Genomic DNA, 70,136 nt, shown 5'->3' on the forward strand with positions numbered 1-70,136 from the left:
AGAAGAAGTACTTTAGGGTATGTATTCATGCTTGGTTCAAGGGCAGTTTCTTGGTCTTCAAAGAAGCAATCAATTGTTACTTTATCAACAATTGAAGCAGAATTTGTTGCTGCAACTTCATGCGCCCGTCAAGCCATATGGTTACGGAAGATTCTTGAAAAGCTTCAGTTCAAACAGCAAAAAGCAACTATAATCTATTGTGACAACAGCTAAGCTATCAAGCTGTCCAAAAATCCAGTTCTATATGGGAGGAGCAAGCATATAGATGTGAAGTACCACTTTTTAAGAGATCTTACAAAGGATGAAATAGTTGAGCTAGTTTTCTGTAAAAGTGAAGATCAAGTGGCTGATATATTCACCAAGCCCCTAAAGTTGTTCATGTTTCAGAAGCTGAGAAAGCTCCTTGGTGTTCGTTTGTTGGATATTCCAAATTGAGAGAGGGTCCTTTAAACTGATTGTTTGCAACATCAGTTTAAGAGAGGGAATGTTGAACGAGTCAATGTTTCCAGTTTGTTTTTTTATGTGTTAATAGTCTATTAAGCACTTTTATTATGTGGATTGGTTGTTGTACGTGTGAAGTTAGTGGGGTGTGGTGGTTATTTGTTTTTGTAAAGCCTATATAAAGGCTATGGTATCAGTTTTTTTTTAGCGTGTGTGGTTTTGCAGACGGTTCCTCTGTTTTTGTGCATATCAAAAAATCTCCTCTATTCTCCTCTGTTTTTAACGCTGCTCTTGTGCATATCTGCAAATCTGCATCTCCTCTGGTTTTTAACAAGGAGCTTGTCCAAAGTGGCGATCCTGCATATGTCCCTGAGGAGGTCCGAAACGAGTGGGACTCGATCACACTAAACTACAGGTCCGCGATGACGTCACAGCCCAAGGAGGTGGTGTACAGCCACCGTGGCGCGTAGCTGAGCACCCTCAGCCTGATCCTCGGGTGGGAGATGCGGAGCGCACCGGTTTACCTCTGGTCGCTGCCGATGTTTCACTGCAATGGATGGACCTTCGCATAGGGCGTCGCCGCCCACGGCGGCGCCAACGTGTGCATCCGGAACCCCACCGCGACCAACATGTACCAGAACATCGCTCACATGTGCTGCACCCCCATCATCTTCAACATCCTCCTTGAGGGCCAAGCACCACGAGCGCCGCGAGATTGCTGCCCCCGTGGAGCTCCGTGAGCCCATGTGTATGGGCTCGCGGAGGCCACGGGGCCAGCCCTCGTCTGCGAGTGGCAGGCCAGGTGGAACCAGCTGCCGGCGGCAGAACAGGCAGAGCTCAAGGCCCGCCATGGGATCAGCACTCTGACGCTTGCTGGTCTTGACGTCAATCACTCAGAGACGATGAGAAATGTCCCACGTGACGAGAAGACTACAGGGGAGATCGTCCTCCGGGGGAGCAGTCTCATGAATCCGACGCATTCCGGGAGGGGTGGTTCTTCACAGGAGACGTCGGCATCGTCCACCCGGACCGTTACGTCGAGATCAAGGACCGGTTGGAGGACGTGATAATCTCCGGCGGTGAGAACATAAGCAGCCTGGAGGTTGAGAGCGTGCTGTACCGGCACCCTCGGGTCCTGGAGGCGGCAGTGGTGGCGATGCCGCACCAGTTGTGGGGGGACGAACTCGGCCGGAGAATCGGACAACGTGGAGGAAGCAGAGATCATGACGTACTGCCGGAAGAACCTTGCGCACTTCACGGTGCCGAAGAAGGTGGAGTTCGTGGCGGAGCTGCCCGAGAATCATACCGGGAAAATACTGAAGACTCAGCTAAGGACGGTGGCGAAGAACTTGGTCGTGTCGGATAAAAATAATGTCCCGCTGCCGTTCGGCAGGAAGAAGACGTCCGAGGAAGTCGCGACGGGGCTGTCGCGATACGAGAAGCAAGAGCAACAGCCGGTTCTTTCCTTTTCCCTTGCCTCGCCTTTCAAGACACCATGGCACCCATTTTCAAAATTCTTCTACTCTCCCTTCTTCTTTTTTTCCTGCTTTTCCGGATGCAACTTTGTCTCCGATCATAGTTACGGATTAATTCATTTTACGAGAAAACATTATCAGTTTCTTCCTGTAAATAACTATAAGAATCAAATACCATATATATATTTTCGGCCCCATAGGGTCATCTGAAACTATTTGTATTATTAGCTCTTCTAAACTTTCTGACTTAGTGCATAGTATTTTAATTTCGCATTTGCATCGTACAGAGGCAATGGATGTAAACTACACATGTGCATTTTGGCAGGGTAATTAATTACATTTTTCTGTTCATTATATATGTATTTGTTTTAATCGAGTATAGCCACTAATTCAATTATTTTTATATTCTATTTTCATTTTTTGCTTTGAGCGGTCAGGTGATGTCCAGACCAGTTTTCACACAACTCCATCGATCCATCTCTCCGGATGATCTCAAAGACGCACCCCCTACAACGATATGATGCTTTCAGAATTTTACCTTTTGAATTGCTTCCAACAAATCCAAGATCGTAAGGAATTTAGTAAATACTCTTGCCATTTAAGTTGATACTTTATCGCCACGCAATGTATTATGTGAGGAATAATAGATACCAAACCCAAGATCTTTTCAATTATTTCAATCCAAGAGACAATCCGTTGAAACATACTAAGAAAGTGTTCTATTCTCCTTAAATTCAAAGTATTACACAGATGTCCAACCTTACCCAGCTATTTATTTTGTTGGGTAGAAAAGTCGAATTCTGGAAAATTATTTAAATTCTAGATAATACTTAGCATGAGAAATTGTTTAACACTTACTTGTCACATATAAAGTCAATTGCATTCGAATTCTTTTAATCTGTGTCCCAAAACATGTAAAATAAATCTGACGTAAAAATTTAATCCATTAAGCGCAGGAACACAATATGAATATAAGTCACATATGAATTTCATTGTTAAGCAATGTGGGATCATATTTTAACAACTATAATTATCAACTACCGTCGCCCAGCCATATGATGGAAGGAAAAACAAAAACTTGCTATTATCATGGTCCCTGCCATTGCTCATTGATTATTACTTTGTCGCAATCTATTATAGTATTGGAATTTTTAATAAAAAAAATTCAAATATCCACGTTTTTTTTAGCATAGAATGAGTTTTCCATGCACAAGAAAATAGTTTGTAAGGACATTATTTGAAAACAAATTAAAAGTTTTGTTTGCAATCTTTTAATGGGAAACATTACAAGGGTCTACCTCAATCTTCTTCATGTCCCCTTGTGAAATGCAGAACCAATTACCAACATCATTCTAAAACAAGAAAAGTGGAAGATGGGTTAAATTGCATGGAAATTACCAAATTAGTCCTAAACATGATGTATGGATCTCACTTCAGTCCTAAACTTTTGCAATTTTCCAAATTTAATCCTAAACATTTACACAAAATTTCAATATGATCATTCAGGTCAATTTTCGTCAAAAATCATTAATCTATCGATTCATTCATGCTAGCCATCCTACATGGAACACTGTCAAGTTGGCAATTTCTAACAAAAGTTGACTGAAAATATTGTATTGAAATTTCACACAAATGTTCATGATTAAGATGGGAAAATTAAAATTTTCAGAACTAAATTAGCATATGTATACTAGGTTTAGGACTCATTTAACAGTGTTACCCATTATACCATGTTATGACAATCATGGCCTTTGTTATTTTACTTCAATTGTAAGTGGTGAAATTGACCCAGTAGACACAAAATTTTATAACAAATCAGATGAATTAGCAAAAAAAAATGTAAATTGAAGACCATATAAAAATATGAATTAAAAAGGACTAAATTGAAAAAAAAATTGAGACAAACTACGAAAAGAAAGAGAAAAGCACAACTTGCAATTTATTTGAAACATGGATTCTGAATTAATATAGAATAAAATCAGATATGAAAAATTTGACCAATTTCTTTAGAGAGGGGGAAAAGAAAGTGATGCGAGCAATCATTTATGTGTGCACATACGTACGTACATATATATTCATATGTACATATATGTGTGTGTGTGTGTATTATGATGAGCAAGGCGGAATCTTGTTTTTTCGGACCAGATAATAGCAATAAGAAATAGCCAAAGCGAGGAGGAACGAGGGTTGCAAATGCAGGCTGATGATCATTTTGAAAGGAAGCTGATGCGGACGAAGACCCACATTTTTCTGTGAAACTGACTTTCATAATGATAATCGAATGACTACTGTAAAGTTCACCTAACGGAGTGGCCAAGATAATCATATCAAGAAGAGCGATTACATGCTTGGATTGATATGCAACTGAACCTAAGTCTTCTACTAGTCAACCGTGTTTCGTTGCATAAAAAGTAACTCATACATCGTCCATAAATCCTATCACCACAAAAATAATAATAATAATAATGACATTCGAGTATCGAAAGCCCGGCTAAACAAGTAAAATATATCCAAATTTTTATTTTTTTTTTAAACCATATTACTTGTTTTCTCCTACTGCTACCTTCCGGTGGAACCAAGTATTGCCCACGGTCACATATTGAATTGTAACATCGAGAACGAATAACCTAAATCTCCACACAAACAGGGCAATGTCCTTCTTCATATGGATGGAAATCTAGTAGAGAAACTCCCCATACCAAATAAGGCGTGCATTGCTAGGGATGAAGCAGGTTGCAGAGAATCCAAGGAGAAAAATACTAAGAGTGTCGTATGACACTCAAGTACCAAGTCTGGACGGCATCGCCCGCCGCCGGCGATACCCCAACAGCCTTGCCCAAGGCCTTCATGGCCAAGGGCGAGGCAGCCCTCACCCAATTTGGGCAAGGGTTTCACAACTGGCAAGGGTCTCACAACCGGGAAGGGTAGCCGGTGACCCTTGTCGGCTCTAAAGAAAAACAGCCAAAAATTAAAAATTAAAAATATTAAAATAATATTAAAAAATTATCCACGTCACGCAGATGAAGCGTGACGAAGCCATGTCAGACAACCAGCTTCCACATTAGGTTTTCCGACGAAACAAATCAGAATTGACACTCAAGCGAGTGATTTTTCAAGTTTGCAACGCTCAAATAAGCAAGAAAAAAAAAATTGCACTCATAGCTCTCAAACTGAGAATCCATATTCAAGTTTTGAGAAACGTAGGATGACAAGAAACCGTCGGTGAACAGGGCAAGTAGAGTAAAAAAAAGTGCCGAAAGTCCGTCACATGCAAATTTATGCTATGTCTGGGATGGGAACTAGGGAGGGAGGAAAAGGAGGAAAAGTGAGGGACAGGGAAAGAAAATCAGTCAATGTCCAAAGTTTTCTCTCGATCTTCTTCGCATTAACAGGTTTCAGTATCCTCTGTTTTCCGCACCCACTCTCATTCCATCCACTTTCCTTCATTTCCCAAACAAAGACTAAAGAGAGAATCGAACCAAAAGGAAACTCCTTTTGTCCCTTGTCACACTTCCATTGAGAAGTCATGACAATCGGCGACCCAATGTGAAGGAAGATGGAAAGTATGATGGCAAAAACAATGCCAAATACCTCCGATAAAACTCCAACATTCATGCAGAGAATATCCGCTTAGGTTTAGTGCGATGGTTAATCTTTCTTTGTTTAATATCAGTTCTAAATGTGACCTTGTAAGCAAAGAAGGTTGTTATCTTTAAACGAAATCAGTGTCACGAGTTCCCACCCATTGTAAAACAAGGAAGTAGGTACATCGACCGAGCTCTAGTCAGTATGACAGTTGTCCTCCACAAATCAATCGAACAAGAATGCACACTAAACCACAGCGCCAATGAATCGCCAAGTCACACAGATTTGATAATGCAGGCTACCTTTCCTAATACATAACATGAGGAGGCAATTATATTGTTGATGCAGGGAATGACCTCTTAGTAAGACCAAGAAAAGGCTGCGACGAACAAACGATAGAAAATGCTGGATCAGCGGAGATTGACTAATCAACATGTGATATTCACTAATCGGCCATATATAACAGAAAACTTCTCAGTGCAAAACTCTGTCAACATCCAGGGCCATGTACCGTTCCAAGTGACTCACAGAACACACACCTCTCTCTTTCTCCTTTCACAGAACTCACAGAACACACCTATCCCATCCTTCATTCACATAACACACACCTCTCTCATTCTTCCTTCTTATAGCCAGCACAGAAGTAGACTCCATGCTATTTATTTGATACATGTACAAGCACGAACGTCGGCTAAAAGGTTACCTTTATACCCATTAGTGCCATTAACTGAGAAATGAACTCTGGGTGACCAGGCCAAGCCGCTCCTGTGACCAAGTTTCCATCAGTGAAGCAGCGATCGATTGGATCAGGTTCTAACCATGTGGCACCGGCTAGTACCACGTTGAGCTTCACAGCAGGATATGCCGTACATTTCTTCCCCTGTAACAAATCACGATGAATACACCAGTTATACCCTGATGATCTCAAGATACAATAACACAGAATGCCATTCAACTTCAGAAAATTTTCATGTCAAATGCTAAAACTCAACAGGGCCTCACATTCCACTGGCTCTAATTTCATTTCATCACACTTTAGTACCACCCCAATCTGTTGAAAAGCCTTATACATTTAAACTTGAATAGCAGATAAGGGACATGTGCCTATCTCAGTGACTTTTTCTGATACATTCTACCTTAGTATTCGATTGAAATATGGAGAAGTTCACAATCACAGATGCCAAGAGTTGCAGTTAAAGTAGTCGCCACCACAAGAAGTTCCCCAAGATCATTATGAGCATTCTCAAAAGACCGATGAATTTATACAGAAGCTCCTAAAACTGCTACCAGATAACATGTTAATCAACAGTTTTGTCCCATTATTTATATCCATTATCCAGAAACTACCTTGAGAACACCAGCAGCAGACAGAATCTGCTGCCCATGGCAAATGGAGGCAACTGGCTTCTTGGCCTCCATGAAGTCCTTAACTAGAGCAATCACTTTCCCATCCAAGGCCAAATATTCTGGGGCACGACCTCCAGGGATGACAAGGGCATCATAACTTGAGGCATCCAAACCCTCAAAGTCAGCTGTAAGAGTAAAATCATGGCCAGGTTTCTCGCTGTAAGTCTGGTCACCTTCAAAATCATGAATTGCAGTTGGGCAAGTGTCACCACTCTTCTTCTTGGGGCAGACTGCATCAACATGGCACCCTAGAGCTTGAAGAGACTGAAAAGGTACGGTTACCTCATAATCTTCCATGTAGTCCTATAATAGCAAGCCATGGGCAAAAGGTTTTATCAAACTCCGCTTAAACTGCATGGCCTTGTGACGTGTTAAGTAGAAACAAGCTCGTAAAATCATGGCCAGGTTTCTCGCTGTAAGTCTGGTCACCTTCATGCACAAGCGCAACTACTCATGATGTCTTTTGCTACCTTTCAGATAAAGCATAAATTCAACAATATGAGCAATGTAACTTGTTTTTCCTATTTAGTCATTTGTATTTTTTTTTTTGGTAAAATTTTCTATTTAGTCATTCTTTGATTGAAAAGTGAAAATGATTAGTTGAATGGCAGAAAAATAAAATTAGTTAAATGAACCATCCATTAAGTATAAGGATAAGTCCATGACAGTTTTCACCTGGAATTGCTTAAGAGTAACCAGCCACTTGGAAGGACTATTCCTGTGACAACTAATCCTGACAATCATAGACTCACCTAGAACGGAGACATGTAATGTTGTTTAAAACAGAATGGCAGTAATTGACCAACAAATTAGATGGAACCAAACGTAGATTTAACTGAGTGTCTCAACTGCTAGTTTAATATAAACAACTAATTTAATGCAAGCTAGCACCAATTCTTTTCAGGACATATTTCTCTTGAAAAATATTTTCACATATCATAATTACCATACTTCAATTCCATAACTTAAATACTGCTGACTCATCTGTACCACCAGTTCAGACAAGGACACAAGTAAATTCAACTAATTATCCCAATTATGTAATTAACCTATATAAGCTCGATAAAATGTGTTACAATCCAAAATGACATCACTTTGGCCATCCATAACTCAGTCTCTTGAGAAACTAGAAGCTTTAATTGACAGCCAAACAAAATGCACTAGTAAAGGAAAATAAAAAATTGAGTAATTTATTTGAAAACACTTTCAGACAATACTCTTGGAGCACATTCCAATATTGATATAGAGAGGTTAGGAAGTATCCAGCACCATAGCAGAGAACCAGCTCCAAAAAGCTCAAGTAGAAAAAGATGGAATACCAGTTAGTTGAGAAGAAGTAGAAAGAGGAACACAAGACATACATGCCATTACCGCCCAAATGTTCAGTAAATTCTCAACACATACCCCACATAAAAATAAGATCCGTTTTTCCGACCCAGTAATGCTGCCACCCAAAGCCTTCACAAAAGACTGGATGAACTCAGGATGTCCAGTGTATGCAACCCCAGTCACAAGATTGCCATCAGTAATACAGAGCGACATGTTCTCAGGTTCAACCCAGTGAGCACCTGCAGCAATCAGTACAGGTCCCACAGGAGCGAATGCTGTGCACTTGCGACCTTTAACAACATTTGCAGCAGCCAATATCAATTGGCCATGACAAATAGAGGCAATTGGCTTTCCAGCATGAGAAAATTTGCTGACCAAGTCTACAACAGATTGATCCATCGCAAGATACTCCGGAGCTCGTCCTCCTGGTATGACTAGGCCATCATAGGCATTGAATTCAATTTCAGCGAATGTGGCATTTAATGTAAAATTGTGCCCCCAAGACTCAGAATAAGTCTGCACAAGGTAGAAGGTAAAGCTCAAAAAGGAGTAATTAATGCCTACAGATTGAGAAAAGACAAACCAATGTCTCAGCTATCTAAGAGCTCAATGGAGATTAAAGATGATATATGTAAGCAACAAAAGAAATCTATGAGGCTGAAAGTCTGATATGTAAATTATCAAATGTTGTAGCATGGTGTCTTCTATATACACATGAGAAAAGAATTACATGAGTATTTTGATATTGCTAGTATAGATAGATGTTGAAATTATTAAAAAGTTCTCAGTAAACTGAGAAGATATTTTAAATGCATCATTGAGTTTTTCTTGGGTGTAAGAAAAATAAAAATGTCCATAATCTCCTTGCAATCCACATTACTTCCAAAACAAGCGCCGCATCTTTTGTAACAATGATATGTCCCCATACTGAACGCGTTTGTGAAAATAGACAATCATACAACATCCTTTTGAATTCCTAGGCTACCACACAGAATTAGATACATTACAGGTTCTCACAGCAATTGGACAGTAGATTATTCCACATATAACAGAAGTCCAAGGACTTGGATTGCTGAAACTAAAGTACAGGTAGTGACTTAACAAAATACTTGAAGTAGAACGGGCATCTAGACAATTTTCCTTGTAAATGAGCATTAATTATGGACATTGAGATGTATAAAGTCTATGACAAGAAGACAAGTATGACTATGAGATGTTAACATATGCTGCAAGGGCAAAGAGTGTTCTCTTTTTTCTTTTTTAACCCAAAAATATGAAGAGGACACTCTTTGAATGCTTTGAATTTCATGTGAGAACATGAAGAGACTTGTTCTAAATCATGCTATTGAAAGGACTGTCTTCTAGTTCAGTTAGATCTTTCTATTTTCTTTTGTACTTCATCTAATTTTAATATTTAATGTGAACATAATGGGTAGCTTGAAATTTTTTTCTATTAATAACAGTGCTTACTTATCACGTACTCTTTTTGGACATTAGTTTAACGACTATGATACAATGACATACACGCTCTTCAAGTAATAGCCTTTTTCAACTCGATGTAGATCATGCTCAGCATTTCTAATTTAATTCATCCCCCTCTGCAATATTCACATTGATGTAGAACAATCATAAATGCTTTATGAATTTCCTTTCTTTCTCAAGAACTTGAGATGAGATCACATGTAGATGCTCAAACAGCAGAATCTCACTGTCACCTAGTGTACCTGGGACTCATCTAGCACATTCAATATGATGCAGTTGACAATAACTACCAAGGAGAGAGAAGCGAAGTTTGACAGGGCACATGAATTCAACCAATCATTCAACAATAACAGGTCTCATTCAAGTCTGCTAATATCAAGCGGAAAATCAACAAAACTAGGAGTAAGGTTTTATTCCCATCGGGGTTGGCAGTCGTGTCACATAACGCAGGCATCACTAAGAAAGTGAAATATCAAAACGCCCATTGTACTTTGTACCATTTAGAAAATGATCAGTGTATCTATATTTTTTTTCAACTCAATCGGAGGCCATGTACTTCTCAAATAGGTGAAATAGCACTTCTGCAGGTCTTTGTTACTCTATAGGTGTGTTGCATTCCCTGTAGTATCAGACGCTTGTAAGATAATCCTTAGTGCTGTTAAAGGAAGCTTAACTTAAATGCCAACCACTTGTACTAGGATTTATTTGTTTCCGTAAGTAGACCCCTTCTCCTATGATGATGCGACTCACACGTTTTAATGAAGCAAACGAAACCTTAACAGATGATTCAGAAAGAGGCACCACACATACATGAACAGTATAGATGGATTTACAACTGAAAGATGTTTAAGAGTATTAAGTTATCAATGATCCAAAATGGTGTGCCAAGTTACATTTTATCCTTACTCGAGGCATCCCATCATCGTGGTCAATAACCTATTTCTAATCGAACACACGATGGCCAAATTCAGAACTCTGCAACAAATCTTCAAGTTCAACTAGTCCAAACTTCTCAACTACGGTTCACTTACAAATGCCATTCTCGAAAATGGGTGTCCCCAACCAAATCAAGGAACACTACAGCAAAGCCAGAGAAACTAGAGTCTCTCATCCAACGCCATCAGCTGGAGAGAAAGACACGGATAGACACCGACCAAAATAAAACGAGAAGAGACGAGAGAAGCTAGATTAGCGCGACGGGCGGACGGAGAGAGACCTGGTGAGCGCCCATCTGGTGAACGGCGGTGCGGCAGGCATCGCCGGCCTTCTTCCCGGGGCAAACGGCGTCCACGGACACTCCGTACGCGAGAAGCGCCTGGAACGGGACCATCACCTGCATCCACAGCCAAAAAGAAAAACACCACCGAGCCCAAGAAGACGTCTCAATCCGAGACCCGACGGAGAAAACAGCGAAGCGAATCGACGGTGCGATGAACCACCCCCCCACCCCCCGGGCCCTACCTCGTAGTCTTCCATGTAGTCTCCGCACAGCAGCAGAACCCTCCTCTGAGGTTTGGATCCCGCCATCGTCTCGGACTGGCGGTAGTAGAGAGAGTCGTCGCTCTGTTCCTGGCGAAGCAGCGCCTTATCTGGAAGCGGCGAAAGGGAGGGAGGGAGGACGGAATGGAGGACTGGATAAATCTGGCGAGCTCGGACATGGCAGAAACGTCTGGAGCGAGATGCCTCGGCGTCGCTGTCCAGCCTGTCCTGACGATCGCGTCGCGCACTACCCATTTCTTTACTGTTTGTCGTTTTCTTTCCTTTTTTTTTTTTTTTTTTTTTCATCTTTTTTCTATTTCACTCAGCCGTGGACCAGCGGAGGAAATTTGGAGAAAAAATAAGAAAAGATTCAATGATCTTCTTTTTTTTTTTTAATTACAAAAATCATTTATATCAGTGCCAGCATTACCACCCGAAAACGGCCGGGGACCACTATATTAATAATTTCCAGTCAAAATTAATCGAAAAGGCAATATTGGCAAATCATAAAAACTTTAAAATTAAATTGTGTAGATTGAATTTTTTTAAATTAAATTGATCGTTGTATAATAAGTTGAAAACCTTTTCAACAGCTTTTCCCATAATAAATAATGGGAAGAGAAAACGAATTTGAGTCGAGGTTAGTGAGAGGAAGAAGAGAAAACGTGCATGGCCAAAGATGTCATCATTAATTCAAGCTAAAGATCATTTTGAGCTATTGGTGTCACTTCAAAAGCAACAAGTTTCTAGATATTTGAGTAAATCAACCCAGGGAAAATTTCAATTAAGGGCCCAAATAAAGTCATTTCTTAAAATACGATCCAAAGTGGATCTTATTTCAAATAAGAGTCTTATTTACTCTTGAATAAAGGATAGATTTCACAATAGCCAAATCTTATCCACATCCGAGGATATTCTCATATAAGTACTGTTTTGTATAATTTTCTTTTATTTCTTTCTTCTTTGTTTAATCTTTTTGTTTTGATTTCTTTCTTCATCTTCCTCACACCTGTTTGGCTCTGCCTTGCCTCCATCTTCGATACCATTGATCATTGGACAAAAAAGAAATGCTTGTGAGACCTTCTTGAAGGACAAAGAAGTACTCAACATTTTTTATGACCTCATCCACCCTAGTTCTATCATCTTCTTCTCAAGGTCCCCAATTTCATATTAGATCAGTAATTTGCTAGTTGTAAAAGCTTAATTGAATGTTGAGTTAACGATGCACAAGGTGCCAAGAAGCACTCTGAGGCAAATAACAACCGATCTCAAGCCCTTGTTTCTCAACCGTTGAATTCTCCACTCTGTCGAATTTATCACCAAAGCACCACTCGATGTGATGAAAGACAAAGTATGAACAATGGAGTCATGAAGCCACAAAGGAAACTGCCAACTTAAGGAGGTCACCATGGCAATGGCCGTCACTTTGGAATGAACTTTTGGATTGGCGATGGAGTGAAATAACGCTAGATTGAAGCTAGGCAACCCACAAAAGACAAATAGGGCATAGATGGCAACAGGGCAACAATCAAGGGCGTCTAGATTGGGGTAGGTAACATTGGAGCTGGCTTGAGACCGTTGGCCGGACAACGCAAAAGAGCAACTATAGGCCGGTGATCGACGTATTCAAGACAGGATGAAGAAAAAGAGAAAGAAGGAAAACAAAATAAATTACCCACGAAGTTCTCATTTGAGATAATGTCCACTTTAAGCCATCTTTCAAAAATATAATTCACTTTTGACTCTTATTTAGAAATCATGAAAATTGCGAGCACGAAAGCTCCCTCGTTACACTCGTGCAAAATAATCAAGAAAACTCAGGGGCCCACTCAAAAAAGTAAACTAATTAGCGTGGAAGTGCCGAAGCATGAATTGAAGTCCTTGTCTAACCAACAGTCTAAGACAGTCTCAATTATGCTAAGAGATATGAATATGGGTTTTTTTTAGGCTGCTTTTGACTTCGACATTTATCTGAAGATTTTGTAGTAGATTAATCATTGTATGACATTTAGTATAGTTTCCTAATGATTTAATAATTGTCGTTTGGATTTTGCATATCTCAATTATAGGTTAATACTGTTGAATGGTCCATTCAAGAACTAATTTCTTGATGAGGATTGCAATCAATAGTCATGTTACATATATGCTATTAAGCTAAAAATGAGGCGTCGAAAGATTCGAAACTCTTTGAATACTCGGTCAATCGACATTGCATGTGACGTCTCTTCTACCATAACCTTTTTTTATCTTGGGAAATTTCGAAAATTTCTACTTGCTTTTCACTCCAACTCTGCTCTGTATCATCTACTGCAAATTTTTATCCAAATTTCAGGTTGGATTTCGAATCTATTTCCGATTCGACACCGTTCATGCATGGGCTTGTTGTATTGATAGATAAGCCTCGCACGACATCAAAAACTAGCATGATGCGCCTAAAGCCATGCTGATCAGATTATAAAATTTTGTTTGAATTTTGTTGTCATATCTTAACATCCCCAATTTTGTTTTTATCAAGACGAGCAAAACTAGCCTTAGAAGACTTGATGCACTACATCCCGAAGTGCGAGCTTGTGATGCCCAACGGCCTGGGCTCGGCGAAGCCCGCGCTATTTCACAAACGGGCCCTACCAATCTTTTAATCTGAATAATGCTTTGCTTTAAATTTTTCTCATTTTTTTGGGCCCATGAACCGGTAAGAGCGAATCCCGCTCCCCGCTCGAGCTGTGCCCTCCTCCTGGTCCTGGACTAGAGTGGCCCAAGCCCGCTTTCCCAATCCTTCCATTTGGCATCCCGGTTGATTTTTACTAGGGGTGTGCATGGTCCGGGCGGGCGGTTCCTAACCTAGAACCGAGAACCGCCCGCTAAGGACCGGTTCTGAAAAATTTGAACCAGGATCCACCCGGTCGTTGCATGGCTCCACCCGAGAACTAGACCGTCGGTCCGGTCCAGTTGTCGGGTGGATCCATGGGCCCGATCTTGACGTGAAACAATTTTGGTTTTTAACATAAAACGACTATGTGACATCAAAGCAAGCCAAAGAAAGAAAAACCAAATTTAAATGCATAGAGATGCGGACGGCGGGAGAAGTAAACGCAGCGAAATGGTGATAGGATTAGGAGTCGAAAACGAAGGAAGTGAGATGAGATCTAGGGTTTTTTTTAGTAATTTTTTTTTTTAATATTAAAAAGGTTCCGGTCCGGTCTGGGTGGGTGGGCGAGCGGATCTGCCCATGGAACCAGGAACCGAATCGGTACCCATCAGTTCTCATAAATTAGAATCGGGAACCGAATCGGTTCCCTCAAGAATCGCCAATTCCAAGTGGCTCCGGGCGATTCTCAGGTATTTTGCACACCCCTAATTTTTACTATTGGTCTCATCAACTTCACTTTATCATGTTGAAGTCATGACTTATACCATCTCCACACCTGTCAAAATTTGAACCCATATTTGATGAACTGATTTATTATATGAGTTCGTTATAATTAATGATTCAAATCTATGATTCTTTCTCACCCTCACTCGATTTTGTTCGAGTTCATTTTATGCTCTCACCTTAATTTAGATATGAAATTTCTTAAATTATGTTAAATATATAAGTAGTTTAGTAATATGAGTCGGAGTTAAGCATGAATCACTAAATATCTATTCCATGAAAATGGATCGATTTGGATTTAACCATTTTCGGTCCGGCTCACTAGTTTGATGGGTCATCCATCTCCTCATATTTTGCTCCATCTTTCAAGAAAAATCAATCGCTCCTTGGTCATTTCCCGCGGATTTGGCTTGCGACCGACCCGGAATCCGGTTTTGCCCGATACCCGAACTGAACCGGTTCAGTCACACACCACCGGTTCGAATCAAATAATCGGTTCTTCCGGGACTCAGTTCCGTTCAATTGCGCCGCCGCACTCTGCAGGTCGCTTCATAGAATTCCAGAGAGAGAGAGTACGAGCAGAGATGGATATGGAAGTCCAGGATGCTCGCGACCGCAGCTTCAAGCGGAAGCGCGACGACCTCCCCGACTCATTCCCCGCCACCAACGGCGGCGGCGGCGGCGGAGGAGGCGGCGGCATCGACCTGTCCCTTCTCGAAGCCGTGGAGAGATCCCAGAGCACCGTCGAAGTCCTCGACCTCAAGACCCTGAAGAAGCTCGTCCTCGCCTTCGAGCGCCGCCTCAAGGAGAACATCGAGGCCCGCCTCAAGTACCCCGACCACCCCGAGCGCTTCGCCGACTCCGAGATCGAGCTCCACGAGGAGCTCCAGAAGCTCAAGGTCCTCGCCGGCGGCCCCGAGCTCTACCCCGACCTCGTGTCGCTCAACACCATCCCTTCCGTCCTCGGCTTGCTCGCCCACGAGAACACCGACATCGCCATCGACGTCGTCCAGCTCCTCCAGGACCTGACCGACGAGGACGTCCTGGAGGACAACGACGAGCCCGCTAGGGTTCTCGTCGACGCGTTGGTCGAGAACAACGTGCTCGAGCTCCTGGTCCAGAATTTGCAGCGATTGTCGGAGTCGGACCCCGACGAGATGGCCGCGGTGTACAATACTCTCGCCACGATTGAGAATTTGATAGAAGTGAAGCCGGCGGTGGCGGAGCTGGTGTGCGAGAAGACCAAGCTGTTTCGGTGGCTGTTGACGAAGATCAGGCAGAAGGAATTCGACAGCAACAAGCAATACGCGTCCGAGATTTTGGCGATACTGCTGCAGAACAGCAAGGCCAATCAGAAGAAGCTGGGGCAGATGAACGGCGTGGATGTGATGCTGCAAGCTGTTGCCATGTACAAGTCCAAGGACCCGAAGACGCAGGACGAGGAAGAGATGTTGGAGAATCTGTTTGACTGTTTGTGCTGCTTGGTAATGCCTCTGGAGAACAAGGAGAGGTTTTTGAAGGCCGAGGGCGTGGAGTTGATGATAATCATTATGAAGCAGAAGAAGTCGGCTTACGGTTCTGCGATCAGGGCGCTTGACTTTGCCATGACCAAGTATCCGCCCGCGTGTGAGAGGTTCGTGGATGTTCTGGGCTTGAAGACTGCCTTCGCTGCTTTCATGGGTAAGGTGAGTAACACTTTCATTGGAAGAGTCCTTCTCGGTCGGTTTACGGTCCAGTAATCACAGCCCTTACTGCATTCATGGCGATGTTGATTTTATGATTCTGCAGTCCATATCTTACTGCATTTCATGGTTGATGGAAGACCTATCTCATAATTGAGTGTGATGTTGTGTTAATAGTGCTATTCCAACACCATAGAAGGGAGGACATGGCGGGGGTACCATCATGGGCGGGAATACGAAGACAATGACGTCTGGCTTTGGATAGCGTCCCCATTTGGGAGAACTCTATGATGCTCTAGTTAGCAATTTTTTTTTTTTTTTTAAAAGGCAAAAGCCACAGCAAAAGTTGGGGTTGGAATTCCCGAGATGAAGTACTGGTCTGATACTTCTTTGACTCTGCTTGGAACTTATCATACTGTAGTACCTAGAGCGTGGTATGCTTCGGGCTAGTCATCAATCTAAGGATGCTGAATGCGAATGCTATTTGGCTAGACTTGTAGCATCTTGGGATGTGATGGTAGAATGCTATTCTTCCCATGGTATTAACAGTTATTGCTAATTTGACAAAGCTGTAGCTGTTGGAGAACTGCTGAAGGTTAATTCTTAATGAAGAAATGACCTCACTAGTAAGTAGCTAGAATGTTTGGTGAGCCACTGTAAAGAACTGCTCTAGCCAAAGTGATCATGTTGCACGACAAGTCTTTTCCCATGTTGAAAAGAGTGCTTGATTGCACAGAAAGTCCTTTCTTTTGCCTTTTCGAATTCCACATTTTTTCATGTGACTACGCTGTGACATTTCTTGTCATACATACTTAAACTAGGATGCATTTGATTTGCTGTATTTGTGGATAACTGAATATTAATGTAGCGAATTCATTTTATTACTACTCACTACATAAGATGGCTTCAGTCTCTACTTTCCGAGCAGTTATGTCTTTCTCCATGTTTTTCTGGGGACTGATCTTGGATAATGTCAATTTAAAGGCCTCCATACCTTTTCTTTTACAGATTCCGCAATACAAGAAGAACAAGAAAGAAAGGTATCAAGAAGACTTAGAAGAACGCGTTATTTCTCTAATTGCATCTTTATTTGGTAAGCAGGCAAGTAAAATACTTGAGAGCATACTTTAGCAGCATAAAGCATAATTTTACATGGTGGATCAAAATGCTTCCTGTGAGGGTTCTATTTCTTGAATGTGTATTTTTACCAGCTTCCTGAAGGTGCAGTAAAGGCATCTGTGATTGCTGTGTACACTCTAAGCCGATGCATTAAAGTCAAACCAGTTGTGATTCTCACTTTGAGGTTCTGACTTTGATTCTTGGAATGCTCCCCCTTTCCCCTTTTTTTTGTAGATATAGATTACATAATATGGTTTTAACTTTTAAGAAACTAAATAAGGATTTATAATTCATATGAGTAATTTTTTTTTGTCATTATCAAATGATGTATTGCAACTTTGTTACCTATCTAAAACATAAAAATCAACTCTGTCTATATATTTCTCAGTTCCATTGCCATTACTTTGCATCATGCTACACTTATCTGTATACCAAAATTGGGTATATAGACTAAGATTTTCCATGAACTGTGAAAAGTTTTCCATGTGTTGGGATGTTGGTTGACATTATACTTTTTGGGCAAAAAGTGAACAAGAGTTCCTTTAGACTGCATTGTTTTGAATATCATGTCCTCCTTAATTATGTGAAACTGCACGTTCAAAAGAATTAACTCCTTTTGAGTTTGTGTTTTTTGATTGATACTTCTGGAATAATTCTTGCTGTCAAAATCAGTTGGATGTGATGTTTATAAAGTCCACTTTAGCGACTCTGTTTCTGATTATCGCACATAGTGTTCATTGTTATCACTTAGAATTATAAAAAACTAGTGGCTGTGCATGGAGATCTTGCAATATGGAATCATATGTTTGCTAAATCACTTTTTCTTTTTCTTTTTTTCCCTGGTTGGGTGTGACAAAATTGGTTGAATATGAGGTTTTAAACCCCTTACATAACATTTTCAAATGAAGACAATCTCTATCTGTTATGCTTTAGAATGTGTGGCAGTAAAAGAGAAGTGTACTAGTGGGTCAAATAATTTGATCTGGATTTCTTTGTGACAGATGGGATTTCAAGGGGCTCTAGGAGGGACAGGCTGTTGAGCAAGTTTGTGGAAAATGAATATGAAAAGATAGACCGGCTTGTGGAACTCTATGTGAGGTGGTTCTCTCTCTCTCTCTTTTACTTTTGGTATATAACTTGTGCTGGACCCTTCACTTGGTATCGTGGGAAAGTTCAATTACATTCTTCTAGTTTGCTGAAAAAGTTAGAAACTATGTTTTGTGCATAATTTCTGTATGATAGGCTGTTATGTATAGATGTTGTACCCCCTCATTACCTTTTCTTAATGGAAATTTTGGTTAATACTCCAATAGAAATCTGGATAATATTGCTAGTGGTAAAGAATTGAACCTGTGAAACAGAAGCTTGGAAAGGTAATAGAAGAAAAGAAACATGGAAGAGAAACTACTTCTTCCAGGCATCAAGTGATTGTTTTGTCATTTATTTTGCTTGTGGGTGAGGAAGCTGTTGTTTTAACTGTTGATGGTATGTGCTTCTAACACTTCTTCTCTATGCGAAGATATTCTGATCGGGTTAAAGCAGAGATGGAAAGGTTAAACCAGCTTGAATTTGATGATTTGGAGGTAATTGTCTTTTCTTCACAAGAACTTATTTTGATTAATTTAATTCAAAACTGAACTTTCTCTATGCATTCGAAATCAACAGATTGATGAGGATGAAAGATACAACCGAAGGCTAGAATCTGGGCTATACACTCTTCAGGTTACCACTATACTTTGATCTATCAGATGTCAATTTGTAGACAGGACCGCTTAATTTGAAACTAGATTTGTATGAAATTCAAAAGTGGATGGCTGTGGTGTTTGGATGCTGTGCAGTCTGTATAAGTGAGATAATAGACTAGTAGTGCAACAGAGCACGTTTACTGTCTTGTTCAGTTGCAATGACTTTTCTGAGATGCCCACTCTATATGCATTGTGCAATTACTTGAAGAAATTTGAGAAAAAATAAAGTCTTGGAAGAGTAATACAGGATGATAATCTCATATGGTGCATCTGGAACTTTCGGATTCTTAAAGGGCTACTTCAGAAGAGTTAAGTTTTGTAAACTGGTTCTATTGATGTCATGTGTAAGAACTTTTGTTTGAGACATGATCAGGATGATGTTCATCTTCCTTCATTAAGTATTGGGATGGACTTGGAGTGGTATAGGTCAACAGGTGCCGGGTTTTTAACATTCCAACAAAGACTCTTTCAAGCTTGAATGCATATTTAAACTGATTTGTTTTATCATTCAGATTAAACTTATATCCTAAAATAAGTTGCTATTAAGAGGCGCCAAGCAAAAACGATATGACTATTAAGAGGCCACTTTGGTTACTTTTACTCTTAAATCTGTAAATTCTCACTTAAATATGTATAATTCATTTCTTCCCTATGTTATGTTTCTGCAGCTGATTGCTGTCATTCTTGGTCATCTCTGGTGCTCAGAGTAAGTTGCCCCATGTACACATTATGTCAGCTATACAGTAGGGGATCTTTACCTTTAGTTTTTCCTTCTTTAGGTTGTGTTTAATTCTTACTTCTTAACTGTTACTTTGTAGACATCCTGGAATGAGGGCCAGAATTGAACAACTACTCAAGCTGCAAAAACTTAGCAAGGAAGATGTTAAAGAAATACTTCAGGTAATCCTCTCAAATCACATCTTTCTTTGCATTTTTGGTTATAGCTGAGTAGCTCGTGTCCAATGGGTAATATATGACAGCTATAATTTTTACTACTGTGCCAAGTATTACAAGATGATCGGTAGTTCTTTTGATGGGTGTTTCTGTCTTTACCTTCTGCTGAGGTTTTTTTGCTTTTGTTGTCAATGCGAATATTTTACCTTTTAAAAGTATAAAGCTATTGAGAATTAGCATGTATGGAAATTCAGAAGCGAAAAGCAGGGGAGGGCTTTCTGTATTGTGCTTTTGCAGATAACTCAGTTATCAATCGAAAACATGCAAATTGAACCTCTAAATTTATTCTGTCAATCTCTAACTCAATTGCAAATTCATCCAGTGCCATAGATATGTGAAGAATAAGTAGAGAAAAAAATTGGAGAATGAATTGTCTCAATGAAAAACATTTGAGTGATAGGGTCTAAGGGAAACAGCAGTTGACTTCAGGTGCTTGGGTTTAGACCAGCCAAATAAGTTAATAATAATATATTAGCACTCTAGAACATGTTTACTTGGCTAAGTAGTCTATATAAAATTCTGCACTTCTTTGCGACTGAAGACCAGAAATTCTAGTTGTACTTCTTGTGGTTATGTAGTCAAAGGTGTATACTTTTAAAGTCAACTATGCCTAATTGCAGGAATACCATGACAACATTGGGGATCTGGATGGTCCAGACGAGAAAGAGCGTGCTCAGACGAAGATTCAAAAGTTTATATCAGCTCTTTGATTTGCTCATGAAATCTCACCGACCCCAGTTGTTCTTGAATTTTCCTTTACCGCTAACATATGTAGTGCTAGTCAAATATCAGTTCGGAAGGCTCCAGTGGCTGTGGTTTCAGATCTCCGGCATCCAGTCTACCAGCACACTGTCATGTACTGTAATTGGAACAACATTAGCTGACTCCGTTTCTTGGGGTCATTCAGTGAGGAAACTTTCAAGATTTGTAAGGCAGTACCCTGTGAATATTGTAATTCAAGCAGCAAGTTTTCTGAATGCTAAGCTGTGAAAAGTCACCAAACTTTGTACTCAAGAACCAGCTTGGTCATTGGTTTGGAATGGGATTTTGGTTGGTTCCAATTTTATTTTATTTTCCTTTTTGAGTTTCTCCATCCGCAGAGCGAAGTTCTTTTGTTGGATGTTCATTTCTATTTTCTACTAGTAGTTCTCATACTCTCTTTTTTTTCCCTGACCCTTTTCTACACTTTTTGGTTTTTAACATGTGATTCTAGTTATTGTTCATCTATAGTTTTTTTTTCCTAATATATGGCGAGCGGGCATTGTTTAGGTCAATTTTCGCACAACCGATCAGTCTGCCTCTTTAAACAATTTTAAAGGTGGACTCTCTTGCGATGGCTGGGTACGATATTATTCCTGAAGTCTTTCCAATGAGACTTGAATTCAAGATTACAAGAAGGGGTCAACTTCCTCATCATCTAGTTATTATAATTGGATTTGTCTATGACGACATTTTCGTAGTATATAAGTTGAGTAAAAATTCGGCAATCTCAATAGACGAGCATGAAATGAACTAATATTGCTCGCTTAAGCCAAGTCGTTTCAGTCCATTATATTAATCAATGCATTGGAAACTCGACACGTCTCTCTCTTTTTTAGGGGCCGAAGAAGAGTCTCGCGAAAACCGGATAATAAAAAAAGGCAAATCGCGATCCCCGCCCCCGTTCCAATGCACCCAAAAAAGCAGCCTGGGTAGCGGCACATGAACGTAACGTAACGAGCGGCTTGGGCTTTGGGGTCCTCCGAAGTCAAAAGCGCCAGGGGGAGAGAACCGGGAAGCATCGCCATCCGTCGATCCTCCTCCCGATCTGGCAACCGAAGTGAGGGAGTGAACGCGAACGACGCGGCTTCCTTCCTCCGCTTCTGTTCCATCTCCCTCGCCGAATCAAGGTTCTCTGCCGGCTCTCGGATTCGATCCCGCTCGCTCGCTCGCTCGCTCGCTCATCGAATGCTCCACCTGATCGAGAAATCTTTTTCTTGATCGGGAACGCAAGGCGCGCAGTTCGTTAACGAGAGAGAGAGAGCACGCGTGCTGCAGTGAGCCGCTTGCATTGGCGGCCATCGCCGGGTGCTTCGCTCTCGTCCTGCGGCTTCGCTCGCCTTCCGCCGACTCGCATCGGCGGCTGCTGCTCTCTTGCTCCTCCCGCGCCACCGTCGAAATGGCGAGGTATCCGCCTCATTCGAGAACGGAAGGAGCCTCCTCCTCTTAAAGATTGCTTGCTCTGATTTCAGGTACTCTTAGTTCCAATCCCTCTGCGCGCGTGCGTGTGTGGCAATCAGTTTTCTAGGATTGATAGAGAACGTGACCAATGAGTTTCGCATTCCCGGTGCGCTGATTTCGGGATTGGCATTTGGGAGTCTGATCCGTCGTCTTCGATGCAATGAGCAATATCGAATTCGAGCGAGGTTCTCCGATCTTTGGACTCGAGGACATTTCCGACGAAGCTCCGTTCGAGTGATTTGCTTTGGATTTTGCTCCTTTTTGCCGAAGTCCTACTTGCTTTTCTGTTTCGGTTCGTTCTTTTTCCTTCTGTCGCTCTTTGTGGTTCAACATCTACTGCGTATCCTGTGTTTCACTGTGCCTTCCGTTGGTGCTCTTAGCCTCCTACCGCTGCACATGTTAAAGGAAACTTTCCTTAATTTAACGGTGGTGCCTAAGTCGTTTTATCTTGATGTAACTCTCGCGGTGCTGCGCTCAGGAGCCATGTACTCCCGAATCGGGGTAATGGAGTCACGGCTATAGTTGCACCTCTGTACTTAGGAGAAGCTTAATTACATGGTTCGGTTGGCTCATTGGTTTCTTCTTTGTGGAATTACTTAGAGAGGCTTGTTTGGTCGGAGCAGTTTATATCGGTGTTGTTGAACTCATCAGATTTTAACTCGACGCATGCTTTTTTTTTTTTTTTTAAGTTTTTGATAAATGTGTTGTGCATTTTAGCAAGTGGAGATGACTTATTCTTCTAATTCATAGTTATAGAAACTTGTTTTTTAACCCCATTTTTCCAAAGGTTGGGTTAAGAATGGCAGTTTTCGTTTCGGACCACTTCAGTCCTAGTTGATTTCGAACTAATCTAGTGTACCACACAACTCACATCTCTGTTACTTTGAGTATTCTGCTTCTCCACATGCTGAATTTTGTTCTTCATTTGAAGGTAGGGATGCATGCAGTCTTCTTGAAACATCGAAAATAGCAGTAAGATGAGGTATATGACCAGAATCAAATGGGCTGCACTCGGAGGACTTCTCTTGTCTTGTGTGTCATTGCTAGTCCATTTACTTTTGGCCAAGTATTCAAGTGCGGATCTAGTGCAGTACAGTGCAATCACAGGTTTTGTGGATGATGTTACCATAACTGCTGGATGGCAGGTGTGCTTGAGAGAATCATGGATGAGTGCTTTATAGATTTTTATGACACTTTTTATTCAACATATTTTCTTCACATCAATGATGTCATTCTCTCTTTTTTCTCATGGTCCAGGGAGCTGCGCATAGAAGATTATGGGGAACTGTGAAGTCCCTTGAGTCCCTCTATCCTTATGCCAATCCTAGAAGTAAACATCCTGGTAAGTTTTCTCGATATTCTCGACTTTTTGTGGCGGGCCATGATTGTCAACATTCCTTGCAGTACCTATACAAGTCCTGATCTTTATTGCTTTGAGATGAATTCTTGTTTGCCTTTGTGGAATCTACAGCTTTTAATAATTTCCTCTGGTATGGAAGTATTTCTCCTGGATAAGGTTTAGTTTGGATCTAAGTATTTATGGACTTGCTGGTGAAGGAAGGAATAATAACTAGAAGATTGATATTTCAATCCTTTTGTGGTGCAGCTCCTGCTGAGAAGAATAATGGTTTCATCTATGCCAAAGTTTACGGTGGATTTGAGAAGATAAGAACTTCGGTAGGCTTTTATTGTTTAAGTAGAATTCTTCAAATAAGTGAGCAAAATCAGTGCTTCTGAATGGTTTCCTGCATTCTAGATTTGCGATTTGGTTGCAGTATCCAGGCTGTTAAATGCTACCCTTGTAATTCCGGAGATCCAAGAAAGTACTCGTGCAAAAGGCATCAGGTTTTCTTTCTTCCCTCTATTTCCTTGGATTCATTATCACAAATCTTCTCCATATAAAGGGTAAAAATCATGAGATTCTAAACTTTGCAGCTTTAAGTTTCGGAGCTTTTCCTACATATACAATGAAGATCAGTTCATAACAGCTCTCAGTAATGATATAGTGATTGTGAGGAGTCTCCCTCCACATATGAAGGAGGCCATGAAAAAGAAACAGTATTCCATCTTTAAGCCCAAATCTACATCTTCTCCAAGATTTTATGCTAATGAAGTCTTGCCGAAGTTAAAGAAAGCAAAGGCTGTCGTGTTAGTGCTTACTGAGGGAGGCTGCCTACAGGTACATAACCTTGGCATATTTGTTTGTCCTGGAATGTGGACTCATTGTCGCTGCTCTTTTAAGTAGGCATTTTTGCTTTTTGCTGATAGATTGACTTTTACAGGCAGGGCATATTGCATGTGATGTGACGTATTATTTATTTATTTATTTATTTATTATTTATTTATTTATTTATTTATTTATTTTCACAGGAGCAATGAGACCTTGTTGCTAATATCGAAAGTTAGTCTCTTTTTGGAAATTGGATAAATAAACCAAGATATACCTCTCTGATATCTCCTTTTGCTTCTTTACAGCCTGTCCTCCCTCCAGACCTGGATGAGTATCAAAGACTGAGGTGTAGAGTTTCCTTTCATGCACTTCAGTTTCGTCCTGAAGTTCTGGCACTTGGGCGCCGCATGGTGGAAAGGTAAGGGTGTTTTGCTTCCTTTGTTTATTACAAACACGAGTAATTGTCGAATGTCGCAAAAAGGAGTGCTTCACAATTTTAACATTTCTGCAACTTGGATCCTCACTGTGCCAAAATAATTTGCTGCACTCTTCCGTTCCTCTCCCTTTGATTTGATCCTATATGGAGTTGCCTACGCACGTGACAATTTCCATAATATTGGAAGTTTTTTTCCATGAGGTCTCCCCTTGGCAAGATTTCTTACCATCTCTTACCTGTACAGGTTACGAGCTGCTGGCCAGCCTTACCTTGCATATCATCCTGGCCTTGTCAGAGATACTTTAGCATATCATGGATGTGCTGAGTTATTTCAGGTTTGTACAGATATTTTCTTGAAGTGATCTTACTATTGTGTCATGACATTTTTCTTCCTTGGTTTTTGCTTGGTGAAGACATTGAAAGAGGTGAATCATCATATATTGCTTCTTCGGGACTTTGTCTGTAGTAAATATAAGCATGCCCTTGCTAAGCAATGTAATTTATCTAGTATCTGATAGCTGATTTTTGTGCATCTGAATCATGGTTGTCTTACGTACTTATCTGTTCTGCCATATGTAGAAGTGAAGGACTCCGATTATATGAAGGCTTGATTATTATTTGATTTACATACTACATGTGGATGTATTGGGATTTGCTTGGAGACTGCCAATTGTAAAATTTGAACCATATATTTCTATTCAAATGCAGAATAGCTTCAGTTGTCTATTTTTATATATTTGTGTGGGGCACAAGTTCTGAAGGAAAGTAATGGGAGAATCTTTAATGCATACATCAAAAAGCCTATAAGCTGAGAGCGGCCAAGTTTCCTTCTTAAGTAAAGATTCTTACTTCTTCTAAGGTTTTGAAGGCATTCATACCACATGTTTAGCATTTCAAGGAGATTCCATATTTTAGTGCATTCCTACTAAATGTAAGTTCCTTTTCTAAATTCTAAACATGCAGTTCAAGGATCTGAATTTATTAAAGCAGAGAGGCATTCAGTTAAATTTATGACTTGGTGTAGAATCTTTTGTTTGTCTCGATTGTTGATTTCATTGAATATATAGTAGCAGCTACACTTCTCAGTTACTTCATGCTTGGCAACTTTGTCAGAGCTTGGATTGCTGTCTGTAGCTCAGAGGAGTTACTTTTGTGATTGTTCACTTTCCAAAACTAATGAAGGAAAGCTCCCAGGTCTATATTCATCCTGTACTGGATTTTCTAGATTCCTATATTTTCTCCGGGAAAAAAAGGAATTACTAGTGTGCCATGTGAGTCCACATCAGTGAATAGCCAAATGGATCTTTTTATTTAAGGTTCGCCTCTTAATGCACAGTGGTCAGTTCCATAAGATTTTCTGCGTGACGTATGGCTCGAGGATGTATTCTCTATTTTAATTGTCTTGATGTGTAGGTTTTTCTTTCTTTTTAATTCTCTGCATATACCGTGACTGGGGTTGTTTGAATGTTGCCTGGATGAAGCAGCCTGCAGCCTGGAGGCACTTAGGGCTTTTTGATTGACATTCTCTGTTTCCATCCACTGGCTTGACAGAGGAGTTCACTTTGCTATGTCTGCAGGACATTCACACAGAGCTTGTACAGTATCGAAGGGCTCAAATGATTAAACAGGGGATGATCACTGACCAATTAAATGTTGATTCACATGCTCGTAAAGCGAATGGCTCATGTCCTTTGATGCCTGAGGAGGTGCATTTTGTATTCTAATTTATGTTAAGTATGATGGATGTAGTGATATTTCCATAAATAGAGCCGGCTTCCTTACTTGTTACTTCTTTATCACTTTTATTTATTTATTTATTTTATTTTTGTCTTGTGTTCTCCTGTTTGGGGATGGATGTGGTAGGCATTCACTTTGATTTTCTTAAGGAAGATAACTTATTGTAATGTGAAAATTTCTGTATTGTTGTTACCTTAAAGAAAGTTGATTTGTCAGGTAACTTGGCATTTCGGAGTTCCAATAATTTATGCAAGTATCTGTGACACGAGCGCGCACACACACACACACACACACATTTGTGGATAGTTATGCTATTAATCTCTCTAAGGAGAAAAGCTTTGAAAAATATGCCAGATTCCTTATTCTTTTTTTGCGTGGCCTAATGCAGTAATGCTTATTGCTTCATTATAATACGTGAAACTATATTCTTATGCACAAGAGTTGGTTATGCATTGTGTTGCAAGAAAAGAAGTATATCTCCATTTCCTATCCTGTCAAATATTATTAAAGGTAGAAAACCCCTTTGGTTTTCGTTGGAGAAGGGTGGATCCTGGTGGTGCCAGACAGATGCCTTTAGTGTGTTCAATTCTCTTGGTCATGAAAGAATCTGTCGCATATTTCTTTTTTGTGATGATAGGAGTGGACAAAAACAAGCAATTATGCGTTTCATTTTTTTTCCGGTCTTCAGTATCAGTGTGGCTTTCCTCTGTAGATATGCTTTTGCGCTGTTTGATTTCTATGGGAGTTGCATCTATTTATTGTACTTTTTGACTATCTTAGCAAGATCTGGGACTCAGATTTTTGGCCTTTCTAAAGCATTCTTTCTCTCACAATCTTGGTCACTAGCTTTTCAGCTAGTTGCTCTCTTCTGAATATGGCTTATGATAAATGCCTCCCAGCATCCATTCCTCACTTAATGAATGGCATGAGTTGCCTTTAGTTTTATCATTACTGCCAATATTTTTGGATTAGCACATACTCAAGGACACTGACATTTTATAGCCTGTGCTCTAAGGTAATAATGCTTTATTACTTCTAATGCAGGTAGGACTGCTTCTCCGGGCAATGGGTTATCCTCCAAAAACAAGAATATATTTGGCTGGTTCTGAGACATTTGGTGGACAAAGGGTTTTGATTCCTCTACGTGCCATGTATGCAAATCTAGCGGATAGAACATCTTTGTGTAGCAAGCAAGAATTGAGTGACCTAGTCGGGCCAGAAACACAGCTTCCTCTGGATGTGTTCCAGCCACTTTCGGTTAAGAGTGTTGAGGAACTGAAGGAGGAATGGGATAAGGCAGGTCCTCGTCCCCGGCCTCTTCCTCCACCTCCTGATCGGCCTGTTTATCGTCATGAAAAGGAAGGCTGGTATGGTTGGATTACAGAGAGGGATACGGAGCCAGACCCTTCACCAATTGATTTGAGGAGGCAAGCCCACAGGTTGTTGTGGGCTGCTCTTGATTATATTGTCTCTGTCGAGGCGGATGCATTTATTCCAGGTTTTAATAATGACGGAAGTGGTTGGCCAGATTTTGCGAGCTTGGTCATGGGACACCGACTCTACGAAATGGCATCTGCCAGAACATATCGACCCGACAGGTACCAGATTATGTCAAAGAACAAGGTTAAATGAGATGGATTGTTTTCAGTAACATGCCAAAAATTTAATTACAGAATGTCTAAACAAAAGTTGTTTTCTAATTTCTTGACTGTTGGATGCATTTTATCTGATCTCGGTATTTAGGTGCTGGACCTGCTTGCCACGTAACTTTAGTATAAGTTGCTGCTACTACCAGGAGATCTTCGACTTATGTCACCCGGTTATCAAGTAGCATCCTTTTCGTGCAAAAATTGGAGAGTAGACCACTAATATTTGTACCTGATGTTAAGAGAAGTTGAAATTTGATAGTTGCTTAGCCTCCTGGGCTATCACTTCACCCAAAGCTAGCGATATGGTAGTTTGACTGTCGTTTAGGCATTTATTTATGACCTTTTGCATCGAATAATTCATTGTCACTGTTAGCTTTGAATTTGCTCAAATATGTTTGCTATCATACAAATGGGCATGATTAACCAAAAAAAGAAAAAAGAAAAGGCATCCTTTTGTATAAAGTTGCAGTTGCCTATGTGAAGTATGTTACGATTCCAGGTGCACTTTTGCCCTTTGAGCAGATAGTGTGCAGGGAGCTTGGCTGCTTAATGACCTTGTTGAGTACTTTCTTATCTGTGTTACTGACTTATTGTTTTTGAAGCAGAAAATATCTGGTCAAACTCTTTGCCAATGTGTCCGATAATGTTTACCACCCGAAGCATAACTGGACTCTCCAAGTGAGAGAGCATCTCAATGCAAGCCTTGGGGAGGTGGGCCTGCTGAGGGAATCCCGCTTGTCTAAGAGAGCATCTTTTCTCTCATACCCGATCCCTGAGTGCTCATGTCGGAATTTTAGAGCATCAGAGACATCAGACGTGGGAAAGGGCAGCGGGGCGAGGCAATTTTTGTACAGTGGTGAAGTTGAATGCCCCAAGTGGATGCAGCACAGTGCCGTGGCTAATAGGCTGGAGAACAGTGGCAATGAGAACGAATCTCAAGAGGACGAAATGGAAATGGAAAGTCAGTTAGATTCTGATGAGGACGGTGGTATGACCGAGTCGTCTCTGACCCTAGAGCAAGATGAGGAAATGGATCCCAATGATTAGGATACATGTACAGGTTACGGTTCATTTTTTTCTTTTAACATCGGTTACGTTACACATTTTTTTTGCCTTTACCACAATCCTCCTACGATATAGAAAATTCTTTTTAGGAGAGGGCGATTTCACGGGAGCGACGAGTTTTTGTATACCCTGGAAGAGCCATTCTTTTGTTTACATCAAATGATTCTGCATTTTTGAATACCATAACCATCTTCGTATGTACTGTAAAAATAGTCTCTCTCTCTCTCTCTCTGGAATTACATTTGAGGAAAGCATGGGTTGGGGTCTGCATTTCTCCACAGAGGTGGCGGTCTTATAAAGTCTCCACAAGACCTCGCGTTTATCAGAGGCTTTTGTTTCTTCATGAACACACTTTGATGGCCGTCCAGCTCTCTCCTTCCACTGCCGCTCTTTTGTCACTTCCTCGATATAAAGACAGAATTTGACTGAGATTTCAAGGATCAATGCCTTTGAAGTTCCTTTTCGCGAGAAGATATATAATGGTGAGCTCCAACTTCAATCCTGGTCAGGTCATATTATTCTTGGCACGTGGTTTGATCATTTTGAATGTGAAGTTTCCTAATCCGATAGGCTTGAGAGGGAAAAATATTTCTCAGCTTTATAATCGTCATTGAAATGTCAAAAATAGATCTCTACTCTCGAAAAATAGGAACTTCCAAATATAGATTTATCAATAAATGTCATCACAGCTCAAGCAACCACCTTTTTTGGAGTTGGCATTAGAGCCGGCGAAATGGTCCCAAGTTCATTTTGAGATTCAGATTTAATGGGCCTAATTCGGCATGGGGAACTTGCTTTTTTGTGAAACGGGCTAAAATGGGACAAGAAAGAATTAAAACCAAAAACGGGTCGTAAATGGATCACCTCCAACGCCCCGTGGAAGCATGCGTAGAGATGGGAAGCGCAAGCGAGGAGTACCAGTCACGGTTTGCGGTTAGATTTTGCTTGGATTTCGATTAGCATTGAAGAACGGAGTGTCACGGACCTAAAGAGAGTCGACCCGAGAGGTTTTCAAGGGGCAACCACGACTCACCCATGGACCTCTGGCTCTCACTTGGATTCCCACCGAGCCTTCTCCCCGAATCTTTCAAGGGCGGGCGAAACCGTCATTGAGTTATATTCAAGATTTATGTTCCGTTATTTACGTCGGTAGACGGTAGTTGAGTATTTATATTGGTAGTTAAAGCGGTGCAATCTCACCCGCTGGATGAAAAGTAAATCAACGGATGTAATTCGAGGCCCTCAACTATAAAAGGATGTCCTACCTCATTTGTAATCATCAAATTCATTTCAAAAATATCAAAACTTTCCTTTCCTTCCAAAGTTCTTCTCTCTAACTTTCTCTCTCAATGATCTGGGTAAGCGAACGGCTAAGCTTGGTGGCTTGGGTGATCCAAAGTTGCCTGAGTTGCCACGCGATCACGATCTCAATCGATTGGCCCGTGACAAGTGGTATCAAATCAGGAATCCCTCCAGTAAGCGAGTGAGCAAGTCGGAGAATCGAACTCCTCGCTCAAGTGCGGGTCAAGCAGATAAGTCCTAGTGGATGGGTGCTAGGACGAGTTGGCTTCTCGCCGAGCGAAATGTGAGTTAGAGAAGAACCGAACCCTTGCTTTGAATGGGGATAACGTTCCTAGATCGATCGGTGAATTCGAAGAAGAGGTCTACTATCACGTTTTCAACAAGAAAAGAACCTCCATTGGTCTGCTGGGGTCAAAGATGCTGGTTAGGCTGAAAGGGTGCTACCAAAAGATGCGGTTGACGAAAAATGCCACACTTGCCATGACTGAGAAAGGGTCGAGCGGCTGAGATTAAAAGAGGCCACCAATGGAGCAAAACCTGTTTTGTTGGGCAAGCGAGACCGTTCAATGTGAATTCCCAAAGTTAATTTAGGCAAGGAAGCGACAGAGCAGAGATCGCAACGAGGATGTTGCGAATTGAGTGGGGGAGAATGTCACGGTCCGTGAATCCTCCCGTACTCGTGACACTTGTGAGTGGCGCTTGGGATTATCCGGTGAAGAGTATGAGGCAGAAAGGTAGAACACAAGTGGTCCGTGGGACTTGTGAGTGGCGCTTGGGATTATCTGGTGAAGAGTGTGAGGCAGAAAGGTATGGCGCTTGGGATTATCTGGTGAAGAGTGTGAGGCAGAAAGGTAGAACACAAGTGGTATGTGGGAGTGGCGTCAGGACGATTGGCGCTAGGAGTTCTGGGATAGAAGGATTACATCACTTAAGCTCTGAAGACGGGTAGGCCTCTTGTGCACAAACTGGTCGGGAGCTGATGCCGCTCTCCTGACGAGGCCATGGCAGGCCGAAACCAGTTGTTGTGCCTAAAGAAAACTGCTGTCTTACTCGATGGACTAGACGTCCGAGCGAAGCTGGGCGTGGTAGAATCTCGCATGAAGAATCATTCACTGTATCGTTCGTGGAACAGCTAAAGAACGAAGGCTGGTTTGGCGAATTCCGCTCGCCAGGCGCCCGCGGGTCGTTCCGAGGCCAAGGAAACTCTCGGCCTGTGACAGGAGCATATAGGATCCAGAGTTGTTACTCAGGGACGAGCCATATGGAGGGTGGTTGAAGGGAGGCTGGCGTGGGGTTTCGAAGGAGATGATGGTGATGTTGCGGACGAGCCTCCGTGAAGCCGACGAGCAGAGGCTGACCCAAAATATAGAAAGGGAAGCAACAACGGGAGGAAAATGGAGCAGGAGCAGAGTGACCGGCAAAAGTGATCTAAAAACCATTTTGTGACTCTGACTTGATGACCCAATTCGTTGTACGGGCAACTCATTTTTAGCTCTCCTTGAGAAACAATTAGAGCCTAAAAAATTGGTCATGAATAAGTTACTTCAGTAACTCATCATTCAGTTATAAGTGAACCAATTTGAGGCAAAATAATGTAACGATTGACATCTTCTGCTCCCATGAATTGAATCACAAAAGTTGCTGTGCGTGTTCCACTTACTAAATGTTTTAATAATAAATTAATTTTTTATCCAAGTAACATATACACATGAATAGTTTAAAGTGTATTTAATTTGATGTGTACGAGTTTTCCTAGGTTGCATTTGTATTGATGTGTTTTCATAATATGGGCAAGGTCAAGTATAGATCGGTTGGGATATGAATCACTACTACATTTGTATTACATATAAATAAGTTAAAACGATTTTAATCCAGTCCATCCATTTGACAGTTTTAATATATTCTGTACGACTCTCGACAACCCTCTCTATACCAAAATCGACAACCTTTGTCGTTCAAAAGACGAAGTCTGATTATTCTGTCCTTTTCCCATCAAATGCTGGTATAAATTTCTTGTTGTTACACCTCACGTAAACGAAAAAGAAAATTTCAATTCAAGAAGCACGTTAAGTCCAGTGGTTGCCTTGGAGTGGAAGCCAGGAAAAAAAGGGAAGTTCATACGAAGGACCCATAGATTGACCGAAGAAAAACATTCACAGTACACTTTTCTAGTTTTTTTATGAGTATTTCAATCTATATGTTTTTTTACTAGTATTTTCTCATTATGCTAATTCACTTTTTTTATTCGATACGAAATACACGTGAATAACTCAAAGTATGTTAATTCGGCGGTTACAAGTTCTACAATTTCTCAACCATATAAGAAATGGAATATTATATTATATCTATGGGTGAGATAGATGAGTCAAGTTGGGATATGAAACACTAAATTTGTATTTGCTACATATCGTTATAGTGCCAAACGGTACATGAACAATATCAAAAAGTGTTGAACGATATTTAGCTTCAGCATTTTTTTTTTGTCAGTGTTTTGTTATAAGTTTAAAATGAGCTAAACATGTCAAATTTACATCGAATCATTTTTCAGCCCAACCCATCTATTTAGGGCGTGCATGGAAACGTTTCTAAGAACGTTTCCGCACACTTTGTACGGAAAGTGTGCCCGGAACAAAAAGGAACAAACGCGTTTGGTTGCGTTTTTTTCCTTTTGTTTTTTTGTTTCGGAACGAAATAGGAACAAAAAAAAAGAAACAAAAAAAGTTGTTTCTCCGTAAAAGAAACACTTCGGAAGAACAAAAAAGAACAAAAACGACTCTTCTCTCTCTTCTTCTTCTCTTCTTCTTTTCTTCTTTTTCTTATTTTTCTTTGGCCGGTCGCCGGCCTCGGCCATGGCCGGCGACCGGCCGTCGAGGCTCGGCGTCGCCGGCGCGGGCGAGGCCGAGCCTCGCCTTGGCCGGGCGACGCCGAGCGCCCCCCCCCGAGGCTCGGGCTCGCCGGATCTGGCGGCTCGAGCTCGCCCGCCATGGCGAGGCTCGGGCTCGCCGGATCTGGCGAGCCCGAGCTCGCCCGGCCAAGGCGAGGCTCGGCGTTGCCGCGGCGAGGCCGAGCCTCGCCTTGGCCGGGCGAGCGAGCTCGGGCTCGCCCGGATCCGGCGGAGGCGAGGCCGAGCCTCGCCCAACCACGGCCGGGCTCGCCTCGCCGTGGCCGGGCGAGGCCGCGCCCCGTCGGCCGAGTCGCGGAGGCCGGTGACCGCCGAAAAAAAAAAAAAAAAGAAAGGAAAAAATAAAAAATAATAAAAAATGTTTAAAAAATTAAAAGAAACAAAAAATAATAAAATTTAACCAAACGTGTTTGCTTCATTTTTTATTCCTGACCAAACGTTACCAAACGCGTTCTTTTATTCAAAAATTGTTCTAATGCAAACACTTTTTTTTTGTTTCGTTCCTAAACAAAAAAAGACAGAAATAAATCCATGCGCACCCTTAGTGACCTTAACGGGTCCTGTGCGCGATTCTCCAAACAACCCTCTCTTTTACCAAAATCCACAACTCTTTGCTCAGTCAAAAGGACGAGGTCCGATTATTCTGTCCTTTTCCCATCAAGTGCTGGTGAAGATTCTGGAAGCTCATCCCCCCACATAAACGAAAAAGAAAATTTCAATTCTAGGAGCACGTCAAGTCCAAAGCCTGCCTTGGAGCGGAAGCCAGAAAAGGGTAGATAAGAAGGGCCCATAGATTGACGGAGGAGAGCCCAACCCCAACCTCAGAAACTCCGAAAAGTCAACTCCATACCCCCTTCTTCTCAAGTTCCGACACGCACATCATCATCTGGCAGCGTTCGAATCCAGAAATCAGGTTTAGATCAGAGTCACAGCAGTTCGAGAGAGAGCGAAAGCGAAAGATGGAGGGGATGCTGCTGCCCAGGGAGTACGGATACGTGGCCCTCGTGCTCGTGTTCTACTGCTTCCTCAACTTCTGGATGGCTGCCCAAGTCGGCATGGCTCGCAAGAAGTAATCATTTCGAGATATTGTTCTTTTCCCTTTTCCCAGTTCTAACCATTCTCCCGTCGGTTTCCCCGGACTCAATCACGAGCGGGATAATGATTTCCTTGGTCTTGGGTGGTTCGATTCGTTCAGGTACAAGGTGTTTTACCCGACTCTCTACGCCTCCGAATCCGAGAACAAGGAAGCCAAGCTCTTCAACTGTGTCCAGGTGATCAACTGTTAATTTCGCTTGTTTATTGATCTGATTGTGATGGCGGCCGTCCCCATCAAGTATACATGAGCAGTTTTCGTCGAATCTGTTCTAAAAATCCCAACTTTTTCTTGTTTTTGAGGTGGGTTTTCTGTGAATCGTTTCTTTTGTATGGGCAGATGATGTGTGAGTTTGTCGGTATTTCTTTCTCGGTTTTTAAGGAGTTAATGATAAAATTGCGGTGGAAATGGTTGGTTGGTTTGGACAGAGAGGGCACCAGAACTCGCTGGAGATGATGCCCATGTTCTTCATGCTGATGATTGTCGGCGGGCTGAGGCACCCTTGCGCTTGCGCTGCTCTCGGAGTCCTTTACATCGTCTCTCGCTTCTTCTACTTCAAAGGCTACTCCACCGGCGACCCCCAGAAACGCCTCAAGATCGGGTGCGTGGTTCTTTTGCATCCTGCCTATTCCAGAGAGATTTTTAGGTTTTCTCAGATTAACAAGTTGATAGAATAACCACATAAAGTTGATGACATTTTGGCTATGCGGTAATGCGGTATACGAGCACCTAAAACTTTCTGGTTAATTCAATTGGGATCTTTCATCATGGGTTTCAAAATGGTTTGATTCTTGCTAATGAGAAATTGAGCGATTTCTTGGTTTCATTGGTTTTTGCAGGAAGTACGGGTTCTTGGCGATTATGGGGCTGATGGTCTGCACAATTTCCTTCGGAGTTGGCCTGCTTCGTGGAGGCGAACCTCGCACCATGTTTTAGACCGCACCTGCTCTCTGTTGTTGGCTTGTACTCTTTGTCGACAGGAAGATGTCTCGTTTAGTTTTTGCTTCTTTGGCATGTTAAGAGAGGATGGAATGGCACAATAATAACAGTTTGTTAGCTAGACCGGTTCGATTCAGTTTGAACTGGCAGTCATGTAGCTTTTGAAGATTAAATCAATGAGATGAGTTTGGCTTTTCCCTTTTGGGGGCATTTGGTCGAAGCACTTAGTTGGGATGGAGAAATCCAGATTCTTGCTGGAGAGGAGCAGGGTTTTGGTCATTGGAGCTGTCCTGTGTACTCTACACAGTGCAAACAGTCCAAATAAAAGCAAACCTCACACATTTGATGAATGATGAAGGTGTTAATCGTTCACAAGTACTTTCTCAAAGGTGAATCGAGTTCTGAGTCTAGCATGCCGGTTGGTGCAAAGCATAGGGGTATTTAAAACTAGTGGAAAGCAAGTAGGCAGTGCTGTTATATACGAAAGTGATTGGGGGGAGATGACACTGAAAACTCAAGTAGTTTGTTACCGGAAAGTCTCTAGCAGATCCATCATATCAATCTGGGTAATGGCAGACTTTTAAGACCAGTGTTAATCAATACAAATTGAAGCGAAAAAAATGCATTTACAAAATATGAAGTATAAAACGGACAGAATGAAGACAGGTGTAGAAACATGAAAAGGAATGGGCCCAATTGTTGTTTGTGAACGGTGGAATTTCTCATTCAAGATCGGTGGGTAGGTCTGTCGATACTGAGGTCGAGTGGCGCAAGTCCTCTGTTTCATCAGCCCATATATCAATACTGAGGCCGAGTGGCGTAAGTCTTCTGTTTCATCAGCCCAGATAAAGTTGTGTTCACAACAGGACATAATCACTACAGACACGTAGGCCAAATCACCTAGAGAAAATCTTTCATACATCGACAGTGCGCGAACTCATCCACAGGCAATCGAACCGTAATTATATCGTGATCCTCATGAAGACATGAGATGGAGAGAAGATTAGATGTTTTTGCAGGAGAGTGTTCATGGAATTGAAGAGCCAAACCCTCAAGAGTTAATGCAAACTGCTGATCACCCATTGATCAATAGTTAATGCGCAAGCTCTCTCTCTCTCTCTCTCTCTCTCTCTCTCTCTATATTACCAAAGCTTCCTTCTTTATTTAAGCTGCACAATTATTACTATAGTCAACCTCTATTGCATATGAATATTGAAAGAACATTAAGGGTGCGTTTGATTTAACATTTTAAAGGTCCATTGGAAAATAAAAGACTTTAACCTAAAGGGGATTGGGAAAATGTGAATTACATTGGGTAATACATAATTTATAATGTAACTTTGGTGAAGTAGTGTTTGGTAACAAAAAATAAATAAAAATTGCAAAGAGCTTTGGCTGAAATTTTTCTTATTTTTATTAAAAAGAAATCAAACCATTCGTCAACTTTAGTAAAGGTTTAGGTTGTCAATGAGCTAGATCTAATGCTGGTGGCCATCAACCGAGGTTGCGTGACCCCAAGCCATGTTGACTGGGGCAGTGTGACCTTAGACAGTCATGGGTCGCGTAATCCGATTGGTTGATTGTCGAACCTTCGCTAGTCAAATCTAACCTCGTTGGCTCTTGTTGGCCGCCCTCACAAAGAAAATGAATAGTAGCAATGATGGGCAAAATCAGAAAGCTAAAGAATTGGTGAATGTAGTTTGGAAGAAATTTTTTTATTTAACCCTTGTTTTAGCATTCCGATAATGCTAAAAGCTCAAAGCAAATCGTCATTTGTCTTGAGCTTTTAGCCTTCCCAATTAGGGGTGTGGAATCAAACTGGTTCACTCGAAAAACAAGTTTGGGATTCGATTCTTGTTGAAACCGATCCAAGAATAGGTTCCTAAAATTCAAAACCGGTTTGAACAGTGAGATTCCTCGTTCATAGTGAATACCGGATCGGCCGAACCTATTTGGGAACCAATTTGGGAACAGGTTTTGTAAACCCAAAAGTCCAAAATCCTATCTTTTTGTCTCTTGATTTCTAATCTTAGAATAACGTTTTTTCCTCTCGTAGGGTGCTCTTCCTTTGTTATTCCTCTTCCTCGTTCACTTCCCTCCCTCACCAGCTCATGGTCGCATCGTCCATCACCGGCTCACGGTCGTGAGAATGTTGCGTGTCCAAAAGAGAAAAGGACGCGGTGTTCTTAGGTGTAAAGCAAAAATGAAAACGAATTTGAAATCTCTCTTTCGAAAAATGCTTGCTTTTTCTTAGATGTTTTATTTGCTTTCTATCTCGAGTCTCTCTACCCTTTTTTTATGTATCCTTTAGCATTTGTAAAGCGATGACAATCACAAGAATCGCTTGGTCTGGTTGGAGCAAAAGAGATGGGACTTCAAAAGCAAACCCTCCATGACTAGTGAGAGAGAGAGAGTAATTTTGCTGGAGTGAGTTGAATTTCCAAGGTCACACAAGCATGATTCATGTGAAAGTGTTGATATGAGAGATGAAATTCGGAGGATTATGTTATTTTCTCACATATTAATATAAAATTTGAAATAATATAGGATATCAATAGCTATAAAATAGGTTCGATAGAAATGGGATAGACCCTGGAATCGGACTGAAAAAACATGGTAGGTTCCAAAATAGGATCAAGTGCAAATGAGGTAGGGTACAAGGTCCAAAAATGGGAATTGATTATAATAGGATCGGGTCTAGGATTCAGGTTTGGAACCTACTCACCCTAAACCCAATAACTCATATTCTCAATGTTAACTTTAAATTGAAAGCCCTTTCCAAATTTTCCTAAAGGGCTTTGAAACTTTCAAAGTGCTTAACCAAACGCACCTTAAGTTCCTCCATTTACCATTAATTGTAAGCCAACAGTAGACGTTGTATTTAAGAGAAGTTGCAAACATCATTACTCACGACATGACATCTTTTCAACCTATCTTCCTTTCCTCTATCGACATCTCACCATCTCGACGTTCAGATTAATGCCGACTCCACTAAACATTAGTCAGGACCATAAAACGTCATTAAAATCGAGTTGTTGCTACTTTAACCATACCTCCCTGTTGTCGTTTACGTTCTGCCGGTCCATGTGAACATGGATTCTTTCAATTCAAAAAGGAAAATCTATCTGATTCATCCTTCAACGTCACGAGACGTCGACTGCTGAAAGGACGATCCCCGGAAGCATCGTGCCCTGTGACCCTAAGGGTTAAAAGTAAGGAGGATCTTAGGTGACCATCATCGACGTGTTTGTTGAAGAGAATGCAGATCGTGAACGAGAGAGAGAGAGAGAGAGAGATAGAGAGAGAGAGAGAGGGAGGGAGGGAGCGTGATGACAGGCATGAGGTCAAGAAATGGTGAGGCCATAGAAAACGAACGGTCAACGGGGTTGGTTGATCTTACACGCGCTAAGATTGCTTATGCTAACCGGATTAAAATAGGATTACAATGTATACACGCAAGGTTCAATACGAAAACGTTGACGCGGCCTGCAGTCCTGACGCGGTCGTGCTTGAATTGCAATCTTCAAAGGTATGAAAATGCAATACAAGTCCCTCTCAGAGTCCTAATAAGCATACGCTTCTGAATCATTTTCACGGGTAAAATATGGGGTGGTTGGTCTGTTTAAGGAGTTTTCTTTATCTATGCGTGGTCAGATTGTCTGCTTTGACATTGCCACATGCTTTGTGTGATTTGAAAATGAAATGGAGAAAAAAGAATCTATTTCACACGCTCTTTGAAAGGAACATGTAATTGTGCACATTGGTGTTTGTATTGGTGTTTGTATGTTTTCCGGTGATTCTGGGTATTTTGTGTTACACAGAAAATCATCCATGTAAGTGGCTAATTTTGAAAAGGAAAAAGAAAATTAGAAGGTAAAGTTATAAATACTTTCCATCGGTTAAAGATAAAATGTGCGATTGTTTCACGGAAAATTCAAAATTTAAAAATATTTTTCGAAAATGATCGATTATATCACTTCAAAAAATTAGGCTATGAAAAATGTTTTTATTATGGATAATAATTTATATTTAATTATTTTTGTCCATTCATTTATGCAAGCAATGCAAACGATTATTTTGGGGATAATATTTGCAAGATCTTGAGTCTTCCATGAACCAAACACACCCATTCACAAAACAAAAGTTTACGGTGTTATTTAATATCTCGTCTATTACAAATAAGAAAACTTGGCTGCTCATTCTGTTATATCTTATGAATGATGAAATTGATACTATCACATCTATCGGTACAATAGATATTAGGGATGATCGGGTCTAGGGTGGGTAGGGTATATAACTAGACCCTATACTGGACCCTATTATAATCGGTTTCCCTTTTCTGGACCATACCCAACCTATCCTATTTTTTCGGTCCGATTTCAGGGTCAACCTGTTTCCATTGGAATATGTTCTGCAATCTCCCATATCCTATACAATTTCGAATTTTATATTAATACGTGAGAAAATAACATAATCTTCCTAATTTGTATCGAAACATTAAGCAATTGTAATAAATAAATACACGAAATTTTTGACTGAACGAAAAATTAAGGATCCACATGCTAATTCTAAAGGCAAAGAATCAGCAACAAACATGAGTCTAATATTAGTCTTATTCCCACAACTATTACATGAAGTTACTCATTTATGCAAGCATAACTTCTCCTAAAAAAAAAATAAAAAAATTAGGAGAGCCAATCCATGTGGTATACAAGAATTGGGTGGCGACGAACACTGTCCGTCCAACCTGCGAGAGGAAGCCAATGAGGGAGGGAAGCAAGTGAGGAAGAGGAACGACAAAGAGGAGTGTCATGTGTGTTTGAGAAAGCCAATAGGAAAAACACCGTATAATTGCAAGAGTAAGAATAGAAATAAGGGGAAAAATAGGATTTTGGACTTATACTTATAAAACCAGTTCCCAAACTGATTGTAAAACTAGTTCAGGAACTGATTCCTAGGTGAGTAATCAATCAAACCCGGTTTCTAGATCAGTTTAAACCGGTTTCGAATTTTGGGAATCGGTTCCCAGACCGTTTTAATAGAAACTGGTTTCCAATCCTGTTTTCCGAGTGAGCCACTCCGGTTTCTGGTATACCCGATCCGATTGCACACCCCTAATAGATATTATCTTTTCATGTGTACTATTATAGGGAGCTCAAGTCTTTTTCTGCCTTCATCAAATATCCTCAAAAGTGTATTTTTACAAATGTTGTACCATAGCCAAATGCTTGAATCAACAAGTCTAATTAATGATTTGCATATTTCAATATTAACACTTGTATCATTTGTATCTTATAACAACCTTCCTAAGAAAAGTTAAACCTTGAGATATTTTTATATTTCTACATATTTAATTTCTTTGGACAATGTAGTTTTACCAATAACTTGTTTTCTCATTGATCAATATACTCTTCATAATAAAATGATTTGACTAATTTTGCAAATCTCAGTTTTTTTTTTGTACACGCAACGCTTGTGCATAATTGCAAGTAGTTTAGTATTGATACTGAGTTTCTCATTTATATTTGGGATTAACGTCAACAATTTAAAATCAAACTGAACCATTTATAATCATTTTTGAAATTAATAATTATCCAAAACGATAATGTCATTGCAAGTCTTTGAACTTTTCTTTTATCATCCACTGATGGTTTTTCCACGTAATCCAAGAAACTTCGGAAAATTGGCTCGATGTGGTCTTTTGATTGAATGGAGTGTCATATCATATATTTTTCTTAAGGACGGAAGGGCAAACTCAATATGGACTGTTCGACCAAAAAAAAAAAATCAATATGTTTTGGGCCAACAATGATGATGTGGACCATCTCTTTTTCTTTTTTGTAATTCATCATTTTTTTTCTATCCCATTTATTCTGTCTCTGTGGATCCACAAAGGCACCAATCACCCTTTACCTACTTCTATTAATTAGAACTTATCATGGGCTAGACTGTACTCTCCAAAGGCTTTCCCTTGAAAAATGTCCTAAAGAGTCTTTTAGTGAGCTTGGATAGTGCTATTTAGCTATATAAAATCTGGATCAGTCCGGCCTAGTTAAAAGTTACTTGAAATGACCACCACCATCCCTCGGAGGTTGCATTACCACGATTTGATGTTGCTTAACCTTATATTTGAGGTGATTTTGTCAAGCCGAAGGTCATGTCTTAGATGTAGTGGTTATGGCCAAGTTGGGTGATATGTAACATGGGGAAAAAGACACTAGAAAAGTTATAACTTTCATATGACACTCATTTTAGTATCAAAACTTTTCGAACAATCACTTAAATGCCACATCGATGGAAAAACAATTATTTGAATGCTTACAGCATCAAATTCCAACGATTTGTCCAACGTTAATTAAATTTAAATGCCTACATGGCTTTCTTAAAAACCATTGAAGTCCAACGTGGATGATAACTTGGCCCCTTCTTAATAAAAACAATGACGTTGCAAGTTGAAGGGTGAAGCTAAGCAGTGGCTAAGGCATCTCTCTCTCTCTTAGGTTGGCTTTTGCTTAGGCGAGGCCAAACTGGCGACTAGCAAAAAGAGAAGGGATAGGAAAAGAATATTAACAAATAAAAAAAAAAATTGTCAATATCAATGTTGATCATGTCATATAATACGGCTGACGTTCATATTAATAATTTTTGGTCTAAATTAATCGAATGGACTTAATTAACAAAATATGAAGAGATTTTTTAAATTTAAATTAGTTTGATTAAAAAATTTAAAATTGAATTAATACTAAGTGACGTTGGTGTTAATAATTCCCATCCTTGACTTTTAAAATTTAAAACTTTTTGCATACTTTCAACCCCGCGGCTGCGGAAGAAAACCCTAAAGACTACTGGGCGTGAGAACCCTTTTCGGAAGTGAGGTTAAAAAAGCGGCACGCAATTAATGAGAACCTAAAACAAAGCGTGAAAAATCAAGTCCAGAGAGGGACAGAATCTAGAAGTAGAAGCTCGGCGTTCCAAATGAAACGTCCAACCAACCCCTCCCGTCGTGTCGTTCGCCGGGAACGACTTTCGCCCCATCACACGAAGAAGGGATTACAACAGCACGCTCCATGCTACTGGCCAGGCCGAACCTAAATGAACGAAGGTGGCGGCGGGCGCGTTCCGTTTTTCTCAACACGTGGCGTCGTTTCGTCTCGTCTCGTCTCGTCTCGAGAAGGGCGCGGGATGTCCGCGCTCCATCCCGGTAATAGCCATAGAACAAGAAGCGTTCTAGAAGAGGCAACGCTGCGGGCGGACGCATTTCGTTGAATTTTCTTGGCCCCGAACCACGAGAACTAGCGCGTGAGAACGCTCCCACCAAAAGGAAAAAAGAAAAGAGGAAAGCGTCGCTGCTCGCGTAATGGGCAGAACGACTCAGAAAGCATCCATTCCAAAAGTCAAGGATGGGAACTTTTCATCGAGCCTATAAGTCTGACCTTATCAGAACCTTAGAAATGCAGAAAAACATATAAAGAGAGACAGAAACCCGTCTCTCCTTACCCAATTCGTATTCCTTCTATCCACGCCCCTTTCTTCGGGTCCTTCATCTTTTGCTTCCTGAGCTTTCTCTCTCTCTCTCTCGATCACCCCAATGGCGGATCACCAGCGCGTCCACCCCGCCGGCGACCCCGAGGCCCCGCAGGCCCCGACCGCTCCCCTCGTGCCCCCCGATGCCTCCAAGTCCGACAACGGCGACCCCGCCCCGCGGGACAATGGCTACTACCCGCCGCCGCCGGTGCAGCGGACGATCCCCGTCGTCCACTCCCGCCCCCCGAAGCGCCGCCGGAGCTGCTGCTGCAAGTGCTTCTGCTGGACCTTCTCCTTCCTCGCCCTCCTCATCGTCGCCATCGCCATCACCGCCGGGATCCTATTCCTCGTCTTCCGGCCAAAGCTGCCCAAGTACTCCGTCGACGCTCTCCAGATCACGCAGTTCGCCCCCGCCAACAACGGCAGCCTCAGCGCGAGCTTCAACGTGAATATCACTGCGCGGAACCCGAACAAGAAGATCGGCATATACTACGAGGGCGGGAGCCGGATCACGGTGCTGTACGACGGGGAGCAGCTGTGCCAGGGCGCGCTGCCCAAGTTCTACCAGGGCCACCGGAACACGACCGTGCTGGTGGTGCCGCTGTCCGGGCAGACGCAGAACGCGACGGGGCTGCTGTCCCAGCTGCAGGCGGAGCAGCAGGCGACGGGGTCGATCCCGCTGAACCTGAGGGTGAGGCAGCCGGTGAGGGTGAAGCTCGGGAAGCTGAAGCTGTTCAAGGTCAAGTTCTCGGTCCGGTGTCAGTTGAAGGTGAACAACTTGTCCGAGGACAGTAGTATCCGGATCACGAGCAGTAGCTGCAAGTTCCGGCTTCGGCTGTGAATCTTTTCGCTCTGCACTTTTTGTCCATTCTTTTCTCGATTATTTTTCTTCGTCTTCAATAAGGGGGTTGTTATTTTCCGATCGCCTCCCCCCGGATGGTATAGGTACGTAGCCGTATACACACACAGACCGATTGATTATACGGTATTATACATGTAGGACCGGCCATTCATACTATTATATACATCAGATGTTCCCTTTTCTTATCTCTCTGTGGCATTCTTAGAGATAGTATACAGCTGATTTTGCTTCCTTTCCCTTTCTTGCTCCTTCAAATTCATAACTGATCATAACAGCGCGAGTCAAATCGAAACTCATCTCCATCGATATCTTTGGATGGCTTAGGAGAGGGCATTAGTCACCAACTCGCTGTCGATGTCCGCTCCGATCCGTGCGTGGTGAAATTGCTGATGCACAAAAAAATGGGTTAGCTTGTCGTAGGAGGAAAGTGGCTGCTAGAGCATTTCTCAGCTAAGCAACCGCTAATCCAATGAAATCTCTAGCGAAGGCTCTTGCTTTCGCGGAATAACTTCTGTTTTCAAGTCAAGCATGGATAATTTATTCGTTCTCCTGTTTGCAATTTCTCTTTGTTCCGTGTTTGATTGACCTTTGAATATGATCGACGCCCAACTACATCGTCATGTACTACGCCTTGATCACGGTGAGGTAATTCCTTTTTTTTTTGTTCCATGTAAAATATATGGAAATACAAGTTGAAAACTCTATCCGAACAATTGCGTAATTGAGGTGGGTAAATTGAAGAGGAGTTGGTCAATTTAAAAAGTTGATAATTAACAAGGCAGATAAAAGTTGTTAAACAATGGCGGTATAAAGTGCAGACATATAAACATTGGTAATTCGAACGAAGATTCACAACCCAAAACTAATCGATGAATTGATTAGGGAGAAATTAATAAGTCGCTCAAATAAAGCTTATTGAGTATGATAGTTGGCAGATTTAAGTTGTCGTTAAGAAAAGTAAATAAATGTATACAAGAGAGGCTTTTTTTTTCTTTTTCTTTTTTTCAAGAGAAGATATATTGGCAATGTAAATAAATGTTTAGCTAACTCAAGTAAAAGTTGATAATGTAAAATTTGTTAGTAATTAAATCGAAGAAAAATAGATAATTACTCTAACTGAGCTTGGTAATTTATTAAGAGATTTTTTTTTTCAAAATTTCTAAAGAGAAGTTGGGTGATTTAAAAATCGGTAATTTACAAGACAAATGAAAAATTTCAAACAAAGAAAAGTTGCCAAACTAAACACATATGAACATTGTAAAGCAAATCAAATGAAAAATTGAACAAAAACTAGTCTATGACTTAATCAATGAGATATTGATAATTGCTCAAACCAAGGTTGGTAATTTAAGATGTCAAAAAGAAATAACTAAAAGTAGAAAAAATAGGAGGGTTTTTTTTTTTAAGGATAATAAACTTCTGTGAAAAGAAATAACTAAAATTTAGAAAAATGATAGGAGTTATCTACTCTAATTAAAGATGCTAGTTTGTAAAAAGAAGTTTATCAATTTAAAAAGTTTATAATTAGTAGAAAATAAAAGTTGCCAAACAATAAGAGTATTTGTAAATTAAGAAAAAAAAAAACCGTAGATAAGTAACTCAAATGAGAGTTGGTAATTCAAAATCGGTCAATTGGCTTAATCTTGGAAAAATTAGTAAGTAACTCATATAAAAATTGCTAATTGCATATGATGGTTCAAAATTTAAGTTGTTGATAAGATAAATAGATGAAAGTAGAAATCAATAGGAGACTTTTTTTTTAGAGATACGAAAAATTGGTAACTAAAAAAAAAGGAATAAACGTTAGTATCTAGGTCAAAGAGTATGTAAAGCATAATTAGTTGATGATTTATTAGGAAAGTTGGTAGTCGCACTACTTAAAGAGAATAGTTTTTTGAAGAGTTGGTCAGTTTAATATATCAGTAAGGCAAATAAAAGTGGGTTTAATTTGGAAAATTGGCAAATTTTGAAAAGAAGCCAAGTAAATGTTGGTAAACAACGCAAATGACAAAGTAAACCTAAATCAATTGATAACTCGACAAGAAAAAAACTAATGTTTCATAAGCTGAGATTTTGCACGGTATTCTATGAGCTTCAAGACAAACGGGCCTCTACGCTTATGTCCTAAGTTATCGGGAACAAAGCCGGTGAACCGTTAAATCACACCACTAACAGTCGCTAAATTCATATGAGAGTTAATAAATCTAAGACGTTTGGGAACAAGGCAAATGAAATCCATAACAAAAGTTGATTAATAAATAAAAAATCAAATAAACGTTGCTGAGTTGGCAACCCAAAATTAGTCCTTAATTTAATTCTAACAAAGTTGACAAATCATTCAAATAAAGATATGTGAATTCATATAAGAGTTGATAAATTTGAAGGCTACTCGAAATATAAAGAAAAAAAAGAAAAAAATCTATTAAGAATATGTATAAAAAATTTATAGGAATGTATAAAAGTTATAACAAAGTTTCTGAGAATTGTTAAAAAAAAAAAAAACAAAGTACTGAGAAAGGACGTGATTGATAATTTCTTTTACTTATAACTTTATTGATACTTCCATACTCTTTAAGCAATCAATCAACAAGACAAGACAATTTTCGTTTTTTTTTAAAGGAACAATAGAATCGTTTATTATAGGACCAAAAACCGCAAGATTGAATAGTGTATTTTGGTGGGAATGCAAATATTACAATCATTTTCATGATTTTCTTTTTCATGGTGAACGATTGTTATCGTTTCATGGAGAAGCGTTCCTTTTTATGAAATTTTCCAATATCCCTTTTTTTTCTTTTCTATATATTATCTTTGCTTGAATGATAAAAGCTTTAGAGATTTTGTGAATCTTTAGATTGAAACAAGCAATCAAAATCTTACGATTATTATCCTATTAACATATTCCATTTGCATACCTCTAAACAAAACTCGATATTCAAAAGACTAAATGGCCTCTCATTACAAACTTATTTGAGCAAGTTGCTTAAGGTTTGGATTGTGTTGTCTTTAGTTAATTTGTGTTTGGATAGGTATGAATTATTTATTTGGAGTGAGCAATTTTTGAAAAAAAAGTGGCATTTTCGTGGGACACAGTAATAATTGATGTGAATGCGCAAATTGATTTCAAAGGTAAAATTTAGGTATGTTTTTAGTATTTTCAAAAAAAAATAAAAAAAATGTAAAAAGTCATTGGGTGAAATATGAGGTATATTTTTAGTATTCTCCCTTCTTTATAATTGAAAAGAAGAAGAAGAAGTGATCACCCCAGTCAACCAACCATTCAATTAATTTTTGGAAGTTTCGGCTCTTGTTTTCATTCAAGATCTAATTCACCATCATAGTCAATAATGGAAAGTTTCTTGTTTTTATTTTATCCGAATCTTACGACTTAACTAATTCCTATAAATACATGCAATCGTCTCATTCACGTGTATCGAATAGTAAAACTTCACCCACAGGTGGCAAGCACAATTTCCATAGTTACTATGGATGAATAATGCCGTGATTGGAATATAGCATTTGTTGGTTCCAAACCAAGCGCATAACAATTCAGTTGACCCCTTTAGGCTCGAAAATGGATAGTTTTATTCATTCTTATACAACTCCTCCCCAATACTCTCCCTCCCTTTGTTTCATTGACCTTTGAATATGACCTTTTCTGTCTCGGCCTCCTCCATATTCGAATGGGAGATATCGCCCTTCGTCACAGTGCCGGTTTATGGCTCGGATGGGTTGGGCCTGTGCCGATATAATGGGCCTCGTGTCGAAGTTTTCGGGCCAAATATGTTGGAACCAGAAATTTGGGCCAGGCTGAACCATGAAAGTTCGGTCCGGACCCAATTGATCTGGGCCTACTTGGTAGTAGCTTGATTTTCATTTTTTTAAGGACTCGTTGCTAAAAAATCCTCCTGAATTTTTCCATCGTTGCATAAGTTCCCTTAAACTTTGAAAAGTTAGAAAATTACTTTTCTCAATTTTTGCATCTTTGCACGATACTCTTGAAGTTTGAAAAGCTATAGATGACCCCTGAATTTTAATTTTTCTTTTGTTGAAATCATTAATTGTTCCATTCACTTAGCTATTAAAAATGATCCAAGAATGGACAAACTCATTTTTCTCGATCAAAATAATATCTACTAAATTTTCTGAACATCAATCATCCATTCCATTTATTCATCCAAATTCATTAACTATCATAGAGGTTACTTTGGTGAAAAAAAAAATTATTTGAAAAGTTAGAAAATTACTTTTCTCAATTTTTGCATCGTTGCACGATACCCTTGAAGTTTGAAAAGCTATAGATGACCCCTGAATTTTAATTTTTCTTTTGTTGAAATCATTAATTGTTCCATTCACATGATCCAAGAATGGACAAACTCATTTTTCTCGATCAAAATAATATCTACTAAATTTTCTGAACATCAATCATCCATTCCATTTATTCATCCAAATTCATTAACTATCCGATAGAGGTTACTTTGGTGAAAAAAAAAAATTAATGTCTATTTTTAGGTAACATTTAAGCACCACGCCACAAAAAAACTAGCACAAACAATAAAAATCAAAGCGAGAAAGTCTGTAACTTTTCAAAGTTCGGTGACTATTGTGCAGTAATGCTAAAATTAAGGGGGTTAATCTAATAATTTTTCGAAAACAACTCTCCTTATTCATTTTGTAAAAAAATTCAATGCTTCAATATACGATTGTGAAATGACTTACATGATAATGCTTTAAAGGGACTTAATTACATTCTCCAATCTTTTCAGCATCAAAATCCACTATTTTGGACGTTCAGCCTCATGACGATGGCGAACTTGCCGACGGTCATGGCACTGGCCCTCATGTCCTCGCCGATGCACCTCATGTGGCCCGACTGCAAGTCGAATCGGACCAAGCGAGACGGCCGGAACCCTAGCAGCATCACGACGAGGACGACGTGGAGACAGCGACAGGCATCGCGCGACGGGAACGCCATCGTGCTGCTCGTGGAGCGACCGGAGAGGAGAAGAGGGAGCGGCCAAAGAAAGAAACGCGAGAGAGAGAGATCCGCCGCCTGCGGAATGGTGGTATGGAGTTAGAGCAGAGAAGTTGATGAGTGACAGCGCGAGGGGTCACCCCCCAGTCAAAAACGGACACGTGGCCGGCCGAGGTTCACGGGTGGGCTTGGACGTTTCGGAGATTATGACCTGACCCTTCATTGGACTTCGATTTAGTTGACAAGAAGTCGATGAATTGACAAATATCAGCACGGTAATAACCATCTGGCCAAAGGAAAAAAAAGGGAAAGAAATAAAAAGAAAAAAATAGAAAAATAGAAAAATAGAAAATAGAAAATAGAAACATAAAATAATAATTAAAAAATTAAAAAATTAAAAATTGATAAAATTTGTTAATATCAGGCCGTGTCATATAGGATAGTTGATATCCATGCTAAATTCACCCGATGAACTCAATTAGCAAAAAATGAAAAAATTTAGGACTTGATTAGTAAAGTTGAAAGATTTATGAATAAATTGATGAAAGTATAATAGATTTAGAACTTTTTAGATAATTTTACTGCTAACAAACATGCCATTTGTAATCACCGCTTTTAGCGGCGCAGTTGGCTCGGGCTCTCTCCCCCTCACGAAAGGGAGGGGTCCTGCAGTCACTCCCCTAGGGTTTGCTCGCCGCCGTCGACTTATGGGATTCCCTGATTACCAAAAGGAAAAAAAAAAAAAAAACATGCCATTTGTAGCTTCTCAACCAAGGTTGCAAATGGACCGAGCAAAAAAAAGAACAAGGTTGCAATGAATCTGTCCATTCCATTCCTATGCAAATCTGGCCATTCGTACAAAGACAAAGGTCTGAAGTTGTACTAATGATGGGTCTGAAGTTGTACTAATGATGGCTACATGCTGTTGAATAGATACAATGAATGGTGATTTCGTGAATCACAGGTAGCTATCATGAACTGTGATTCTCCTGTATTCGCATATTCTTGTGAGTGGAGCTTGGACTTATCAGGTAAATAGTGAATGATGCAGAGATGATGATAAAATTGATTTGTAAGAGTAACATCAGGATAGTTAGTATTAAAAGCGGGAGCTAATGTCACTTTTCTGATGAGATAATGGTAAATCGAAATTAATTATTATGTGTAAAGAGTCTTATATGTCTCACTTAATGAATTAAATACCGGAATTAAGCTAGACGGGACGTAATTCGATAGGAGAATGTTATTCGCCATACTTTGAAATGCTGACTTGGTGTTCTTTGCTTCTCTGGCGCAGGCCGTGACATAATGGTTGGCCATCACAAACGACAGTCCAGTTCACGGTGCACGCCCTTAAGCGTCGAGTCTCCCATCGCATTCAGCCCCGAATTTTTTCCGGCTACTCTTCTTCGTCGAGTTTCACGCGACGTGTCGTGACGGTGATAAACACTCCTTCATCCGCATCGGCGGTGTCCTGGAAAAGATGCGTCGCGACGTGGGAGTCTGGCTCTGCTCATTAATGCTCGACGTGATTTTGGTGCCGACTTGGGACCTAATAATCTGGACGTGCGCTGGTAGCTGGACCCGCTAAGTCCGTGAATCACGCCGCCGGCAAAATCAAACATGAAAACGAGAGAAGTGGGATTGATGCAGATCTTAGTGTCGAGTTTCGTCGTGGGGGTGGTGGTGCGAATCTTGCGACGTGTTTCGTGCCGATGGATTTGACCGCATGACGTGCAGTAATTCCCCAATCTCATTCCTCTGATGTCTCGGAAAGGATTTATGAGTCGGAACCTATTATTTTCTAGAGTGGATACTCTTTTACTTCTTGCAGGGTTTAAGAGAAAACGTGTCCAATCTTCTCGAGCAAGGCTTTTTCCTTGCCAACTGCCAAGCACAAGGTCACAGTGCATGCAAGCATCGCGCCTCATCCATCGTCGACACGGCTATTGTCACCACCTGACAACCACCGCCGTCTACGGAATTCTTTGACTACGCCATCAGCAGAGCTCGACCAAATCTTCTGAGGTGTCGTCAATACAGGCCAAGAAAATCGTTCATTGCACATAGTCTATTCCAGTAAAGTTCTCACCTGTACTCTGGGAGTTAATGCCAAATGATGTTTAAAAGGCACATCTCGTGAGTGAATTGTAATTTAGCAATGCTCTCCTTCAGCCTAGTGTGTTATTCAATTCATTCATGCTCTGTCATTTTAGAAGTCTACAAATACTTGTGCCTTGTCTAGAGAGAAACGTGATTAGCCGGCGTGACAAGATGGTGACGAGTACTCAAAATCAGATGGTGTGATGAATGATCGCATCAAGAGGTACAAAAACTATCAAGTTAGTATTTCATTTTGGGTTTGCGTGATCCTCTTACATAAAAGATAATAAATATAAATTTCGCTTATTAATTTCTATAACTTAAAAGTTTATTTCAGGGTCAATAGGCACAAATAACCTGAATTTTTGGCCCTGCTTTTCAATTTTTATATTGATATCCATACCCCCACATGGAGTGGGATGTCAAAAGAATCATCTGCCTAGGTAAACATAAAAGATGATGGGGAGGGACGACGAGTCAATTATTAAGGGACGTGCTGGATCTTGCATCTTGGTTAAAGTAATCAAGTAATCGTACAAACGACTTTCTATACTTTCCCAAGCTGCCGACTCAAAGCCAACTCCGCTATTGATGCCGATCTTGCACTGCCAGCCACGTGCGTAACTAAATTATAGTGATCCAATTGAAAGGAACTATGTAAACAGGTTCTGACCCAAAAAAGAGAAGCATAGAAACAGGCCACGGCCGCACGAGTGACTATTTTATTTTTCATAAATAAAATTATAAAGTCCGAAAATTATACCATTACTCTCACTAAAACATGATCCAATCTAATTTCGTAACAATAAAAAAAGCAAACTTCTTCGTGGCCTATTTAATATATAATTATCATATGCATTGTTGGGCTGGATAACCCAATTTGTTAGTTAATATGCAGTACATTTTCTTCCTTAAAATATACTTGAGCATACTTTCATTTTGAGAAATGAGTGTGTTAACAAAATAAAACGACAAAATTGATTTCTGAAGTAGAGAAATGACTACTTGCAAGTCCGCCTTTACAGTAAGTCTAGTAATTCCCAAATAAATAATGTCTTTCTATTTTGAGTGAATAACATGTTCCCACTATTTGCACAAATCCAGCGAGCCAATTGGCTGAGTCATCACAAATAAGTCCACCTACTAAAGTCAGACCCAAGTTGCCTTAAAAGAATCCATCAAAATGGAGTTTAACTCAACCAAAAGGAGGGGTTTCAACCCACAAACTTATCTCTTCTCTCCCTTTCGACATACAATCTACTTTTTACTAATCGAGCAGACATGATATTATTGACATATCGCAAGATCATATTCGCGGGCATAACTAGAAAGAAGTCTTCTCCCTAAAACAATTTTTAATTCCTTCAATTCCACAGACACTAGCAAGTTATGCCAGATATTAGTGGCTAGTTATACACTAAAATTCCTAGAAATTGTCACTAAAGTGAAATTAGTTTCAAAACTTTCAAAATATATAATCAAGTCTTAAAACTTGTCACGAAAATGCAATTATATCCTAGGAAGCACCAGCACTCTTCAGAAGCTTTTGTCTCACTTCAGACGCTACAACATGTATTTGACACACACCAACACGCAAGTTTAGAATTCCAACATGCATGATGTCAATTTTAAAAATTTTCAATAAATCAATGGTCTAAATGTAAATATATAAAAAAAATAAAAATAATAAAAATAATAAAGGGGAAAGAAAGAATTCTTGTTATTTATATTTGATTGTGAAATGTGAATTTTTTTGGACTTGTTGTTAAATGTTAAATTTATTGGCGGAATATGGATTGCATGTTTTTTTTTCTCTCTAAGTTTTATGGATTATTGGAATGGAATGTAGTTGAATTTGTCAAATTGAAATAATGAATGATATCAACAAATGGTGAATTAATTTTTCTGTATAAATTCATTATAGGCTATTTATTTATTTATTTGTGAATTTGAATCAAATTAATTTGATATTACAAAAATGATAATTTATCATGCATATATAAAAATATACATTTAATTTTTTACAAAAATGATAATTTAGCATGCATAATATACATTTAATTTTTTTATACAACATATCGGAATTCTTTATTTTTTGAGAAATAATATGTTATTGTATTGTGTCATATCGTGTTCCATATTGGTGTCGATTTAATTATATTGTTTACTAAAGCTTTCAAAAAAGTATAATTAACGAAAAGGTTTGATTGAATATTTTGACGTATTTTAAATTTTGATTTTACTTTTTAAAAGTATTGAGACTCATTACACTTTGATGGTGAGTTTTATAATTTAATTTATTTAAAAAAAAATTAATTAAATTTGTTGACTTCAGATACCCCCACCTCTTTTAACGTTTTCCGATCAGTGCCAAAACTGGCGTCAGCCTTTCTTATCCGCAGCCAAACGTGGCCACCCCATCCATCGTTGTTTGATCCAGCCTTTACACGCATATATCAGCGAAGTAGGCAGTGACAATGTCCACAGACAGTAGAGAGAGAAAGAGAGAGAGAGAGAGAGAGAGAGAGTGTGTGTCGCCATGGACGAGCTGAAGCCCAGCCCTCCGAACTCATCGCCGTTGACCCCGCTCGGCTTCCTCGAAAGAGCCGCCACCGTCTACGGCGACTGTCCCTCCGTCATCTACAACGACACCACCTACACATGGTCGCAGACCCACAGCCGGTGCCTCCGGGTGGCCTCGTCGCTCGCTTCCCGCGGCATCGGCCGGGGCCACGTGGTCTCCGTCGTTGCCCCTAACGTGCCCGCCATGTACGAACTCCACTTCGCCGTCCCCATGTGCGGCGCCGTCCTCAACAACATCAACACCCGCCTCGACGCCCGCACCGTCTCCGTCCTGCTCCGCCACGGCGGTCCCAACCTCATCTTCGTCGACCTCCAGTCTCGCGCCGTCGTCCTCGAGGCCCTCTCCATGCTTCCCCGGAGCTCCGAACGCCCGTTCCTCATCCTCATCGCCGACGACGGTGCCGACGACGAACTAGGCAATCCGCCGACCTCGTCACCGGGAGACGCTGGTTTCTGGTGTACTTACGAGAGCCTGGTCGAGAGAGGCAATCCCGATTTCCAGTGGATCCGACCAGCCAGCGAGTGGGACCCCATGATACTCAATTACACGTCGGGGACGACATCGTCGCCAAAGGGCGTGGTCCACTGCCACCGCGGAATCTTCTCGATCACCGTCGACTCGCTCGTGGATTGGGCCGTCCCGAAACAGCCTGTCTACTTGTGGACCCTCCCGATGTTCCACGCCAACGGGTGGAGCTTCCCTTGGGGGCTCGCTGCCGCGGGCGGCACCAGCATCTGCCTCCGCAAGTTTGATGCCACCACCATCTACCAGCTCATCCGGCGGCACGGCGTGACCCACATGTGCGGCGCCCCCGTGGTGCTCAACATGTTGTCCTCCGGCTCCGGCGCCGATGCCGAGCCGCTCAAGCACCCGGTCAAGATCCTGACTGCCGGCGCCCCACCGCCCGCGGCGGTGCTGTTTCGGACGGAGTCGCTCGGGTTCGAGGTCAGCCACGGGTACGGGCTCACCGAGACGGCGGGGCTCGTGGTGTCGTGCGCTTGGAAGCCGCAGTGGAACCGCCTGCCGGCAGGGGAGCGGGCGCGGCTCAAGGCAAGGCAGGGAGTCCGGACGGTGGCCATGACGGAAGTGGAGGTCGTGGACCCGGAGTCGGGCGCCCCGGTGAGGCGGGACGGGTCGACGCTGGGGGAGATCGTCCTCCGGGGTGGATGCGTGATGCTGGGTTACCTCAAGGACCCGGAGGGGACCGCCAAGTGCATGCGGGGCGGGTGGTTCTACACGGGCGACGTCGGAGTGATGCACCCGGACGGGTACCTGGAGATCAAGGACCGGTCCAAGGACGTGATCATCAGCGGCGGGGAGAACCTGAGCAGCGTGGAGGTGGAGTCGGTGCTGTATGGGCACCCGGCCGTGCACGAGGCGGCCGTAGTGGCGAGGCCGGACGAGTTCTGGGGGTAGACCCCGTGCGCGTTCGTGAGCATCAAGGCCAACCGGGGCGGGCAGCCGCCGACCGAGAAGGAGATCGTGGAGTATTGCCGGAGCAAGATGCCGCACTACATGGTGCCCAAGACGGTGGTGTTCAAGGAGGAGCTGCCCAAGACCTCGACGGGGAAGATCCAGAAGTACCTGCTGAGGGAGACGGCGAAGCAGATGGGGTCGCCCTCGTACAGAATCAGTCGCATGTGAAAGGGTCCACGAGCTTTTCGGGGGCGAATCTCATTCAAAGTTTCGGTAAGTCCAATTAGGCTAGCTCGTAGGAGATTATTGGATGATCCAACTCCTTAATAAGACGGACATCCCCTGTAATCAAATTGGTATTTATGTCCTCGTGCATATTCCTGATCTGCAACAATCGTTTGAGCTTGTATCCATGCCTTATCCGCAAGAAGTTCCCGGCCAATGGGGGACTTCTGTCGCGCGGTACTCTCGGGTACTCTCAGGTATGGTGTCAACGACTCGTTCCAGATGCCCCCTCCTCCTCCTCCTCCTCCCTGTTCTTTCTTTGCTCGGTCTCTATTTTATTAGGGAAACGATGCCCGTTTTGTCGTGTTATTACGTGATTCGATTCGAGAGGGTTCACGCTCCGGTAATGAGCCAATCGAGACGGACGAGACGGAAATGTTAATGAATTTCACGATCAACAAGATAATTACATCAATCACCCGGGGGGTGGTGACGAGGGACGAGATTCTCCCTTCGGTACCTTATGCTTTTTGGTCGTACTTAAACAGTAGATTCTCCCTTCGGTATCTTATGCTTTTGGTCGTATTTAAAAAGATTACTATTATAAAAAGCCTCAAACTGATATATAGATAATAAATTTACTATAAATTAATTTGTGATTATCCCAAACTAGTACACTTTTGATAAATTTACACTGAATTTGTACATTTGTGACAAATTTACTCTTTGTTAGTTTCCGTTAAATTTTACTGTCAAATTATTAAGTTAAATTATACGTAACAATTAACTAGGTGTATCAATTTGAGATTTTATATTTTGTTTGTCATTGTTATAATTTTTTGTGATATTTTTTAATTTAACGGATAATATATTTATCACAAATATACCAATTTGAGGTTTTTTGTGATCGTATAAATTAGTTTATGGTAAATTTGTCACAAATGTATTAATTTGTTTTTCATGGCGATCGTATATTTGTTTAAGGTTTTTCATGATATTAACCTCACTTAAAATGACCATGTTCAGTCGTTATTGGCCGCACCTAACTCCATGCGTTTTTAAAATTTCCAAACCCATATTTCATTGTAATTGATACTTGCACAACTCCGTCGCTTATTTTGACTTGAAATACATGACAATTCCGGAGATTTTGTCTTTTCGCGAGCTTAAATCGTGCCCACCAGAAAAGAATTTAAAAAAAAAAAGACTAAATATATTTTGGCCAGAGTAGTTGATGGCAATTTCGTACATATTAGTTTTAAAGAAAAACAACCCCGAAAAGTTAGCAGATGCCTCCGTTTCTTTTCCCCGCCACGTCTGATAGTGCGGAGTGCAATCATGTCGAGAGAAAACTCTAGGAGCTCACTTTATGTCACTTTAGGATTCAATAGAATAGACGGTGAGCACACGTTTTCCTATATAATATTCGTTTTAGCTTATATCACTCTCCTTATTGACAAGGGCATTGTAGGATTACTTTGTTCCGAACGTATACGGGTCTTCAAATCGAAATCAGATCTTGGTCAACGCTAGAACATTGCCCGCTTGTTGCAGTAGTTAGCAAAACTACATATTATTGATGAAAATATAATATTGTCATTGTTATCCATAGAAGAAAAAAAAAAGCATAGTATTGAAATATACGTATTTATATTTAATTCGTGAAGTTGCTTAGTGATTAAGAGATAAACTTTACTTTGGTTAGCAACAAAGATTCAACACCTCATACCATCAAGTACAAATGATCTTATATTTAGGTCAACAATAGACCTGTCAAATAGTTGAATCGAAAATGATCCAACTTAATTTGACTTATTTCCATACAGTACAAATTTAATGACTCATATCCAATCTAACACACACCCAACTCTTACATAACTCAACTCATATTGCTAGAAAACTTCCGTATTTAATACAATCTAATAAAATTTATATATAAACTAAGGTAAATGCATAGAGTGAGTGAGCACAAAGTGAGGGCGAGAGAGTGAAAAGAGGGTTATAAAGATGGGTTGGATCTAAACAAGTTATAGACCTATTTAACACTCATTATTTTAAACTTTACAATATTAAACCTCCTATATAACCCATTTAGTAAATAAAGTTAATCTAGCCCATCAAATATGGTTTAATAAATGAGTCCATAACTTGTTTTGATAGGTCTAGTCAACAACCAAGTATAAATTTATGTTACTCCCCACGCACTCCTCTGTAGTTGTTTTGAATAATTTGTTTTCAAGGTTTTTGAGTATTGTTACATTGTTTCGCCTTCAAATTAAGTTTTACCTTGAAATGGGAGCATCTATAGGCTATAGCGATGGGGATATTTTATGGGAAGAGTGGGTTCTGTGATTACAGTTATGACTCGATCAAATTTAATAAAATATTATTAACAAATTATCATGTCCACGTTGATCGACACTAACATGGATATTGACCGATGTTGATATAATAATTTTTTTAATAATATATTTTTTTCTTTTTTTTTCTTGCGAGGCAGCGGCGAGCGGCCGGCGATAGGCATTCGACATCCCACGGGTGGCTGGCGGGTGGGGAGGCGAGCGGCGAGTAGTGGCGATAGTGAACTATAAGAAGAGTTTTCATTTCTCACATTTGTTCCAGAAATAGAAAAGCCAAAAACCTTTAACTTCTGATTTCTACTCCAAATCTATTTTTGGAATAGAAACTGCAAAAAATAAAAAAATATGAAATTGCGTTACCATATAAATTTCCGTTCTAAATTTGTTCTGGAGAATAGAAAAATAAAAATATAAAAAAATAGAAATTTTATTATGCGCGGCCTTGATTTCTTTGCAATTAAGGGGCATGTTAGCACTTGCCAAGCAAAAAATTATAGATCCGTCGTTAGCCACCAATCCGAGCTCTGGCTTGCTCATGAAATTAGTATGATATTACATATATTGGGGTTTACCTTTTTTAGTCTAACTTCTTATCATAAAATAAAAAATCTATATATTTATTTCGGTTATGGACTTAGGACTTTTTCATTAAGATATATGATTTTTTAAATAGCAACGTGCGGAATCAATTGTTAGGTGAATGTATGTGTACTAAAACGTTTTTGGATTATTAAAAATGGTTGGCTCATAAGACAATATGAATTCTAACTTATCTGATGGACCGCATTGATTTTAATTTATATTATCCGGTCACCTGTCACCTAACGGCTCTTTGTATACAATACACCGCATAACTTATGTTAAGATATAATATGGCTAATTCAATAAAATTCATTTGACGAGATGATGAGTTTAGATGCGTACGGTTTTGACTAGGACAGTCTAAATATACAAATTCTCTTCGTTCAAACTTTAATATGTTCGGTTGACCTAATGGGAAAAAAGAGAGAAGAATAACTTAGTTAGTCCTTCCTTATAAATAAAACGCCCATCAAATTTAAATTCGAGAGCATGCTAATCAAAATGGGTAGTCTTGGACAAATTTTTAGAGAAAATGTCTTGTATTATCTTTAGATATTTTGACAATTTATGCGGCTCGATGATGTAAATTGTAAGTTTCTATGCACCATAGGATTTTTATTTTTTTTTGGTGCATGTAATCATTACTAGAATGTTAAGAATTACGGACATAATACCATAAACTTATTTTATCGAAGCTAAAAGAAAATTTTCTGATGCTCATCAATTATAAACATTATAAACACATCTTATTACTTGTTTTGAATAATGAAAAATTCCAAATAAGGATCCGAAGTGGACCAATTTTCTTAAATAAGGACCCGGAATTAACTTTGTATCAAATAAAAACCTAAAGTGGACCCATTGTCTCAATTAATAACTCGAAGTGGTTGAATCAATTCCAAATAAGAACCTGAGCTTGCTGGTTAGCCAAATATTCGCCGGCTATCAAGCATGTAACATTTCCGACGACTAGAGTTTGGGCAAGTTTTTCCAAAAAAAAAAAATATAAGGAAAATTAACAAATCTTAAAACAGAAAAAAAAAAAAAAAAACCCTAGGTTTTCTACGGTTTCCCGTTCCTTGTACCCGTCCCCTACAAAGTCAAAGACTGAAGTTCTCCTCATTCCTTGTACCCATCCTCCGCAAATTCGAAAACCCAAATTCTTCACTGGTTGATGCACGAATTAAAAAACAAGAAGAAAACCATATGCTTCTTTCTTTATTTGCGGGGACCCAAATTCTCCGCCGGTCGAGCAAGGTGAGGAGCGATGAGAATCGAGTCACGATGACGACCGAGCAAAGATTTGGTTGAGGAACAACGAGGGAGAAGAAAGAAGAAAACATAAACATCGAAATGAATAACCTAAACTTAATTAATTTAGAATTTTTCATTTTTTTCCAGTCACAAATTTCTGATAAAATTGCTCATATTTTGATCGATGGAAAATGTCTGCCGGCAAGCTAAGGTTCTTAATAGAGATTAATTTGATCACTCCTCAGATTTATTTTGACACAAAATTCACTTCAGGTCATTCTTTGAAACAATGGGTCCACTTCGAGTTCTTATTTAACACAAAATTCACTTTTGATTTTTATTTGCGAAAATAGATTCACTTCGGATTCTTATTTGAAATTTTGCCTTTGTTTTTAGAGGAAAGGGAAAACAGAAAAAAAAAAATTGAGAAAAAAATGATAAAGAGAGGACAACAAAGGCAGAGGGAGAGCGGCACAAAGTCAAGCTGGTGGGCTCAATCCCTCCCTCACCCGTTCTGCACTCTCGCTAGTCGCTATTCTCTCCAGGGACTCTTGGAAAGAAAAAACCGTCCTTTCATCCTTTTTCTATGGATAGCAAAGAAAGGGTGGAAAATTGTGGTCATCTGGGCATGGAAATCTCACCAGCGGAGTTAATGAGATATAAAATAAGCGCTAATATATTCATCCTACTAGTGACACACACACCCCCGCGCGCATATATATATATATACATATTAAACTCCATTGTTGGGTCAAATCATATAAATAAAATATGTTTATTTCTGTTTTAATTTCAACCGGAGCACGTCCTTTTTGGTTAATAAACCAAATTACCTGCTAATCATCAATTGAGTCTATACATGAATCGGTATTTAAAGTGACTTTTGCTAGTGCAAATCGATAATGATTGATTGTCACTTTCCATTTGGCTAAAGAACAAATTGTCACTTTCCTATTTTGCTTGTGAAAAGATTTTCCTTCCATATTCTTTGAATCTAGAAAGAAGGAGACTTTATTTATTCTATATGCAAAGGAGGAAAAACTCATTGGAAAAGGGATGCCTAGAGACAAACCAAATCCAGAATTAAGGGAAATGACTTAGGGGAAACGATCTGTTCAAAGATGAATGATCACATCATGGAAAGCAAAGTGAAGATTTCTTTTCCTTCTTATTTCATTATGACTTAGGGGAAACAACCCGTTCAAAGTTAAATGATCACGTCGTTGAAAGCAAAGTGAAGATTTCTTTTCCTTCTTATTTCATTATCCTAGGTTGACTTTCGGTTGAATTCGCGTGCAGAAAAGGTAGAGCAAAATAGAGGAGTGCCAATAAGAGATGATAAGAAAAAGCATAGAGGCATACAGCCGATCCAAATATTGTGGGTCGGGTCGGCCCGTCATGGGACCAATTGGGTTGAGCTAGGCCTTATAACCCAAAAGTGCCCCTCAAGCCAATGAAGTTTGAGGCAGTTCGGGAGGGCTTAGGCCGCAAGGCCCATCGGATGTGAGGGAGTGAGGTGATCCAATCCCGATCCCCCAATCCCGATCCCGAGAGGATCCCAATAAACAAGAAAATCATTATCAGGAGTCGATTTTCCGTGGCATGTTGTGTGCAATGAAAGAGATAACAAAATGTATAAGAGAGAACAATACTCGATTCATTTAGTAATTATAATTTGTCCAATCAACTTTAAAATGATGTGACTTAGTCAATTAGGATTTTGAAAAAGCCCTACCTGTGTAAATATTTATTACCCCGATGCCGCTCATTAGGGAAAAATTTACGTTTCTACTGTACATAGTTCTATACACTTTCGAGTCCTAACAAGAAGCAATTAGTATAATTTCATGTTCCGATTTTATCTATGGTGAAAGGGCTTCGCTTATCGTGTTTTGAGTTCAATGGAATCTGAAGAGTTTTTGTTGAATTCAGATGTTGGTTTAGTTTTATGGAACGAAAATGATGCAAATTACACAAATTGACATTTCTCAATTCATCTACGTATTTATTAAGTGTTTTTGTCATTACAAGAACTCGTTTAAGGGTTTTTATTTTTATTTTTTATAAACCTGATTTAATTGATTTAAATATCTTAACTTTTACTCTTTCCTTTGAAATCAAATGCATAAATACACCTCAAACATTGTTTTATTTTCTTAGCACTTTCACATCACTAATGAAATATGCAATCAACCTTTTATGTGTCCAAAATCATGTTTCTAGCTTCTATTTTGGGATTCAACGGTGTAGTTCGATCTCATCAAACTAAACAAGGGCGTTTTATTCTAATCAAATTGTATCGTAGCCAGAAAATCAATTTTACGTGAAATTCATACATTTTTTATGACCTTTTTTGGTTGAATTTTATGACTTGATTGTACACATTGTGATGAAGAATTATTAATTAGAATCTTTTGGGGGATGAAGAATATATGTGAACTGCAGAGGGAAAAACTTGTGTAATGTTTTTCATTTTTCTTCTAAGACGTTTCAAAAGGATGTCAGTTTTATTTAATTTTTTTGGTCGAATATTATTTATTTAACATTTTTGTTAAAAAAGGGAGAGTAAAATTAAACACGAATACCTTGCTTTTGCCGTGGTATATATATAACCTTCGGAAAAGGGTCAGGTTATCGGTGGCTTCCTCGTTCGTTCGCTCGCTCAACTCGTTGACTTTGGAAATTCCACTTCCTCCCTCGTCCTCCTCGTCATCTTCCCATGGCGTCTGCCTCGATCGGCCGTGCCTCCCTCCCTTTGCTGCTGGCGGCGATCGTCCTCCAGTGGGGTTGGCTCCCTCTCGCCGATGACGCTAGGCCTTGCAAGACCTTGATGATGCTGTCGGCAGAGCTCAACCTAACCTCCTGAGGTGTCGCCAATATAGGCCAAGAAAATCGTTCATTCTAATAGTGCACACATATTCTATTCTAGTGGAGTTCTCACCTGTCCTCTGGGAGTTAATGCCAAATGATGTTTAAAAGGCACATCTCACGAGTGAATTGTAATTTTGCATATCTAATTTAGCAACTCTCTCCTTCGGCTTAGTGTGTCATTCAATTCATTCATGTCCCGTCACTTTAGAAGTCTATGAAAACTCGTGCCTTGTCGAGGGAGAGACATGATTGGCCAGTGAAACACGATGGTGGCGAGTACTCAAAATCGGGTGGCATGGTGGATGGTCGCATCAAGAGGTACGAAAGTATCAAGTTAGTACTTCAATAGGGGTTTGTGTGATTTTTTTACATGAAAAATAATAAATATAAATTTCGCTTGTTAATTTTTACGATTGATGGTTTATTTTAGGGTTGCTAGGCATAAATAATCCAAATTTTTCGCCGCATTTATAAATTTTTATGAAGATAACCAATAACCCCACATCGAATGGAATGTCAAAGTAACCATCTACCTAGATAAACACGACTGATGATAGTAAAGAACAATGACTCAATAACTAAAGGGATGTGCCAAATTACTATCGAGGCTAAAGTTTATTGCATCATTTATTTTATAAGTTAATTGTGCAAATGACTTTCTATACCTTCCCAAGACGCCGACTCAAAACTAACCTTCTCCCGCTGTCGATGCCGATCTTGGATTGTCAACCGTGTGCATAACTAAATTATATTGATCCCATTCGGAAAGGCATCTTTTGGCTATGGTCCCAAACAAAAATATAGAAGCCAAAAATGGTAGTACATAAACAAGTTCTAACCCAAAAAAGAGAAGCACAGAAATAGGGCACATCCAAATGAATGACTATTGAGGGTAAATGTCACGATCCCAACTCCATCTCCAGGGTCACGAGCAGCAAGGGTTATTTTTACAACGTCCCAGGCTATGAAGCCCAGACATGTTACTAGAGCTTCCGTGTCGTGTTCAACACATGTCGACGTGTCCGACATGCTTGGACATGCGGTCAACACGTGTCGAATTTTCCGACACGTGGTCAACATTTCTCGACACATTCTGACGCACGTGTCAAGAGAGGATTGTTGAAGTAGACGATGGAGGGTGAAGGCGAGGCCGAGGGAGCGGAGGTGAGACTGAGAAGACAGGGGAGGGCCGGTGATGAGGCTGTAGCTGCAAAAGAGAAAGGGCCAGAGGCCTTTCGGCGAGCGACTGCGATGAGGCGATTGTGATGAGGCAACTGGGAGAGAACTGTGCGACGACGAGGAAGAAAAGGCTGTGGTTAGGGTTTTAGCAAGAAGAGGGGGAGGGTGGTGGGGGACGATAGAAAAAACTGGGGCCGGAGAGGGAGGTGGCATGACAATGGAAAGAAATTGGGGCTAGAGAGGGCGGTGGCGTGGGGTGTGGGGAGAGATAAACCGAGGAGGGGGAGGGGCGGAGGAAGAAACCAAAGGGGGAGGGGGAGATTGATGGGGGCGGGAGCAGGTGCTGTGAGCAGGAAAAAATCGATGCGGGGGGAGGGGGAGAGAGAGAGTAGGGAAGAAATTGAGGGAAGATTTTGGGGGTGGCGTGGGAGTAAGTGTTGTTGTACGGGGGGGGAGAGAGTAGGGAAGAAATCTAGGGGAAGACTTTGGGGTGGTGTGGGGAGAGTTGCTGTCATGTAGGGAGGGGGAGGGGGAGAGAGAGAGAGAGTAGGGAAGAAATTTAGGGGAAGATTTTTGGGTGAGAGAGAGTAGGGAAGAAATCTAGGGGAAGATTTTGGGGTGGCGTGGGGGATAGGGGGAAAGAGAAACGGGGGAGGGAAATGATTTTTTAGGGATGAGAGTTTAGCAAGAAAAGACTAAAGAAAGGGAAATAATTTACCACCCGCCATGGTGGCACCGATGGTAGATCCTAGAGCATTCCTCCGTGGAGGTCAAGGTTCGAATCCCCTGCAACGCGAGTTGTAGGGAGGCAGTTGGGTCATTTGTGCGCCTTGCCCAGTGCGTGGGGTGGTGGTTTCCCCACGTTGCCCCCAGGGGTTTACTTTCTCATTTGGCCGGCCGTGCGGAGGTTCCCTGGGTCACAAAAAAAAAAAAAAAAAGGAAATAATTTTTGGGAGCTTTTTCAGGGGAATAATTTTGAGTGGTAAATTATTTTTGTTATAAAAATAAATAAATGAATTAGAAAGTGATTTCAAAAAATAAAAATATTGAATGTTAAATAATAATAAATTTTGATGATTATAGAATATCATAAATTTATTTAAATAAAGTTGATTTTATTTTTTTGTTAGTCATTAGTTTCATTCATAATTTTTGTTAAAGTTAAAAACATGTTTCCAAATATGGGTACGCATTAATTATGAGTATATCTTTTAAATTTTCTATGAGTATATTTATTAATATTATTAGTGTAAATTCATTGTAAACTCTATTTATTTATTTATTTATGAATCTAAATCAAATTAATTATTATTTATTTAATAATAACGTGTCATAACGTGTCGGAATTCTCTATTTTTGATAAATGACGTGTCGGCGTGTCGTGTCGTATCGTGTCACGTGTCCGTGTCGCGTGTCCATGCTACTTAGATCCCAAGTTTGTCACCGTCCTGATTCTTTTTATTGTGTTATCATGCACATGCGGAAACGTGAATAAACAACTTCCTAGACAAACAACAACTGGAAGACCCCAACCTATATCAAGCATAACATGCTAATTTATATTTAAAAAATACTTTTACAAGCTCCTTTCTCTACGGGCTCTCTTTTCTTTTTACATCACAGTACAAGTTTTCATATAAGCCAAGGGAAATTATATCTCTTTTAGCGTGACTACAATTCCCAAAACTAACATAAGACTTCCATGTCTACAAGATTGAAAGATGAGAGGTGAGTTTTGGAGAAACTCAGTAAGTAAAATTCCTAATTTTCTACTAGGAAAGCATTTCATCATCGTCAGAGCCTAGCAAATAAAACACTCGCAAAACAGTGTCAATGTTGAATCAATTAAGCTATTTCACCAACAAGCTTATCAACATCACATAGTAACATATTCAATAAGTTCATTAGCCGTATAAACGGTTCTTTCCATACTTTTAGGGGCTTCCAACCGCGAGCTGGGCATCCGGCCTCAAGCTAGGCATCTCATACTCTCAAGGGCTTCCCATACTTTCAGGGGCTTCTTGGCTCAACTAGGGCATCCGACCATCAAGCCAGGCATCCCATGCTTTCAAGGATTCTTGGTTTAACTAGAGCATCTACCCATCAAGCCAGGCATCCCATACTTTCAGGAGCTTCCTAGCTCAACCAAGGCATCATGTTCAATGAACGAGGCATCGCCACCAACATTATGTGATGACGGATGCTTTTTCATCTTTAAGTGCACACACATAAATGCATCACATAAGTCGGTTCTTATCTTTTCTCTTAGTCAACACATGCATGGCCCGAAGGCGTGCTCATTCATTCATGTGTGTTATGAGTTTCTTTTACCTCACTAGCAAATATGTCGAGATTGATCTTTGATCCGTAACTTAAATCAATCACTTAGCGTCTATCCCTGCACTGGACAAGGCTTGGAAATGGTACGCCTCAATATCAATCTAAGACCTCGAGGTTTGTGTACACCTCGCTTAGGTGAAGTACCTAAGCTTGACGGACCTTGGCTCCAACCTGATGTGAATACACATGTATCGAGAATGACCCTTGGCTCGCAGTTTGATTCAACGCCGAGCACAAAGTCCCCACGTCCACTTGAACTATATAAATTTGTATGTTTGGTACCTTACCAAGACCTCGTGAATTTAGGCGTTCCCCGTACCGATCAAAACATAAGATTGACATGCCTCAATGTCGACATAGGACTTTGCAGCCTTAACCGGTCCCCGCACTAAGCAAGATTTGGACCCGGCATCTTATTTATGCTGAAACCAAGGCCTTATGGCTTAGAATGACCTTGCCTTGCGATGAACTCAATCCAAATGAACCTCGGCCTCATTCTGGGTGTAAACAACTCGAGCACATGTTCAAGCACAAACATAAGCAAAACCTTACAAAAGATCCAACATCCTACCCACGACTTGATCGGTGAGCACCTAACTAGACTCGACAATGGAGTCTACTGCCTTAGAGGATACATAGGGATCTTATTTACTTTGGCAACCTTAAAGACCAACTTAGATTAGCTTGAGGGATCGAGGATGCAAGGCCGAGAGAAAGAAGAAGGAGGGGGAGCATCCAAGGAGAAGGAGGAAGGAGGAAATGAGAGGTAAGGTGAAGAAATGAAGAGGGCTTCTCTTATTTATAGCCCCCTATGCCATCATTACTAAGTCAAGCGGTCCAATCTTAAGTTTCTAAGGCCATGCATGGTAATGTTCTTTTTTCTTGTTTATCAACAAAAATTTTGTTTTTTTGTTCTCTAAAACAAAAAAAACAAACGTTTGTTTGCGTTTTTGTTCAAAACTGTTTTTTGTTAACAAAATTGGAACGAAAACAAAAAAAAAAAAAACAAAAAAAAGTTGTTTTTTTGTTCCAGAAACACTTCTTGAAGGGCTGAAAAGAACAAAAACGAAATACTTCCGTTCGCCCGTCCCCTGCGCAGCGTCACTCCCCATTTTCCGTTCGTGCCCTGTGCAGCGACGCTCTCCCTTTTCCGGCGTCTCTCACAAGTTCACCACCGTTGAGCGATTCGGCGCCTCCCACTCGGTTGACTCTCCGGCGCCGACAACTGCTGCTCCTTCACCGGCTGAAGCTTCTGGTTCGAGGTAAGTTTCTGCGCTCACCAGCTGCTGCTCTTCCTTCACCGTTTGACGAGGGCTTCAGCGAGAGCCACCCCTCACAGATCTAGGCGACGGTTGCTCGGGGCTCGAGTGCGACAGCTCGCTTGAGCCAGCGCTTGCCCACATCTGCGAGATGCTCGCTCGAGCGAGCCCTTGTGCTGAAGCCCCGAGTGAGCGTTGCTCGGACAGATCTGCGACAGATCTGGGCGACGGCTGCTCGCTCGGCAGAGCAGCGACGCTCGCTCGAGCTACTCTGTGGCTTTCAAAATATAGATGAGGACATGGATTATTCTTCCATTGCTACACACCAAACTTTTTTCAATTCCGTGTTCAATTTTCATTCTCTTTCTTTCTTTGTGTGGGAAAGGTGGATTTTCTGCTGTTCGTTGCTCATATTTTCTACCACGTTGGCCTATCCACGAGTGTCAAGAATTTCTAACCCCCTGATTACCTAGCAAAAGAAAAAAGGCTGTTCTTCAAATTTCTTCTATAGCTTCCTATTATTAGTCTTAAAGATGGACGAAGAAAGGTCATCGTTCTCTTATGCGATACTTGTGAAATTGAAGCAAGCAAAATTTTGGAGAGTTGTGAGGATTGATGTTTAGTATTAAATGACATAGCTTGTGGATACTGTCTTAATGTGAGTTATGGACCAGCTCTTTCCTCCACTCGCAGTGCAGGCTTCTCATTTCTTTTTTGCATTGAATATTTTTTCCTTGTCATGGAAGAAATTTTCTTTGTTCTGATTATGTGACATTTTGTCTAGGGAAACTATTTTCTAGTGTGGCTAGACGGGACCATGAGGGGCGTCGTCTTTTTCCACATAGCCTGACCTTTTCGTCCTGATTTAGTAGGGAGGCTTCTGTTGATTGATCTTGGAACCTGTCAAGAGTAACAATGTTTTCACTCTACCCAGTAGATGAATGGCTCACCATGAGTTGCTTCTTTTTTACGAGCCTCTAATTTTTCCTTTAGGAGAATCATTTATAGTTTTTATCTTTAGCGGGCTATAGATGACTTTTTATGTACTTTCAAATCTACTAGCAATTAAGAGGAAGGTTATGATGTGTGCCTTATATGGGGGAACATGCATTGGATTATGATGTGATAGACAAATTGTTGTAATCATGGATGAAATTGCATTGCCTTTCTCCAGTCTATTTGTACTAATGTTCTAAGAGCTTGGAGTTAGTTTTGCTACATAGTGAAGAGTCGGGTTCACCACTTCGTCTTCTGTTTGTCTCCCCCTTGATATATCAAAAGCATGTAGAATTTCTGCTGGTGCATATAGGAAAGAGGACATAGAGTTTTCTATTTGCTATAACCTTGGCTGCTTAGTGCTTGGATGTTCTGCAAATTACACATCTGAAAAGAGCATCTAATGGCAGGTGGTATCTGATGATTGGCACGTAATTTGTTGGAGCATGTGCATTTGCATGTCGAGGGAAGCAAGATTGATCTATTCAGTATGAACTAGTTATGGGGGATGCCGCCAGTTCTGGATTCTTGTGCAAGTTGATGAGTGTTGTCTGATGCGGCATAGATTTAGTTCATTTATTGGTCTTGTGAAGTGGATTGATCTGTAAAGGAGCACATTAGATGAAATAAATACTTGACAATGGAGCTGAAAGTGTTAAAGGCTAATAGTGCACATCTGTCTGTCATATCTTATGCTATAAGAAGTTGGAAAAAGGGTAAAGATGGCTATGTATGATGCTGAAGAATTACAAGTTACTAGAATGATTTGTAGATAATTAGATAAGGCTAAAATTCAATAAGCAGTGCATAACCTTACGTATAGTTTTGATGATACATCAAAACCAGGCCAAAGTGGCGAGTCAATTGTCTTTTGGTGCTTGCCATGCACAAATACTGAAACGGCCCATGCCTGCATAGGGAGTTCACTCATTCCAGTTATGCTTATGGATTATGGCATCTTCTTTCTCATATCAATTTTCTATTCATTATTCCGGCCTTTAAATCCTTTTTTTTTTCGGGGGTGAGTCTAGGTAGATCGAGGTGTTACTCTGAGTGAGGCTCTTTGTCATGACAAATGGCTTGAAAATAAGGGCATAAAGAACACAAATTTCGCTGTTGTTACCTGGTCCAACTGGGATTGCCGGGTGATGTTGGAATTCGAGTGTTGATATAAGAAAATTCGAAAACCTTCTTACTTCAACAGGTGAGTTGATGATATGTAACTAGCATGCAGACTTAGATTCTTTGATGCTTAATTCTGACATTTTCTCTCTCTTCCTTTCACTAGATGGATTAACCTAAAAGTCTCATTCCAGGAAGTTTTCGGAGGTCTAAGATGTAATCTTAAGGAGGCGGTTGAGATGGCTGGCTTGACCTGGATCAGGCGTGCTCATTGTGGTTTAGATGATGCAAAAAACACAGCTCGCTTGCTTATGGTTCTTTTGTGCAGGGGAATCAGATTTTCCATCACCAACTCTCTAACATTGTATGACAATGACCATACTCTAATATCAAAGCACTCGCCTCCCCATCAGCCGCACACGCAGAAGGATTTGCGGGGTCCTCAATCACAGTATAATCCTTATTGTTTCTGTGGCATCAAGAGTAGCGTAGGCTTTGTTCGGAACCCAAGTATAAAGCAAGGGAACTTCTTCTTTTGGTGTGGCAATTGGGCTGCTGCGAGAGGTTGCGGATGCTGTTATTTTCAGTGGGTGGCTTCTTGACTGGATGTAACTTTCCTGGTTGACATCTTCGGCTTTCTTAGGTGCTCCCTATCACATTAGGTAGGAGCCGCATCGGGAGCTTCCATTTAAATTAGTTGAATGACTTTATGATAGTTTTTTTTTTTTTTTTTTTTAACTTGATTGAAAGAAAAACAAATTGAGTCGGCACACTACAGTTGAAAGATTGCGATACTGATACATAAGAAAACTGTCATCTATTGTTGAAGAACTCTTCTCTATAAAGCTAACATCTTGTTGACTTGTGAAATTCATTAAGGAGTTGGTACAACTGATATGA

General features: G+C 40.6%; 6 protein-coding genes and 1 long non-coding RNA gene across 12 annotated transcripts; 6 read left to right on the forward strand and 1 right to left on the reverse strand.

The window, feature by feature from the left end:
• Positions 1 to 5,921: 5,921 nt before the first annotated feature.
• On the reverse strand, positions 5,922 to 11,467 carry LOC104449772 (protein DJ-1 homolog D). The gene is made up of 5 exons (XM_010064032.3): positions 11,181 to 11,467; positions 10,936 to 11,052; positions 8,313 to 8,753; positions 6,849 to 7,211; positions 5,922 to 6,381 (listed from the first exon to the last, which is right to left on the reverse strand). Exons 1-5 carry the CDS (start codon positions 11,451 to 11,453, stop codon positions 6,193 to 6,195), a joined length of 1,383 nt encoding a protein of 460 aa, XP_010062334.2. The 5' UTR covers positions 11,454 to 11,467; the 3' UTR covers positions 5,922 to 6,192.
• Positions 11,468 to 15,089: 3,622 nt separating this feature from the next.
• On the forward strand, positions 15,090 to 21,162 carry LOC104449773 (beta-catenin-like protein 1). Its single transcript, XM_010064033.3, has 8 exons — positions 15,090 to 16,256; positions 17,262 to 17,346; positions 18,374 to 18,470; positions 18,892 to 18,955; positions 19,038 to 19,094; positions 19,786 to 19,823; positions 19,936 to 20,017; positions 20,692 to 21,162. Exons 1-8 carry the CDS (start codon positions 15,156 to 15,158, stop codon positions 20,779 to 20,781), a joined length of 1,614 nt encoding a protein of 537 aa, XP_010062335.1. The 5' UTR covers positions 15,090 to 15,155; the 3' UTR covers positions 20,782 to 21,162.
• Positions 21,163 to 21,710: 548 nt separating this feature from the next.
• On the forward strand, positions 21,711 to 29,575 carry LOC104449774 (protein EMBRYO SAC DEVELOPMENT ARREST 30). 4 transcript variants are annotated; one of them, XM_010064036.3, is made up of 11 exons: positions 21,711 to 22,302; positions 23,227 to 23,436; positions 23,549 to 23,633; positions 23,898 to 23,968; positions 24,048 to 24,136; positions 24,227 to 24,470; positions 24,767 to 24,879; positions 25,142 to 25,232; positions 26,475 to 26,603; positions 27,679 to 28,232; positions 28,889 to 29,330. In XM_010064036.3, exons 2-11 carry the CDS (start codon positions 23,269 to 23,271, stop codon positions 29,328 to 29,330), a joined length of 1,986 nt encoding a protein of 661 aa, XP_010062338.1. In that variant the 5' UTR covers positions 21,711 to 22,302; positions 23,227 to 23,268. The 4 variants fall into 4 exon arrangements, with proteins under 4 accessions (XP_010062338.1, XP_010062336.1, XP_018731937.1 ...); XM_010064034.3 differs by having other exon boundaries at positions 21,713 to 22,302; positions 23,223 to 23,436; positions 28,889 to 29,575; XM_018876392.2 differs by lacking the exon at positions 21,711 to 22,302 and adding an exon at positions 22,325 to 22,583 and having other exon boundaries at positions 23,223 to 23,436.
• A 4,795-nt stretch (positions 29,576 to 34,370) lies between these two features.
• LOC104449775 (microsomal glutathione S-transferase 3) lies at positions 34,371 to 35,792 on the forward strand. The gene is made up of 4 exons (XM_010064038.3): positions 34,371 to 34,621; positions 34,748 to 34,823; positions 35,074 to 35,246; positions 35,485 to 35,792. The coding sequence occupies exons 1-4, from the start codon at positions 34,512 to 34,514 to the stop codon at positions 35,579 to 35,581; spliced, it is 456 nt and encodes a 151-aa protein (XP_010062340.1). The 5' UTR covers positions 34,371 to 34,511; the 3' UTR covers positions 35,582 to 35,792.
• A 7,240-nt stretch (positions 35,793 to 43,032) lies between these two features.
• Positions 43,033 to 44,157, forward strand: LOC104449776 (NDR1/HIN1-like protein 6). The gene has a single exon (XM_010064039.3). The coding sequence runs from the start codon at positions 43,173 to 43,175 to the stop codon at positions 43,947 to 43,949; it is 777 nt and encodes a 258-aa protein (XP_010062341.1). The 5' UTR covers positions 43,033 to 43,172; the 3' UTR covers positions 43,950 to 44,157.
• Positions 44,158 to 53,515: 9,358 nt separating this feature from the next.
• On the forward strand, positions 53,516 to 55,461 carry LOC104449779 (probable acyl-activating enzyme 5, peroxisomal). The gene has a single exon (XM_010064040.3). It carries the CDS (start codon positions 53,588 to 53,590, stop codon positions 55,046 to 55,048), a length of 1,461 nt encoding a protein of 486 aa, XP_010062342.2. The 5' UTR covers positions 53,516 to 53,587; the 3' UTR covers positions 55,049 to 55,461.
• Positions 55,462 to 66,917: 11,456 nt separating this feature from the next.
• On the forward strand, positions 66,918 to 70,129 carry LOC104449778. 3 transcript variants are annotated; one of them, XR_005551781.1, is made up of 3 exons: positions 66,918 to 67,121; positions 67,903 to 69,318; positions 69,403 to 70,129. It is a non-coding gene; the product is annotated as an uncharacterized LOC104449778 (long non-coding RNA). The 3 variants fall into 3 exon arrangements; XR_005551782.1 differs by having other exon boundaries at positions 66,919 to 67,121; positions 68,525 to 69,318; XR_726620.3 differs by having other exon boundaries at positions 66,923 to 67,121; positions 69,146 to 69,318.
• Positions 70,130 to 70,136: the final 7 nt, after the last annotated feature.

Source organism: Eucalyptus grandis, chromosome 6, assembly GCF_016545825.1.
Source record: "Eucalyptus grandis isolate ANBG69807.140 chromosome 6, ASM1654582v1, whole genome shotgun sequence".
NCBI classification, from domain to species: Eukaryota; Viridiplantae; Streptophyta; class Magnoliopsida; order Myrtales; family Myrtaceae; genus Eucalyptus; species Eucalyptus grandis.

Bases quoted from the DNA above. Each gene is read 5' to 3' on its own strand.
- LOC104449772 (XM_010064032.3), bottom strand. From the start codon at position 11,453: ATGGGTAGTGCGCGACGCGATCGTCAGGACAGGCTGGACAGCGACGCC. The intron at 8,754-10,935 runs GTCTCTCTCCGT...TACCTTGTGCAG, and splicing joins ACCAGATGGGCGCTCACCAG to ACTTATTCTGAGTCTTGGGG. The intron at 7,212-8,312 runs GTATGTGTTGAG...TTGCTATTATAG, and splicing joins GGATCTTATTTTTATGTGGG to GACTACATGGAAGATTATGA.
- LOC104449773 (XM_010064033.3), top strand. From the start codon at position 15,156: ATGGATATGGAAGTCCAGGATGCTCGCGACCGCAGCTTCAAGCGGAAG. The intron at 16,257-17,261 runs GTGAGTAACACT...TTTCTTTTACAG, and splicing joins TCGCTGCTTTCATGGGTAAG to ATTCCGCAATACAAGAAGAA. The intron at 19,095-19,785 runs GTTACCACTATA...ATGTTTCTGCAG, and splicing joins CTGGGCTATACACTCTTCAG to CTGATTGCTGTCATTCTTGG.
- LOC104449776 (XM_010064039.3), top strand. From the start codon at position 43,173: ATGGCGGATCACCAGCGCGTCCACCCCGCCGGCGACCCCGAGGCCCCG.
- LOC104449775 (XM_010064038.3), top strand. From the start codon at position 34,512: ATGGAGGGGATGCTGCTGCCCAGGGAGTACGGATACGTGGCCCTCGTG. The intron at 34,622-34,747 runs GTAATCATTTCG...CGATTCGTTCAG, and splicing joins GTCGGCATGGCTCGCAAGAA to GTACAAGGTGTTTTACCCGA. The intron at 34,824-35,073 runs GTGATCAACTGT...TGGTTTGGACAG, and splicing joins AGCTCTTCAACTGTGTCCAG to AGAGGGCACCAGAACTCGCT.
- LOC104449774 (XM_010064036.3), top strand. From the start codon at position 23,269: ATGAGGTATATGACCAGAATCAAATGGGCTGCACTCGGAGGACTTCTC. The intron at 23,634-23,897 runs GTAAGTTTTCTC...TTTGTGGTGCAG, and splicing joins TCCTAGAAGTAAACATCCTG to CTCCTGCTGAGAAGAATAAT. The intron at 23,969-24,047 runs GTAGGCTTTTAT...CCTGCATTCTAG, and splicing joins TTGAGAAGATAAGAACTTCG to ATTTGCGATTTGGTTGCAGT.
- LOC104449779 (XM_010064040.3), top strand. From the start codon at position 53,588: ATGGACGAGCTGAAGCCCAGCCCTCCGAACTCATCGCCGTTGACCCCG.